This window comes from Amphibalanus amphitrite, unplaced genomic scaffold, assembly GCF_019059575.1.
Source record: "Amphibalanus amphitrite isolate SeventyFive unplaced genomic scaffold, NRLGWU_Aamphi_draft 001421F_arrow, whole genome shotgun sequence".
Taxonomy (NCBI): Eukaryota; Metazoa; Arthropoda; class Thecostraca; order Balanomorpha; family Balanidae; genus Amphibalanus; species Amphibalanus amphitrite.
The window spans coordinates 1,080-72,638 of NW_024882914.1; the positions used below are offsets into that span (position 1 = coordinate 1,080).

At 49.2% G+C, this 71,559-nt stretch overlaps 2 protein-coding genes and 2 long non-coding RNA genes across 8 annotated transcripts; 1 reads left to right on the forward strand and 3 right to left on the reverse strand.

The window, feature by feature from the left end:
- Positions 1–10,292: 10,292 nt before the first annotated feature.
- On the forward strand, positions 10,293–13,207 carry LOC122372941. Its single transcript, XR_006254953.1, has 3 exons — positions 10,293–10,428; positions 11,050–11,112; positions 12,276–13,207. It is a non-coding gene; the product is annotated as an uncharacterized LOC122372941 (long non-coding RNA).
- Positions 13,208–13,439: 232 nt separating this feature from the next.
- On the reverse strand, positions 13,440–18,112 carry LOC122372944. 3 transcript variants are annotated; one of them, XM_043350628.1, is made up of 3 exons: positions 13,920–18,112; positions 13,730–13,801; positions 13,440–13,470 (listed from the first exon to the last, which is right to left on the reverse strand). In XM_043350628.1, the coding sequence occupies exon 1, from the start codon at positions 17,208–17,210 to the stop codon at positions 14,706–14,708; it is 2,505 nt and encodes an 834-aa protein (XP_043206563.1). In that variant the 5' UTR covers positions 17,211–18,112; the 3' UTR covers positions 13,440–13,470; positions 13,730–13,801; positions 13,920–14,705. The 3 variants fall into 3 exon arrangements, with proteins under 3 accessions (XP_043206563.1, XP_043206561.1, XP_043206562.1); XM_043350626.1 differs by having other exon boundaries at positions 13,440–13,801; XM_043350627.1 differs by having other exon boundaries at positions 13,730–18,112.
- Positions 18,113–21,074: 2,962 nt separating this feature from the next.
- On the reverse strand, positions 21,075–22,009 carry LOC122372942. Its single transcript, XR_006254954.1, has 2 exons — positions 21,555–22,009; positions 21,075–21,436 (listed from the first exon to the last, which is right to left on the reverse strand). It is a non-coding gene; the product is annotated as an uncharacterized LOC122372942 (long non-coding RNA).
- Positions 22,010–31,472: 9,463 nt separating this feature from the next.
- LOC122372939 (protein phosphatase 1 regulatory subunit 3C-like) lies at positions 31,473–56,739 on the reverse strand. Of its 3 annotated transcripts, none has more exons than XM_043350623.1 (3): positions 55,004–56,739; positions 42,061–42,468; positions 31,473–33,439 (listed from the first exon to the last, which is right to left on the reverse strand). In XM_043350623.1, the coding sequence occupies exons 1-3, from the start codon at positions 55,010–55,012 to the stop codon at positions 32,831–32,833; spliced, it is 1,026 nt and encodes a 341-aa protein (XP_043206558.1). In that variant the 5' UTR covers positions 55,013–56,739; the 3' UTR covers positions 31,473–32,830. The 3 variants fall into 3 exon arrangements, with proteins under 3 accessions (XP_043206558.1, XP_043206557.1, XP_043206559.1); XM_043350622.1 differs by lacking the exon at positions 55,004–56,739 and adding an exon at positions 46,371–46,827; XM_043350624.1 differs by lacking the exon at positions 55,004–56,739 and adding an exon at positions 46,366–46,791.
- Positions 56,740–71,559: the final 14,820 nt, after the last annotated feature.

Consider the following 71,559-nt stretch of genomic DNA (forward strand, 5'->3'; position numbering starts at 1 on the left):
ATACTTATAGGCGGTGTGCCGCGCAGCAATCCGGCGGCTCTACGCCGGTTGCGGGGAAATCAGGTCATGTGACTCAGGTCATGTGACTCCCGCGGGTCGAGAGCCACCAATCGCTGCGCGCCACGATTGGCCGGCGGGTCGGCCGTCCGGGCCGCGCGGCGGCGACCCCGCCATTCGTGCACTGGTTCTGTGTGGTTCTTGTTGTGTGCGTCTGCGTGAACGGTAAGATTTGCTATTTTGTTACTATGAATTGTTGTAAACCCTCATTTGTTGTTAACTTTGCTTTGCTTAGTGGTTATTTTCATCGTTGGCTTGTATTTGTGCGTTGTTAAGTTAATTTTAATCTGTTGCAGGACGCGAGCTTATGGCGAGCTAATTGTCGAGCTAATGGCGAGCTAATGGCAAGCTAGTCTGTGGAGCTCATAACTAGTTGATAGCGGAGCTAATGTCTGGGATTTGAGTTTTGAACTCCGCACCACAATATAAACTTGGAAGCATCAGCACCGTGTCGTGGATGGGAGGCAGCAATCGTGACGCAGAGCTCGGCACCCCGGCCCTACATCTGGTGGCAGCGGTGTGCGTTCTCCTTCGCACCCACGTGGCCGAGTCTGAGCTGCGTCTTGCTGCCCTCCACTCGGGTGCTCGCTTGTTGGCACGTGGTACGTGGATCATGGAGCATCGCTTCCTGTTCGGCTGCCTGCATGCGGCTGTGGCGTGCGCGGGCGCTGATTGCGGGCCCCGCTGAGCGGCTCGCTATTCGGGCCTGTGTCGAGGCTCCGGTGCGGCACAGCTGACTGCGCCGGGCGCGCGGACGGCCTCCCCGCTGGGACCCGCGGCGAGGCTACGGACTGGACCCAGCTGCTTCGGCCGGGCGGGCGACCGGGCGTCTGGGCCCCGAGGGCCGGTCGGTGACTCGGTGCTGTGATTGGCGGACGGTCGGACGGGCGGACGGCCGGCCGTGCGGACGGTTGGTGGGCGCGGCGAGCGCCTGGCGGTACCGCGTGGGGAGTGGCTCTGTGCGGCGGACCAGCTGACCAGCTGACGCGGCTGGCGGGCTGCCAACTGTCTCCGTGACCTGACGCGTGCGTACGTGGCGCACGGGTGGAGCGAGAGTTATGGACTTCATGGGGTGAGTGTTGAACTGTGTTACCTTGTATCATTGTTCCTGTATATTGTACTTTACTTTGTGCGTACGTTACTTTAATTCGTTGTGGGGTCCTCATACATTTGTGACTTTAACTGACTTTTGTGCAACGTTCGTTTTTTAGTTAGATTATTGTGAAAATTCGGGTTATTTTTCTATCGATTTTCGAAATTAGGCGCCTGGAGTTAGGATTTCACTGTGCCTCTGGGACAGAAATTACCTGCCTGAGTATTTGGTCTCTGATCTCTCGAATCCCTTGCTAATTTACCTGCAATCGTTCCGTTCACGTTAGTACCATTTAATATGGCTCATCAGACTTTGGTTACACTGGGATTACCGTCATTTGGGGGTAACACTGGTTCAGTTTCTAGGTTTATTTCTGACTTTACGACGTACGCGGCTTTTCAAAACTGGGATAACGCTAAGCAGGCTAGCCTACTCCCTTTGTGCCTTACCGGTATCGCTCGTGATGCGTATGACTGTCTCCCGGAGGCATCCAAAAAGTCGATTACTTTGGCTTTTGGGGGTCTCCGACAGGCCTTCCCTTCCCATGGCGTGATCGAGGCTCAGGTGCAGCTGAGGGGCTTGAGGTTTGACCCAAGGTCTGACCTGGATGCATTTGTCATCCGACTGAGGGGACTTGTTTGCGCTGCGTTCCCGGACAGTGAGGCTGATTGTCTGCTGTTCAACTACTTTATGCAGGCGCTGCCCATGCAGTATCAGTCCCGTTTGATTTCTGACGGCATTGCGTCGTTTGACACCGCACTGGTCGCAGTCCGCAACATGTGTTGCGCGGCACGGCTGAACGTGAGTCAGCCTGCGCCGGTCCGGCAGGTCCAATCTGAGAGCGACGTGCTCCGTCAGAGGGTCGAGGAGTTGGAGAAGGAGTTAGCTCGTCTGAAGGGAACAGGAGGTTCCAAGGCTGCCGGCTGTTTCTGTTTTTGTTGTGGTGGTGAGGGCCATGTCCGTAGAAACTGTCGTAACAGGAACTCTGTCTGCTATCTCTGCGGCATCAAGGGTCACTTGGCTCGAGTCTGTGGACTTAGGGCTCCGGAAAACACGAGTGGGGCCGCCGGTTCCGCCCCACCGGGTCGGGCCCCGTACCCGCAGAGGGGGGCCAGGGGTGCTCCGGCACCAGGCAGCGCTCAGTGGCCGCCGCCGGTACCGCTGCAGGCGGACGCAGCTCTGCATCCACCGGGGATGGGTCCCTCGATGCATCAGCCGCGGTTCGTACGGCCGAATCCGGCTCCGGACTCGACGGGTCAACCGAGGACGTCGACCGCGTCGTCCTGCTGAGGCGTGATATGACTTTCGATGGCGTGGTGGGCGGTGTTCGGTGCTCACTGCTACTTGACACCGGTAGCAGTATTAACTTGCTCAGTAAGTCTGTCTTTGATGTTTTGCCGAATCGTCCTCCACTGATGAAGACGTCTGCTGTGGCGAGCACAGCCACACAGGATCCTCTGCCGCTGCTGGGGAGGGTAAAGGTGTCTCTGAAGTTGGGAGGTCAGACCACAGTTGTGCCTTTCTTTGTTTCAGAGTGTATTGATGTGCCTGTCATGTTAGGTTTAGAGTTTTTGGCTGCGTGCCCATGCGTAATTGACATGTCTGCTGGCCAACTGGTTCTGACGCCATCGCGAGCGGTTCGTTCAGTTTCAGCTTCCGTCATTTCTGTGGGACGGGTGATTCTCCAGAATGACCTGTCTGTTCCTCCGGGACATGAGTTAGTTTTCTCTGGTTTTGTCCCGAATTCAGACTACCGTGGCCCGGCTATGATGGAGCCGTGCGCTGATATTGAGGGCCTTGAGTTTGTCCCCTCAATTGTGTCTGTATCTGGTCAGTCGGTTCCGTGTGTGGTTAGAAATGTGACGACCCAGCCGGTGACGATTCCAAAGCGTTCAGAGGTCGGCCGGCTGGAGGTCGGTATCGCAGAGTGTCCGCTGTCGGGCGATCAGACCGCTGAGCGGGATTGGCGTGATCGGCTCGACCTGTCCGGTAGTGATCTTTCCGACCAACAGCGTGCCGCGCTCACTTCTCTGCTCGCTCGGTACGAGGATATGCTTGATGGTCGCCTTGGATTCACGTCTCTCGTCCAGCATCACATAGACACAGGAGACGCCCCTCCTGTCAGGTGTGCTGCTCGTCGGGTTCCCCCTTTCCTCCAGGAGAAGGTAAAGGCTGAGCTCGATCGTATGGTTGAGGCTGGTATTCTCGAGGAGAACTTTGGGAGTAGTTGGGGTTCTCCAATCTGTGTCGTTACCAAGAAGGACGGCAGTGTTCGGATCTGCGCTGACCTGCGCAAGGTCAATGCAGTGACCCGGATTCCTGCATATGGCATTCCTCGAATTGATACCATTCTTGACTCTCTTGCGGGTCATTCCATGTTCTGTGTACTCGATCTTAAGCAGTGCTATTACCAGATCGGAGTAGCTCCTGAGGACTGCGACAAGACTACCATAGTCACTCCATTTGGTTCATATAAGCACAGGCGGCTTCCACTAGGAATTAATGGCGCCCCGATGACATGCGCTCGACTTCTGGATCTAGTGCTCCGTGATGTGCCTCCAGATACTGCTGTAGCATACTTTGATGATATTTTGATAGGTGGGAAAGATTTTGATGATGTCATGAGCAAACTCGAGCTGGTTTTACAGAGGCTACGTGCCGCAGGATTGACAATCAATCTGAGCAAATGCTTCCTGTTCCAAAGGTCTGTGAAATTCCTTGGGCACGTCATTTCTGCCGACGGTGTCGCAGTCGACCCTGAGAAGGTCGAAAAAGTCCGCAACTGGCCAGTTCCTCGAACCGCCAAGCAACTCGCTTCATTTCTTGGCATGGCCAGCTTTATGCGTAAACATGTCAGAGACTTTGCTAGCATTGCAGCCCCATTGCAGCGCCTGCTGCACAAGGACGTTCGTTTCGCGTGGACAGACGAGGCTCAGAACTCGTTCGATAGGCTACGCACAGCCCTTTGCGAGGCTCCGGTTCTCACCGTGCCGGATTTCAGTCCCAATGCTGGTGTGTTCATCCTGGAGACTGACGCGTCACAGGAGTCAGCGGGTGCTGTCCTGCAGCAGCGGGTCGGCGATGATGAGAAAGTCATTGCGTATGGCAGTCACAAGTTTTCAAAGGCGCAATCCAATTACAGTGTGACTAAACGTGAGTTACTTGCAGTGGTTTTATTTGTTGATAAATTCGCTCCGTATTTGCTTGGTCGGCAGTTTTTAATCCGGACTGATCATGCCAGCCTGCGATGGTTGCTGAATTTCAAAAATCCATCTGGTATATTGGCCCGGTGGTATGAGATTCTTGGCCAATTTCAGTTCGTCATCGAGCACCGTCCAGGGTCAGAGCACGTCGTGCCTGACGCTCTCAGCCGCAGACCTCCAGATGTGGACGATAAGGCCTGCCAGACTGAAGGTCTTTCTGCTCCCGTGTTTCGTGTCAATGCTTCTGACTGGTCAGTAAGCTATATTCGCGCTGAACAGGACCAGGATCCAGACTTGTCTGAGATCAGCAGACACCTGTCTGCAGGTCGCAAACCGAAGAAGAAGGAATTGTCTGCGGCAGCAGGTCGGTTTCTGTCGCAGTGGCACCGACTACGACTTGTGAATGGAGTACTTTTTCGTCTGTACCGAAGGAGACCGTTTGACTCTGATCAGCTCCAGATTGTGTTGCCCAGAGCTCTCATTTCCAGTGCCCTGGCGTCACTGCACGCTGGGCCTTCCGGTGGCCACTTCGCAGCTGACAAGCTGTTCGAACAGGCCAGACTCCGGTTCTGGTGGCCACAGATGTTCACCGAGATAGAGTCCTTTTGTAAAAAATGTCCCCAGTGTGGTTCGCGCAACGCCCCAATTCCGGCTCCGAGGGCTTCGCTTGGTGAGCTCTCGGCAACAGAACCACTCGAGGTAGTGGGACTAGACATTCTGTCATCATTGCCAGAGACTCCAAGTGGTCACAAGAATCTTCTCGTTGTAGTAGATCACTTTTCACGCTGGGTAGAAGCGTATCCGTTAAAGAGTCAAGAAGCAACTGAAGTTGCTACAGTGTTCGTTCGCGAGTTTGTTTCCCGATTCGGCTGTCCGCGTCGGATTCATTCAGACCGCGGTGCTAACTTCACGGGTGAAGTCTTGAAAAAGACGTGCGAGCTTCTGGGTATCGCTCAATCCAAGACTACCGCGTTCCATCCCATGTCCAATTCTATCGTAGAACGCACCAACCGAACTCTGATTAACATGTTTGCAAAATTCCTTGAACAGCATGAGCACGCTGAGTGGGATAGAAATCTCCCGTTACTTTTGCTTGGGTTGCGAGCTCAAGTGCATCGATCTTTAGGTGTGTCACCCTATTGTGTCATGTTTGGAAGAGAGCCCCGGCTACCGATTCAGCTGGAGCTCGACACCCCTCTGAAGGGCCGAACCCGACCCATCACGGAATATCTTGATGAACTGCGATCAAATTTGCAGGCACTTCATCGTCTCGCATTTGACAATGCAAGGCTCAGTCATCGACGGAACAAGGCGGTTTATGATCGGAAGATAAATGACTTTAAGTTTGCCCCAGGTGACCGTGTTTATTTGCACAAGGGAGTGGTCCCAAAGGGATCATATTATAAGTTCCTCCGACCGTGGAAGCCCGCGGTTGTTATAGCCAAAGTCGGAGATATGAACTATAGGATAAGGTTAGATGGTGCCAAAGCGACACTACTTGTGCACCACAACAGGCTCAAGCCACGAGCTGGACAGGATCCGGACCAGCCGCGGAGCGGTGTCGCGACCGATCCCGCGACTGATCCTGTGCACCCCACAGGGGGGAGGGGACGTGTGGGTGACTGGTCTCGGGAGGTGGTGGGGGAGTCTCAGTGGAATGGCCATGCTGATGAGCCAGCTGTACTCACTCGTATTGCCCCTGATCAGTCGTATGTCCCATGTATTTCGCATCCGGCACTGAATTTGAGTCCCACTGTGCCGCTCTTGACCAGCGGTGTCCCCGGTGATTCGGGAGATGAGAGACCTGACCCAGGCGCGGGTGACAGACTGAGTCCCGCTGGTAATCGTGAAGGGCAGACGGAGGGTTCGGAGACCACCGCATTAGGCGATGCGCCTCTGAGACGCTCTGCGCGGAGTAACAAAGGTGTGGCTCCTGAGCGGTTGACTTATGAGTAATTTTGTTTGGTAGCTGCCGTTGAGCCGTGAGCACTGAGCATTGTCATGTGAAAGTTCTAGCCCGAGTCTCTGTGGTGAAAATAAGGTGGAGCGGACAATGTTGGGTCGAGGGCCCCGACTCCTTCATTTGTTATGTCTCTAGTGGGTTGAATGGAGACTTGTTCGATTATTGCCGCAGATTCAGAGGGATGTAGCTGGAATTTGTGCAGTGTTATAATGTGCTCCTCGACGGTGTCAATTGTCCGGCGCGTGTGTGATTGATTTCTGATTGTGCTGCCGCTGTTCCGGCCGGTGTTAAGCTGACGTTGAGAGGACTGTATGCTCGTTAAGGGGGAAGAGTATAGGCGGTGTGCCGCGCAGCAATCCGGCGGCTCTACGCCGGTTGCGGGGAAATCAGGTCATGTGACTCAGGTCATGTGACTCCCGCGGGTCGAGAGCCACCAATCGCTGCGCGCCACGATTGGCCGGCGGGTCGGCCGTCCGGGCCGCGCGGCGGCGACCCCGCCATTCGTGCACTGGTTCTGTGTGGTTCTTGTTGTGTGCGTCTGCGTGAACGGTAAGATTTGCTATTTTGTTACTATGAATTGTTGTAAACCCTCATTTGTTGTTAACTTTGCTTTGCTTAGTGGTTATTTTCATCGTTGGCTTGTATTTGTGCGTTGTTAAGTTAATTTTAATCTGTTGCAGGACGCGAGCTTATGGCGAGCTAATTGTCGAGCTAATGGCGAGCTAATGGCAAGCTAGTCTGTGGAGCTCATAACTAGTTGATAGCGGAGCTAATGTCTGGGATTTGAGTTTTGAACTCCGCACCACAATATAAACTTGGAAGCATCAGCACCGTGTCGTGGATGGGAGGCAGCAATCGTGACGCAGAGCTCGGCACCCCGGCCCTACATACTAGTCGTCAGCTGCCCGCGGCAGTGTGCGTGGGAGTCGGCTTTGCGGGCAGATGAGTCGACGGGCCGGGGAGGCTTCCGATCTTGTAGATTCCCCTGAGGATAAGGAGGCCGGGGAGGGGCTGTTATTACCGGATGCATGCCACAGCTGCGTACCAAACTCATATAATCCCGCTGTCGGCCGGCGCAGATGTTATCTGGACCATTCGTCAGCATCTGATGACAATGCAAAAACGAGCTTAAGAGCTCTTCGGTATGCCAGGTCTGGCTATCCGCCGTGCCTCGTACGTATGGCGAGTCGCCTGGGTGTTAGAGTGTGCCGCAGTGCACACTGCGTGGTTAGGCTGTGCCGCATTGCACCACTGCGTGGCTAGGCTGTACCGCAATACTCGTACCATCCTAACGCTGCAGAAGGCGGGCTAATGGTTCTGCGGCGGTAATAACACTGACGAATAGCGCAGAGGAAACCCCCGCTGTGCCGAGGAGTGAGGCAATGAAGAAACAGTGGAGACGATGGCTCGACAGGGCAATGAAGGACTCTGTATTTTAGCGCCGGATCTCTAAACGGAGATGTGAACTGTATGTGATGTTTTCTGGGCCACGTTTGACGTTATTCAATAAAATGATTCACATTTCAGATAGCTAGTTGTGAGAAACTAAATGACATGAGATGAAGCTCTTCGCATCATTGCCTTTTATTCTTACAGCGAGGTCAGAACTTGGCCAGGCTCTTTACCGCTCTGTCGCACTACCGGAAATTAAATCTCAGCTACATTTCCTTTGGGAAAAGCAATGAATCGAACTCGTGGTTTCCTTTCATCGACAGGCATAGGCATTTCAATTTGTGAGCTTTGAATGTAAAACGGGCCAAATATGAAACAGGACAAAAGCTTTTGTGATACCTATCCTCAGATTTCGCGTGCTCTGAAAATTTTGGAGACGACGTCCACTGAGCTTGTAGTGGAAGAATGGATGATTTTTTGTGGTCCCGGTATGTGTACATGTGAATCATATCTTCACTGATGCTGTTATATGCAGCACGTCGTTGAAGCCTGTCGTAGCTGTCGTTTCTGGTGCAAACAGAATGGACACAACACAAGTAACAGAAAAGAAGAAGTAAAATTTACACTTGATATCGGCATATTTTTCGCCATGCTGAGGAGAATGCGGGTGGGCACAGAAAATGTGGCAAGTTTGTCAACTAAAATAAGTGAAAACAGTAATGAAACTAAAGTGAAAACAGAAATGGATACACTTTCAAATGCCAAGAACTTAGAAAATAAGACACCTATCAGAGTGACTCCAATAAGATGTTGAGTGACGATTCCTTATTTTCAATTCTATGTTTTAGTTCCTGGGGATATTTTATTTTGTCGGGCTTCACTGAGGTGATTATTTGTTTAAGGATCAAATGTTTTCATGTTTCTTTAGCTAACTCACGAAACAGAGAAGCAATCATCTCCGATTACGTCTTTTCATAAGTTTGGTGACTGCTTTCCATAGCCTTCCGTAAATGATATCAGAAAAATGATAATGGTGATATCTGGTAAAACATGTTTTCTAGGAAACTGCACTCAGAATATCAGCTATTAGCTAACCGTCTATATGTCTCGACTAAAACAGGCATGCAGTCGGGAGTGATCCAGCATCGGTCGAGGCAGAGCTCGGGAGTGTAGGGAAGAAGAGGGGTGTGGTGTGGGGAGCTGAGAGGGGCGGGACATCACTCTTCCTCCGCGGACGTCTCGGGAGTGATGGCGGACCTGAGCCACTCCACCTCCGCTGGTCGGTGGCCGGGTATATCCGCGGTAATGCTCCTGCATTGTCATCGAGGAGGGTCGCTGGGAAATGGGAATGTAGTCACTGGAGCTAGTGAGCTTTGGATGCTGTGCTGATTCAACAACAGCAAGCAAACATTTATTTAACATGAGATGAAAATAAGCATATAGTCCATGTGGTGGTGCAAAAGCAGATGCTTAATTCGACGCAGATGCACCACCATTTAAAGCTGGTTTGCGATCAATACACCATCATTAAAAGTAAGACTTTTTTAGTATGCTTTGTGAAAGCCTTCATTTTAGCGAGGGGACGATAAACAAGATAAAGCATATTTCATGAAGTCACATTTAATCACATTCAATTAAACTGTCTGAACTCTGAACCAAGAACTACGTTTGGATTTCGAAGATTTAGTTTTGATAATGATTCGCACGTATTTACATTAATCCAAAACAAATTCATGAAATAAAACTTTTTCTTTCAGCTACAGCATAATTCAATAAGCTCGTGATGCCGTAATTCATAGGCGGTTCGTTTTGGTTTCTCTGAATTCCACGTTCGCAGGCCGAGGCGCAGGCTGTGACTGACAGGGCCACTAATTGAAAGTCCGAGAAAAGAGAATCGCTATGGAGATGAATAATCCTTCAGTTACAGGTGCTAATAAGCACACAACAAAGAATTAATGAATTAGGTCTGTTGAATGTACCTACCTACCTATTGCAATTCGAACCTTAACCAAAAGAGTTTTTATAAATAAAAGTGCCCTTTTACAGCTTTAAATCCACACATATCTTAACGATCGATAATAATATGATTATTGATTATCGTCATTAGCCCATAGGCATGAGCTACCCCGCTTACCTGACCGAGCCAACCGTTAATGACTGAAGTCCCTTGTGCGTCGAGCTGCGTGCGCTAGTGCTGACTTCTTCTCAGTAAGGCTCACAAATTATGCACACACGCTCGCGCGGTGTTCGTGCAAAATACATCTGCCGGTCCCCGTGGAATGTTATTGGTGTCAGAGTGATTGATAAGAGAGCTTCCATTCGCATGGTGTGCATGTTTCATAAGCAAAGAGCTCGTGGGACTGGGCGATAGTTTCTGACGATCAGACGTTAGTATGCTTTTAACAAAACGTTTCAACGTTTACTCAAATAATGCCATGGCAGATGGTACGAAATCTAATCTAATTTCACCAAATTATTTCGTTTAAATTTTGTAGCTTAGCTTGGGATGCACACTGCACACAACCACTCCTGCTGTGCACCTATCAGATCAAGGTCTGATGAACCGTCTGCCTTCTGTTTGCAGCTTATATGACGTCAACAATGACGGCTTCATCACTGAGGACGAGATGCGACTGGTGGTGAGCGCCATCTACCGACTGATCGACACGACGCAGGCCGACCACGTCTCTCCCGACGAGAGAGGACAGGATCTGTTCTCGGTGAGACGTCGGCCGGAGGGCGCAGCGATGGTGCTGACATCTATACTGAGAGGGCTAACAGGATCGAGCCGAAGGCTGTAGGTGGCAGGCCGGCAGATAAACGGATAGAGCTATCCGTTTATCTGCCGGCCTGCCACCTACAGCTCTTGGCTGCTCTGACTACTCGATGCACGTTTTAAAGGTCGTTCACTACCATGAGCCACTCTAGCTTTTCGGAGACTTTCCAGCTTTCCCATCCATATTACTTTAATTTACCATCATTGATTACTTACAAAGTTATGCATATGTTAGGACGTTACATACTCCAACAAGTGGTCATCCTACCAGACCACTGATGAACCTGGGCAGCTTATCACATAGAAGTATACCTACCCTTCCGGGTTGACCGTTCCAGCGGATGTATGGCCTCTGAGTCTGTTACATCGGGCGTGTCTGTTCTAAGAGACGGTTGGTTTTCCTTTTGCATGTATAGTATGGTCCATTGGCAGATTCATCTGGCACATTTTTTGACACATTATGCCAAAGTCGAATCTGACGATGGCCTAACTAAACGCGAGAGATTATCCCTTGGTGGCCCATAGCTAAACTTGACCGCTATTCATTGTCGTTCTTGCTTTTCAGAGGATCGACACAAACCATGATGGTATTATAACCCTGGAAGAATTTACTACTTATTGCTCAAAGGTGGGACAATAGCACCTATTAGCTTTGAGACTTTGTAGTTTGGTGTACAGTTATGTGTCCTCTACTTCATTGAAGTGAGATGCGTTCGCAGATTCGGTGAGAATCTGCATTTGAATGCATTTCTAAAAAGTGTAGCTTGAAACGTTTTCGAAACGTGTAGCTCGAAGCTGGTTTTGTCGCCGAACTGCCGCGCAATAAAACCCCACGTCTGAAGTTGCATGTTGCATGTACATATGTAATATGCACGGACGGGAACTGTTTGCCAGCATGTAAGTTTTTACGGAGCGAGCGAAGCGAGCGGAGTCTTTACTTAGATTAACGGAAATTTCTGAGTATGAGCGGCCGGCCGGCCGGCCGGCCGGCCGTGCGGACGCTTTTGCGAGGCTTATATCTCAGCAACCACTTGACCGATTTACATGCGGTAATTTTTGTAGGGTAGCTTCATTCCTTCTACCAAGTATTGGACTATTCCCGATGCATGTGGGTGACCCCTTATGCACGTGCCACGTGCAAAACGAAGAGGTGTCAGTTTTGCAATTGTTGCAATATCTCGGTAACTACTTGGCCGATTGCGCTCAAAGTTGGCATGTAGGTAGGCACCCACTAGGCACTGCATATCCATGTGCCAGAGTTGGGGTGCTGCTGCACGTGCGCACGTGCAGGGGTCGATTTCAGATCTCGAGAACGGCTCGACCGATTGCGCTCAAATTTGGTACACAGTTAGGGATCGGTTAGTAGGGTGCCGTGCACAAGTCAGTTGGGACCCATTTTGCACGTGCGCACGTGCAGGGTGCCGCTTCCAGATCTCGAGAACGGCTGGGCCGATTGTGCCCAAATTTGACACATCGCTAGAGACCGGTTAGTAGAGTGCAGTGCACAAGTCAGTTGGAGGTATCCCCTCGAAATTCCGCACGTGCAAGGCTCACCCTCTCGCTCGCTCCGTTAGTCGCCCCAAAAGGCGTTATACTGGTTTACTATGATAAGTTAGGCTTCTTTTAACGAGTTTCGGTGTACATGCCCAATAATTATAATAGAAATTACATCAATCTGATTGTGTACCCTTTCTACCTACGAATTCCATGCCTTTCAGCTGTATTGGTTCGTACTCATCTAACTATGGTTATTTCAATCACCAATTTTCTTACAAACCTCTCTTTTTGCAGGATGTCACGATTCTGTCGGGGCTCAACATGTACAACTTGATGTGGGAGACATGAATTCCCAAAATATCACGTCATGAAGACTGGCACCCATCGTCTGGACGTCAGTATGACGTGTATCGAACGTCAGTGTAACGTCAGGTGACGTGCAGTTCAAGTTTCTTGAGCATTTTCTCCGCGGTCGTTAGACGTTTGTGGAACATTGACGTTAGGTAGAACTTCAATGCTTGTCTTCAGCAGGCAACATCACAGTTTAATGCTGTAGGGGATGGTCTGGATGGATGTCAGTTGGCACTTTTCGCTGCAGTTACGCGTGGACTGGACGTCAGTTAGACGTCAGGTGAGCTTGAGCTGGATGCCAATCATGGAGTTAGTTTTACGTGAGCTGGACGTGAGCCTCATGCGGTTTTATGTACGTGATAATGGGATAAACGTGAGATGGACGTGAGTTGCATACGTGAGAGATAACACATCAAGTGAATGTAAGAATGTCACTCTAGACGATCCACAAAGGGCAAGTTGAGGAACGAATCTCAACATTTCACTAAGGCTGATCGGCTCCGCGGGTTAATGCTGCTTTGTGTGAGTCTGCGACTGAGCGAGTCAACTGTTTACCGATTCTTTAGGACGTCAATGCCAGTAATCGGCCTACGGCCAGAGCTGGCTAAATCCATCACCTGCATAATGTTTGAGTCCCGTTTATCCAGGAATTGTTTTAAGTCTTTACATACGACCGGCGCAAGTGACCGCGCTAGTTATACATAGTGGCGTTGATGCAGTCGATGCTGCACGCTACCGTGCGACTCAATTAGTGATGAAAAGCAGCCGAGTTGGTCGACATTTCGAAATGAGTGATTATTTCATGTGTGAAATAAAAGTTCATAAAATGTTTCAAAATCGCATGCAGTGATAAGTAAAATATACGTATTCGTAACGTTGATATCTTGACCAGTAGTGTGCTATTTGTGCCAAATTTCCCAAGTCTGCATATCAGAAAGCGATTCGTAAGTGGCAATCCAAGAAGCAAAATCATGAAGTGGATTATGTACAAATTTATAAATACGGTCTACTACTGACCTAAAACAGAGTGATGCCTTTGAATTTTGATCACATTTAATGCAATAGGTCCATGTGTAGCCGCGGTACCCGCTCCCATACAAACGGCGCTCAGCCGTAACTGGCCTGTATTTGGTCGTTTCTGTAGAAACAAACAGTACGAAAATTAATGCAACGAAAACAGCAAAACATGCACATAACGCGGGCGACAACAAAAGCAAATAACACAATAAAACTAACGAGACAAATTACGTCACCGTGCGCCAATCCCCTCACATAATCCGAACAGCGCGGCAATTCTCCCGATAATTAACATCTAACTTCAGCTTGCAAATCCGATAGTAAATGGGTTCAGCAATAACATTTCAATGTGCCAGGGACCAATATCATTCGTTACATACCGACAGGTAACGCCTCCTGCGGGACATTCCACGCGGCTCGCTCCTGACACGACGGTCACCATCGAATCATACCTAGAACAGGTCAATAAGTTTTCTCAGGTATCTGCGCCAATAACACTGAACTGAATATCACATATTTCATGCCGACGTAAATAAAAGAACAATATCAATTTCAGGTCTCTCAACTCACCATCAGTTGCGACGGAGCACAGCACACAACGTCACACGCTTATCGCCTCTCGACCAGCAATGGCGCCGCGACCCAGTCGCCGGTCACTGCGACACGCCCCGCGCACGAACACATGACGTGGCAGCTCGAAAGTAAATCGCACAACATCGGGATACTTATAACAGTGTTGGAAATATTGTTGAATAAATAAGCACCCGAAACAATCAATTTTTGAGCATTTGCAATTACAGATACATATAAACGCTTATGCTATATTGTGTCGGACGGCACTACTTCTCAGGTCACTCGCGGTTAATCATTAGCGGCATCTATCGGCAGTGGTCACATTTACAGGCTCGGGTAGCCGGCCAAGTTGGCGTCGAGCCAGAAAGGCGCACGGTGAACTACGGACAAATCATATTGGAACAAAAGATAAGGGAACGGAAGGAAAAAAGGAAACGATAGAGCGCGGCGACCACACCCCCTCCCTTGAACCCTCCTGGTTCAAAGATCTTAGCCAAAGCCGCGCTCAAGGCAGCCGTCTGCTTGATGTGTGGTATACAACAACCAACAGGGTTTCTTGCTTATCTTCTAGACGCTTCAGATAAGGCACCAATATTACCAACAAAGACATTCTTCCGAAAATCGCACTTGTGACACAATCACAATATCGAAACCAGATATTCCCAGTTTCGCGTCTTGCAGGTCTTCCTTCGTACTCAACGCCAAAACCCGCGCTGCTGCTGCTGCTGCTGCTGCTCCTGCCGCTGCTGCTGCCGCTGGCGCCGGCAGAAGCTCATCCACCGGTCATCGCCTGCCGGCACCACACACACACTCACTGGGCGACCCCCAGCGCCCACTCTTCCGGACCCGGGCGACCCAAGTGGGCCCACGGTCTGCACCCGCGCAAACCCACTGAGCTCCCGACGTCCCACAGGCAACACTGCCTCCAAACGGACTGAAAGCGTCCCGACTCTGGGCTCCACGGCTCCAACTTTGGCTCGGTGGTCTCACTTTAGACACAACGGTCCTTCCAACCCACTGGCCCCTCCTTTGGACCTCACATCCCTCGTCTGATAGCAAACTGTCCTCCCTTGGTCCATACACGACCCAACCAAGTGCCGTCCGAACAGCAAACGGACATCCTTCCTCAGCCGAACGAACTTCCAAGGGAACCAAGGCCTGAGGACAGTTGGCTCCAATCAGCAATCCGATGTCGACATCCACACGTTCTGCAACAACCTCCTGCAGATGCGGCCATCGTCGCAGGTCTTCGATTCTTGCAATGTCGCTGTGATCCACCGGTACCTTGTCCAAGGTGTACAGGCGCGGCATGGGGATCACATTACTGCCCCTGGTGTCAGAGATCTTCAATCCTTTGACCATTTTGGAGGTGATCTTCTGATTCACTGCTGTGGCAGTCGTCATGGTGAGATCCTCCACTTTTCCATCCATGCTGAGGCTCTTCAGAAGTTCTGGTGTGCAGAATGAAGCAGACGAACCCATGTCGAGGAATGCGTACGTCACAGCAGATTTTGAACAGTCTTCATTCCAAACCTGCACAGGTAAGATGGCCATCATGGCTGACGAGCTGCCTGCTGTGCCTGTCGAGATCTCCAGCCTCCCACTCTTCACTAGAGTGGATTGCTGGCTCCCGCTGTCAGTACGTGTTGCAGTCCCAGGGGTTTCGTCTTTGTGCATTGCGGTCGGATGAAGTCGCTTGCAAGATTCACAGGTCAGCTTCCTGAAGCAAGTTCTGAACTGATGTCCTTTACGTAAGCAGCCAAAGCACAGCTTATTCTCCAGCACAAATTTCCGCCTCTCCTCGAACTGCAGCTTGCTCAGCTCCAGACAGACGTCGGTGAAGTGTCTTCCTTGGCAGTACAAGCACGTCACGGTACGGCTTCCTTCAGTCACAGTGGTAGCAGACACGGTAAACGTGGCCTTCTTTGTTCTCTCATCCTTCTGTTTTCCGAAGGTTCGGTCTGTCAAAACCTGAACCTCATGATCAACGAATGATACGATGTCGTTGAAAACCACTTTTCTTCCCTCAGTTTCTTTGATCTGATGCGCACGTCTGCGCCATGCATCCTGAAGATGGACAGGAAGCTTCTCAACCACTCTTCTCATCGTTCGGGGATGATCAGTTTCTCTTTCACCAGGTGGTATCTCTTGCATTACATTCAGGCACGACGTCAGAGTAAGTGAGAAGCGATCCAACGCGTCTACATCTCCCGGCTTCACCTGGGGCCAGTCCACCAGCATGTCCACGAACGCCGACGAAATGGACTCCGGATCACCGTAGCGTCTCTCCAACAGTCGTCGCGCCTCCAGGTAACCAGCTTCGTCGGACATATACAGACATCCTCTGATGATTTCCCTCGGCTTTCCGCTGCAGTATTGTTCCAGGTAGAGCAGCTTCTCGGCATCGTTGTCCGTCTTGCTGCCAATCCTGCTTTCGAAGGCACGCAAGAAAGACCTGTACTTGGTTATGTCACCCGTAAAAACTGGTATATCAGGCGTGGGAAGACCAGTCCTTTGCAACTGCGACAGGAGTATCTGCGTGGCATCCTGCTGACTCCTGCTCTTGCTGCCATTAGCTTCGTGGGGAACTTGGACAGGAGCTGGCTGGAACCTCGTACTCCCATCGGTCATCGGTTCTGCCGGGACGACTGGAATAGGACCGGGCCTCGAGAGAGGCAGAGTCCTCCTCAACGCAGACACTTCTTGGATTTCAGATGCTGCTGCTCTCTCCGGCTCCACGCGCTGGTCTCCGGTGGGCGGCTGTTCTACCAGTTGGGCCACTCCAGGATTCAGGGCCATTTCACTCTCCAGCAAAACCTGTTCTCTTGCTTCAGACTCGGCAAGTTCAGCTTGAAGCTGTAGCTCGTCCTGGCGCATTTTCATTTCCATGGCTTCCATCTCGAGCTTCTGCTTTTTCTTCAGAAAGGAAGCCCGCGCGATCAGTCCAGCCTTCTTAGCAGATTCTGCAGCACGCAAAGAAGAAACAGAAGCTCGTGAGGCGGAACTGTCCATGGATGCCTGCGAACCGGCTCTCACGAGTGGTCCAGGGGCTGGAGAAGAGTCGTCCTCACGACGAGAAGAGTCTCCAGCATTGGCATCCTCCAGGTGTCCGTTCTTCTTTGCATCATCTCTTCGTGAAGCGACAAAGCATGCCACATCCACACCTTGATCATCCAGCAACTCCTTCAAACGGATCATGAGTACCGATTTCGAACCTCTTGTGTCTGCTCCCCGCTGTCTCAGTTCAGACTTCAGCTGCGAGACCTTGAATTCTTCCAGCGGATTCATGACGAAAGGCTAACTGTAGCAAACACGGGTACAATTACAGCTTCGGGTAACAACAACTTCGTGCGTGTCGTTCCAACTGCAACTTCGTCGGCGCGGCTCCAACTTCCAACTTGTCGGTGCGGCTCCAACTTCCAACTTCGCTGGCGTGGCTCCAACTGCAACTTCGCTGGCGCAGATCCAACTGAAACTTCGCTGGCGCGGCTCCAACTTCCAACTTGATCTTCACAGCTCCAACTGCAACTTCGCTGGCGCGGCTCCAACTTCGACTTCGTCGGTGCGGCTCCAACTGCGAATTCGTCGGTGCGGCTCCAACTTCGAATTCGTCGGTGCGGCTCCAACTTCCAACTTGTCGGCGCGGCTCCGACTGCGACTTCGTCGGCGCGGCTCCAACTTCCAACTTGTCGGTGCGGCTCCAACTGCGACTTCGTCGGCGCGGCTCCAACTTCCAACTTCGTCGGCGCGGCTCCAACTTCCAACTTCGTCGGCGCGGCTCCAACTGCGACTTCGTCGGCGCGGCTCCAACTGCGACTTCGTCGGCACGGCTCCAACTGCGACTTCGCTGGTGCGGCTCCAACTTCCAACTTCGTCGGCGCGGCTCCAACTGCGACTTCGTCGGCGCGGCTCCAACTTCCAACTTCGTCGGCGCGGCTCCAACTGCGACTTCGTCGGCACGGCTCCAACTGCGACTTCGCTGGTGCGGCTCCAACTTCCAACTTCGTCGGCGCGGCTCCAACTGCGACTTCGTCGGCGCGGCTCCAACTGCGACTTCGCTGGTGCGGCTCCAACTTCGACTTCGTCGGCGCGGCTCCAACTTCCAACTTGTCGGCGCGGCTCCAACTGCAGCTTCGTCGACGCGGCTCCAACAGCGACCTCGCCGAAGCAGACAGGAGGACTGCAACCAGGGTTGTATACGACTCAATCAATAGCAATCAATTCAATCACGACAAATTTGGGAAACCAATCAAATCAATCAAGTCAGAGCAGTTTTCGGGAATTGATTCAATCGACTCAAACGCGACAATGAAAGGAATCAATCAACTCAATCAAACAACTCAAACCTAGACATACATTAGGTTTTTTGCCCCACCAACTTGGAAAAGTGTCCATAGCAGTCTGGTGTACCTATCTACCTACCTACCTACCTACCTACCTACAGAAGAAACATAAAAATATTGTCACTTAAAATTATAAATTGCCATGCCATTCAAAGTTTCTATGTAATAAGGAAGGATACCTAGTGATGGACAGGTGGATCATGATATTGAGCTTCAATGGGTAGAATTGGAGCAGAAGTTTCATTTAATGGGTGCAAAATGACCCAGTAGTTGACTCGCCCCTTAACCCAAATCACCACCTTTCACCTAAAAGTTGTCAATTTAATTTTGGCCATATTCCAACTCCATTTACACTTAATATCAGATATTGCAGTTAAAAGTTGGCTGCTCGGATTTTGGCAGTGTTCATGATTTGGCCATTTACCATGTCTTTTTACACTTTTTACTGTATGCCTGGCCTATTCAAATACATTAGCCAGAGAGGTGTGGTAATAACTGGTGTAAGCAAATTGACCACGGTCAAAAATGCATTACCAGAATGCACTTAAGCCAACATTTTTGGATGGTCTCGTTCCTAAGTCGGCTAAGAGCTTCGGTCCAGAACATAAATTTATCGTTGGCATACAGTAAAATACATACCAAACTCGGCCGGTGATAAATTTTCAAGACCTCAGTCCTTACTGATTTTTGAACTCGGCCTTCGGCCTCGTTCAAAAATCCAGTAAGGACCTCGGTCTTGAAAATTTATTTACACCGGCCTCGTTCAGTATTATATAACACCATTTACACCATGTCTATTTTAATGGATAATATGCATCAATAACATATTAACCATAGGGAAATAGAAATAAATATCTTACCTGCATCATGCATGTGACGGTTTCGGTTAGACAGAGACTGACAGGCAGCCTGAAAAATCATTCCACACAATGTGTATTTGAGACATGGGATGTTGTCAGATTGGGAAGGAAGAGATTTGAAGTATTTAGCGGTCCACGATTCTGGACGTGGTATGTCAATGTTAGGTACCTATGTGAAGAATTCAAAACATTTTATTGCAATACAATTTGAAACTGTTAGGACTGGGGGATAGGGATGAGGATTAAAAATATATTTAAAAGGAAATGGAGAGGACAGGGAATGGGAAAACGGCACGGCGCGACTGCGAAACAACAAAAACGTTTGGTTTTGCCAATAAGTATGCTAAGCTTTTATAAATCCTTATTCTACTTCTTTTGACTTTTTGGTAAGATGACGTCATTGATTATCATGTAGTATGGTAGATCATCATAAAATAAATCGGTTGTACAGCACCAATTTCGGTTTAATTATTATTTCATTTGAAATAAAAACACTTAATGATATTCGGTAAAATATTTTAAGGAAAATGAAATATATTTAATATGTTATGCTTAGGCTCTCAGGAGAAAAGAATCAACAAACGTTCTGCTGCAAATTAAACAATGCAGCAAATTAGCTATTAATTGTACGTAAACGTAATCAGCGAGACGAAAACGGCGCTTTTCTTTCAGTTATTTTTGTAGGGGTTTCAGATATTTATAGAGTTCAGTGGGTTGTTTCTGAGGAGATGTGGAGATGTGAATTATAAATTAATCACACTTTATTAGTATATATAGGGCCTTGCACTTTATCATCTGGATTAAAAAAAAAACGTTTCCTGCTGAGTGCAGAAAGGAAGGTAGGTGCATCGCCAGGTTCTATCACCAGGATTGGAGCAGTTATTGCAGTTCAAAGTCAATGTTGGCTGTTCATGTTGTTTAGGCCCTGTTCTTTATTTGGCCATCTACCCCATATTGCAGTTGTGATGACAAGCAGTTTTCAGTGTAGTTTTGTGATCTTTGGTGTCATCAATTGGTGTCATTATTTTCGTCAACTAAAACTTATTTGAACTTTCCATTCAATCGACTCAATCATACGAGTCACTCTGATTTTCGGGAATCAAATCAGTCAACCAGTCGCTAAAGTGAAACGAGTCAGTCAACCAGTCATCTCGAAAAGTCAATCGACTCAATCCAATCAACTCAAAATACGCGTTGAAACAAATCAATCAATTCAATCGACTTGATTGGTATACAACCCTGACTGCAACAGCGGGAATCAAACCACTCGAAGCAGTCCGAAACGCCGAAGAGAAGATACCACTGCCAAATGCCCGGCACGAGATGAGGAGTGGACGCCGCTAACCGGGTAGGCAGGAATGGACTGGATCGGGAACAAATCTGGCTCAACGTTAAACCAACTCGTTCCAGCTCAAATACTCCCCACAGTGGGCCTTATCGACAAGTACCTACGCAGCCGCGTTCATCACTTATATGCTAGTGAGCTACAGTGCAGTCTTATAACATCGATTACCAAACCACGTCAGCATGTACACTAACACTGCAGATATGTGATGTCACACCAAACCCACTAGTCACCAATCGGCTGTCACGTCCCCAACTTGTGCCGCTATACTTCAATAAATGACGTCACAGCACTGCCGCTATCATTTATGACGTCACCCTTTACTCTACGCCACCAGAAACTCCCGAGTCATTATCACGTCACGTCACTAGTCCAACTTGACGTTAACTCGCCCAGTTAAACCACGCAGCACACGGGTCGGCACTGCAGCGCTTTTCCTACCGTTGTAAGCGATCATGCTCCTGGCTTCACCAGACGCAGCAGTCGTCGGCACGGCCGGACGAACCATTGCAGCAGCTGCTCATCAGGTGCAGCAGTCGCTCCGCCGCCGGTTGGAGATCTGTCGAAACTGTAGCCGCGGTACCCGCTCCCATACAAACGGCGCTCAGCCGTAACTGGCCTGTATTTGGTCGTTTCTGTAGAAACAAACAGTACGAAAATTAATGCAACGAAAACAGCAAAACATGCACATAACGCGGGCGACAACAAAAGCAAATAACACAATAAAACTAACGAGACAAATTACGTCACCGTGCGCCAATCCCCTCACATAATCCGAACAGCGCGGCAATTCTCCCGATAATTAACATCTAACTTCAGCTTGCAAATCCGATAGTAAATGGGTTCAGCAATAACATTTCAATGTGCCAGGGACCAATATCATTCGTTACATACCGACAGGTAACGCCTCCTGCGGGACATTCCACGCGGCTCGCTCCTGACACGACGGTCACCATCGAATCATACCTAGAACAGGTCAATAAGTTTTCTCAGGTATCTGCGCCAATAACACTGAACTGAATATCACATATTTCATGCCGACGTAAATAAAAGAACAATATCAATTTCAGGTCTCTCAACTCACCATCAGTTGCGACGGAGCACAGCACACAACGTCACACGCTTATCGCCTCTCGACCAGCAATGGCGCCGCGACCCAGTCGCCGGTCACTGCGACACGCCCCGCGCACGAACACATGACGTGGCAGCTCGAAAGTAAATCGCACAACATCGGGATACTTATAACAGTGTTGGAAATATTGTTGAATAAATAAGCACCCGAAACAATCAATTTTTGAGCATTTGCAATTACAGATACATATAAACGCTTATGCTATATTGTGTCGGACGGCACTACTTCTCAGGTCACTCGCGGTTAATCATTAGCGGCATCTATCGGCAGTGGTCACATTTACAGGCTCGGGTAGCCGGCCAAGTTGGCGTCGAGCCAGAAAGGCGCACGGTGAACTACGGACAAATCATATTGGAACAAAAGATAAGGGAACGGAAGGAAAAAAGGAAACGATAGAGCGCGGCGACCACACCATGAAACCTGCACTGTGCTACGAACGTCTATCAAATTCAATTTACTGATAAAATTATTGTTATAAGTACTTCTCCAGGCCAAGGAAATGGAACAACTGGAATAATATGCATTGGTGTTTCATAAACTTCTGTGGTTGCATGTTTAGCGTTGATTCCCCCAATACCTCATAAAATGATATGCAGTTGCCCAGGTTTGTCATAAAGTCACATACGTCGACGTATTCCAGATAAGTTTAGAAATTAAATATCTATAAATGTGCTATAGTCGTAACGTAACATAAAGTCACAACTATAAGGGGACGAACGTTGCGCAAACAACACACATGGTTCCCGCTGAGAATGGCAGGAAGTGGCATCACCACGTCTGGCAACAGCGCGAAGATAGGGCTTCTGCGCAGCGAGGGCGGCTGCTTAGAAGCAGAAGGAAATGGGACCAGCCCGCCAAGAACTCGAAATACCCGGAACGAATGCGTGGGCTTGGATGGCGAAATAGGACTGTAATCGCAAGTTCTGAACTTGCTGTTGCATCGCATGTCATATGTCCCGTCCCATAAAGTTTACCGAAGCGTTGGACAAGTTCGAGCTCAACGAGCTACGAAGTTCCGAAAAAAAAAACATTGAATCGCTGCTAACTATTACCAAAACACATGCTTGCGATGTTCTTAACGACTCGAAAAACATTCGAGTTGTCATTTATTAGGGGGTGATAAGCTGTTAACTATGTTCCGCTTCAAGGGTAACGGTAGCCCCAGTTTGCATGACAATTCAAATCAGTTATTCCAGCGTATTTACCGGTTGAAAACATCCTACTTCACGAAATTCAACGAGCAAGTAAAAGCAGCGGCAGGGACAAGCGAGCATAATTGGCGCCAGGCATGTGTTCAGTGTTCAGTGTTCACCGACTGCATAGCACCAATGCCAAACGGGTGTCTTGTCAGTTCACTCAGCCCATTGGTGATTGATTACATAACAACTCTAAAAAAAAAAAAACAGTCTAATTGACCGACACTGGCCGCTTTAACATCGTCTCGATACAAAGGAACCTACTCAAAAGTAGCCGAAAGGTAAAGACCCACTTGATACGAAAGTACCCACTTGGAAACCAGCAGAGTTTCGTTTCTATTGTGAGGTTCTGGTGTTTTTCGGTGTGATCACCGTCCGTTCCGTCCTGAGTCGAGCCACTGCGACGTGCGACACGGGTCGGCGAGATGCAATCGGTGCCAAGGCTGCCGGTTAGGCGCCCTTCTCGCTGCATCTGCGACGGGTTGACGGTGACACGAGCGGTGGCCACGGGCCGTTCACGTGCGCGGAAGCACACGCTGCACCCGGTAGCTGCTGCCTCGCCGCCTCGCTCCCCTGGTTTCGTAACTGCGTACAAACAGCACTGGGTGGTCTGATGTAGGCCGACAATGGCTGGGTCAGTCCCACGATCTTGTGTGCGCTCCTGCACTGGAGGTTAAGCGTTTGTCGCGACTAACTCAGTAACGAAAAAGGAGAATGGGCAGCTAGTTAGGACGATCAGAGATGTGCTATTTATCTTTAGATACCTAGCTTGGTGACCTATTCTGAGCTCACTGGCTATAACGTCGAGCGGATGAAAACATATAGCCACGGATCCAGAGCTGCCACCTCTTCCCTCATATCACCACAGCTGTCGTAACCTCGACCTTCCCACCTCGGACGTCGTCCATAACAAACATCGGCCCACGTCACGGCCCGATTCCTCCCAAATCGAGCAAACTTCCACTTCGTCTTCCGCGTGACAGAGATTCATGTCTGGGACAGCATCAACCTCGAGCCAAGCTAGCCAAACGAACGGGTTAGACGCAATGAATCTCTTGCGATGCATCCCGTTGACATCTGCCGACCCGGTACGGCCCTATTACTATTCACCGGCTGGCCTGGTGAACTGTTACGACGACGATCCTCCTCTAGTGCTGTCCGAGCAATATCAACTGTCAAACACGGTGCAATATTTGACACGCGACGCAGTATGTAGGGGGACGCACAGGAGAGCCTGACACTGGTGGTGTGTGTGTGTGTGTGTGTGTCTGTGTGTGTGGGGGGGAAAGGGGAGGTATGGACTATTTTGGTCGATGGATCGCCTGAAATGAGAGGATTGGCGCAGCTCAGTTGCTGTGAGGACTGCTGCCAATGACAACTATCGCCTTAGCAACGTCCTGCCAGTCTGTCGAAATCACCGATAAAAGCTCCGCGTCGAGGGAGAGACTTGACGGCAGGACGTAGGTTAAATGCTCCATCACGGTGTGAAGCTTTACCATTGACTTTTTTACCAAGAAGAAGTCAATAGTCAAGTTAGTTTCTTTATCATTGGTTTACCAATTTGGAAATGAAATTGCCTCGTAATGCGTGCGTGAATCGTAGAATCATTCATTGAAAGCGCCCTTTTCCGCTAACCCATTGCTCAAAAAGTTCTAAGAAACGCCCAAATGAGACACAAGCCACGCTACTGTTGAAAATATAACGCCTGTTTATTATCATGCAAACGGCTACTTGTTTTCTCAGTGTGTCCAGCAAGTCACGGCTAAAAACGCGACAGGCGAGAAAAGACACGACAGACTGTGTCAAACAAACGGTGATTTTGTCCGCACGACGAGATAAAACAACAGAAAATGTGGTAGAGGATACGATTTGTGGATAAAATAACTATTACCAGAAAGGCGAGTCAGCCTCATCCTCCAGCCACAAAAAAAAAATCATTTGACATCGATAGCTATCACTAGGTAAGCATGGGTCAACAAGATAAAATAAATTCCCAAGCGTAAAACTTGTGGAGAAAACCTGTAAGATTGCTAAGATTTGCAAACTTAGATCGATTGGATTAATTTCCAAAACGGGCAGGGGCGGTATCCTTTAACACATATTGTTTTAGCTGGCTCATCGATTTTGATCATGCTGTTTTTTCATGAGGATCTAGCCCAATGGGGCTGGACGCTTGGGATGGGGGTTGAGTAGACACTTCTCGCTGTAAAAACTGCCATCTGCATGTAGACTAAGTACATTGTAAGTACAAGTGCATTCACGGTGAAGCACATCGTCTCAACCAAGTGATACCAACTGTCTTTCTGGGTCCCCATGCCCTGGCCATTGCTAGACGCCATTCACAGTTAACACTGCGTCCAGTTCCATCCGCAATTCCACCGCAGGTCACAGCATGGCAAGTTGACCAGCATAACGGATTATCGGACATTGACAACCCTACTGCGGTAGTCCGGATGCTGCAAACCTGCAACCGAGCGACCCTGGCATCCAGCATTGTTGAATGAAGCTAGATAATTCATAATTGCATCGCGCTGCAGAGCAGCTTGGTGGCACTAGCCGACACGACCTGAAGTGACCAAGCCAGCGGTTTTTAAATTGATGGGAGAGTTCACGGCGTCAGGCACATCCTCAGTGTGTGATGTCTCGCTTTTTGTGAAATTAAATCGCTCAGGATTGTTTGACTTTCTGTTGCCAACCAGTTGAAAAAAAAGATGTCTAAAATTACCTTCAGTCATATGTACGTCGCCGCCCAACAGCGGCCCACGCCAAAAACGACAGACACAACAGCGCGGCGCAGTGCGCACCCGTTGCGCCAGCCAGACGCGATCTGCGCCAGATGTCTCCGTTGCACCGGAGCCGGACGGCCATACGGTCCGTTCGCATTGCAGCTTGCCTTGCGTAGCTTCGCAGTCCGCCAATGTGATTGAATGCTGTCTCGTTACACATGCTGTTGTCACTTTATAAGTATTCTAGGACCATCGCTTATGCAAATAATTGTTGAAAGAAAATGTGAGAAAGCTTCTTCAAATGTAATATTTAGCTTAAGAAGTCAACCACAAACGAAAACTTGATGAGGCAGCGCTTCAAACCAAGATCACACGGCAAAAATGCACAAGCAGCAATGCTTCGCAAATTGCACGTTGTCGCAACAAAAACGTTTTGATCTCCAGACGTCTTTTGATCTCAAGACGTTTTTGACCGCTGCCAAACTGTTTCCGATCTTGCCCATTTTAACGAAAAGTTAAAAAAATAGACTTCAGCCCTGTTTCATAGCCAACAGCAGCTTGAAAAACCTGTTGATATTTGTCACTGATGTTACATCAGCAAGATGCATCAGTCCCTCGGCATGCACACTCTCAGTTCAGCGGGCACTGCAGTAGCTGACGGAATGACACATTAGCCGTGATAGGCGACAGGGGACGGTCGGGCGGCTCTGGTCGGATGCCAGAGTTTTTGTGGGCGCCGCGGTGCCGCCAAGTGCCTCGCCAGGCCTGCAGCGAGAATTGGCGCACAACAGCGCGCTCAAGGGCGCACGAATGACAGAGTGGGTCGCTGAACGCTGCATTAGCTCAGTTTAGGGTTAAAATGGCTTCTGTGTGAAGGCAAGATCTTGCATGGAGACTAGGCAATACACTTAGATTTATCTTCAGTCATAATGCACTTATTTACAGCATTTAGCGGTCTAGAATTATAAATTTAAAGCGCTGCTCTTTTTCTATTTCATCGCCAGAGGACTGCCACAGTAATAAAACACCAATAAAAGGAAAATATTTTTGCCAATGATAACCGTCACCGCAACATTATCTGTCAAATTATACACCGTCTGCTGGCTTTGATTCGAGTGATGGCACCACATACCTCTGCGCTGACGCTGACGAGATTAGGTGTATAGAAACAACTGCTGGCCCCCCGGCAGCGGCCCCTGCAGTGCTGACCACGTGGCGTCCAGAGGAGAAGGGGTAAGGGGAGGGAGAGTGACCGCGGCGCCCCAATCAACACACAGGCACGCCCGGCCGGCATGGGATACGGTTTGTTGTCGGAACGTGAGCTGGTCTGCACGCGGCTCAAAGGGGCGTTCGTCTGGCGCGAGGCACCCGATCGGGGTGAGGTGTTTATAGCAACAGCGTGCAGCGCTATACCGGGAAAATGATTTATGCCTTTCCGTGTTATGGTAGCAGGCAACCACGTGACTGGAATGCAGCCGTCGTTAATTTTCGCTGTTCAAGTAGCCTCCCTCTCACAAACAAGTAAAGCAAAGACATGACAATTACGGCATGTTTCGAAAGGGTTGGATGTAGCTCAGGAACAAATCCAGCAATCCAAAGCCATTAGCAGAGCAAACAGCGGAGACGAACGAGAGAAAACAGATTTATCGTCCGCAGACTTTGAGCAAATATTCCACCTCGACTGTCTGCATTCGCAACCACTGCCGGCGTGACGTTAGTCCCCGCCACTGCGACCCACCAGGCCGGACCCGAGTTCCCTGTGTCATGGTCGAGCTGTTGTTTCAGACGACGGTGCCGTTTGTCCAGACAATGCCAGAGCGACGGGTGTTTGCAGCCGCGCGGAGGCGACTCATGCTGGTCCCGCTTCACAGCAGCTGCCATTGACAGACGTTCTGTATACACTTACTTTTGTAATTATCCATACACCCGCCAGGTCAACAGTGACAGATACGAGTATTAGCGCTTCTGTTGGCCAAGGTGTCAGCCTGACCCAGTTGGGGGTATCAGAACGCATGCAGGAAGGGGTTTTGTGATTTTTTTTTGTGCGTTCAAGATGAAGCAGAATTGATTGACGCGGGCGCTGTTGCCGCTTGTCTAGGATGTAGTCCGTTGTTTTGCTGGTAATTTACCGTGTTTCTTCACTTCTATAACGACTGCGAAATATCACTTTACGCGTTCCTGATTACTTGACTGCGCTGACTCGTATTTTTATGCCACGAGGTTTTATCACAGTGTGCTAAGTGTGATGTGTGATCACAGTGTGATGTGTATCACAGTGTGATGTGAATGTGCTGCTGGAGTTGTTTGTTCCGGCATCTTTTGCCATAACCGTGTTGTTGAACTGTTTCTTAGGCATTGGTGTGGAAATTGAATTGGAATATTATTGTTTTGCCGTTTGCGATTGAATTTTTTTCTGATATTCGCTTTTCCGAAGACGTGTGTCGCAACGGCAGGTATGCAACATTTATATTTTTAACGCCACTGTGAACTATGAGATCATCGTACACCGCAAACAGTTGGGTGCAACAAATGACCAATGGGTCGCATATGAGCAGCGTGATGCTTCAAAAATATTATTTCCCTATGATAATTAATTCGCAAAGCCTTGTTATGCATTTTCAAAACAAACGAAACGTTATCTAGCGAGAAATCAAACATACCATTAGTGCAAACAGTTATTTTATTGCACTTATTATTTTTTAGAAGTTTGAAAATAATCAATCTAACATAGACCGATCGATGCAAATGCTTCTAACCTTACAGCTGAGTTTGAAATAAAGAGTGGACGAACGAAATAATTTAAATGCATTCCACTTTGCTTATGCACGATGAAAAATAAGTGTGCTCAACTTATCTTCAGCTATGTTGTGGATTCTGGTCGTAGGTATTTCGCTTTGTCCTACGATAGCAATGGCTCTATGTATTTTAACCCTCGCCCGTAGTGGGGGGGGGGGGGGGTCGAACGGACCCCCCTCGGTTTTTCGCGAATAACTCGCGTAAAAAGCGGCCGATCGCGACGAAACTTTCAGCACCCTCGCGTTAATCAATTTTACACCTACCCTGAAAATTTCATGACCCTGACCCTAATGACCTTTGACCTGTGACCTACTTTTCGAGACCATGTTTGGCCGGAATCGCGATTCGGCGTATATCGGCTCGCATTAGCCGCGCGTTTGCAGTCTTTTCGTGGTTTTAAGCGTTCAAACATGGGATACGATGCTGCTCCCATGCATTAGGGTGGGTGTCAAGGTCACCGGAAGGTCAGGTCAGGTCATTGACCTTTGATGACCTCGGTTCACTTTTTCGAGTTTTACATGTTTCTAGGTCAGTTTTTTGGAGCTGAATTCGAATTTAGCAACCATATGAACATTTACTAAGTAGTTTTGGCACCTTCGTAACATGTTATGAATCTTTCAGAGGCGGTTGCCAGTGCCACCTTCTACGAATACCCTTAATGTTGACCTGACCTGACCTGACCCGACCTTGCCTAAATGCATGAAGACATCATCTGTGATCAAAACTAACATGATATTCGTGATCAGCACCCCGAAAAACCACACACCAGCCACGCTTTACGACTTTTTAACAGGTCCCGATTTTCCCGACTTTTGGGTCATTGACCTGACCTAGGACCTTAAAATTGGGTATCATCGGCTTCCTCTCGTCACGGGCAACACGCTCGTTTTTTCTGCGAAGCTCTAGCTCGATCAGGGGCGAAACGGCAAGGGGTGGCCCAACGGACCCCCCTCCCTTATACGTTCGCGGCTGGAAAAACACCAATACGGGCGAGGGTTAAAGTCCTATGTATTTTAAAGTCCCATGAAGAAATGTGTTGACAATTGCACAGCTATCAGTAGTCAGTACACATTATGTCACTTGTGGTAACTTCCCATTGTCCCAGGGTTCGGCGATAGCATGCTTCACACGACCACCCTGCACGTCCGCAGCGGCTGCATGTCCACCATCATTTCCTACATCCTCAGACCTCAGCAGAGAGCATGTTCCCACTTGGTTCCCACCATTCATCCCATTCTGCTGGCTATTCTACGCGACAAACTCACTATTCACTGCCTGCTCGGTGCAGAGCCTCAGCCGACCATCTGTTTACCTCAGTGCCTATTTGTGAGTCGGATCACGTGCAGTTTGCGGACGGGAACCATTCATTACGGGAAGGTTTCGGCGCAGCCACCCTCTAGTGCTGCGTCGCGGCGTTGACCCAAGGCTGTGTTGATATGAAGCAGACACCGTCACCCGACCGTCACCAGGCGAGCAGTGGATGCAGGGTGGCTCGCTTATGGTTGGTCCGTGACAACTGTGCAAATTAATGAGCGTAGCCCTAAATTGAATTGCAAAGACTGTAGTAATCACGCGATCATTAATTCATGAAAGTGATTCGTCAAGTCACTAGGTCGCAGCAAATGAAATATCGCTATTGCAGGAATGGGAGATATTAGACGGTTTATTATTTCGCACAGATATTAGACAGCTCTTTTAACCGTCTCTAAACCCCTCAGTTTTCTACACACCGAGCCGAGCAAGGAGGAGGGGAATCAGCGTGAACCCCCTCGCCGTTGCGCCCCTAAGCTGGAGCTTTCAGAGAAAAAAGCCCGCCCTCGTAACGGCGTGTGAGCCGTTACGAGAAGCAGAGAGTGCTTTCTCATTTAAGGTTGACCTTGAAGGTCAAGTCAAATGACTTGTTAAAGGACCAGTTTTTAGTAAATAACTTTTCTGCGAACGATCTGCAATCGAATTGCCGCTGCAATCGCCTTCGTATGGCATCATCTGTTCGTTATGCCTAGGTGCGTCGACCTAAATATTTGTGTTTGATAAAGGCCCACTCAGGATGTTGACTTTCAGTAAAGGTCAGATCAGTCGCTTCAGTTACTGAGGTCGCTAAATTGGTCGAATGATGCCATGCTGCATATATGATTCCGCAGGTCCTTTCGAGTCTTTAGGAGACTTTCTCTATTCGATAGCTCAACTCGATCTGAAGTTATTGACAAAAACAATGACCTCGCAGTCAACCTTTATCGCATCGTATATAATGTCACATGACACAAAGCAAACAACGCAAACTTTAACCTTATTGACCTTGCAACTGCAAGAGGGTATGATATCACGATTTAATGTGCTCGAACTAGTCTTATATCATTCCCAGCTCCAAAATGACAGCGCCCATATCCCCCTCCACTGACTTTTGACCCTAGTCCCAAATGATGAGATCAAGTGACCGGCCTGACCTCAGATGACCTTTATGAAAAAGCTGAGATATACAAGCTCTGATTCTTTGAGTGGCCACTACTCGTAAGTCCTAAAAGTTTTATCTCCATGCGTAAGACTAGCTCAGTTGGTAGAGCGTTGGACTCCGCGTGGTGAGAGCACGCGTTCCCGGTTATAACAGTCCGGGTTCGAAACGCGACGGGCGCTCGACATTTATGGGCCTCCTGACAAGTATGGCTGCGGTTGGTGGCAGGCCGTAGCCAGGCGAAGTCAGTGAGGGGACCGGCCGTGCGCGGCTATGTGCGCACGTTAAACTTTGGACTCTAAATTCTGCCATAGAACCGGAATTGCGCGATCGGAGGGTAGACGGCAGGGTCACCGCAACCAGCTTCGCTTAGCGGTGGCTCTGTCGTGAATTCTTCCTATCAAAAGGTTCGAACTAAATTTATAAAAAATAAGAGTTCCTGGCACTGAGGGTGTTTCCAACTAGTGACGCTTTAGGACCGTGCCGAGGTTCACTTATGACGTTAAAGGTCAGGAACCTAACCTATCAAGATATAGTTGGTGTCACAAGATCCGTCATCAATCTAAGGCCAGGTAGGTATGCTAGCATTTAGCTGTTTATCGCTAACACGTTCCGAAAAATCGCGAAAACCCGTCAGGCGAGGTCCACCCCCAGTAGCTGCTCCAGAAACGACCACGCAATCGCCTCTCATGTGACACAACCCTTACAAGAGGAGTCTGTGTATATTGCACCTCGGCGGCGACTGTGGCAGCAGCTCCGCTGATCATATAACATCGTCTTTCGGCAGGCCCTGACGGGCTCTCCAGTCTACCCATGGCACATATGAGACAGGTCGCTCCAGGCGGCGCAACCTGCCACCGTCACAGCGCTGCACGTGTCGGTGGCACCAAACTTATTCCGGCCATCGACAGCGTCACGCACACACACGCACACATACCCACACAGACCAGCGTCCAACAGTGCCTAGTTGCTTGTGTGTCAGGCTCGATAACATTACGTATACCGCCGCGATATCAAACATGTGTTTAATGTGCCGGTGGACACATAACTCTACAAAACATAGTCAGCTCCCTCTGGGAAACACCACCAACATTGTGCCTCCTCCCCACACAGCATCCAGAGAGCCGATCGATCCCTGCAGAACATGACAATACCATCGACACACTGCCACTGGCAAGACGTTACAGCTCCGTCTTAGGACGGCTACACACCATCCATGCCTCTCATCTTAGTTGAGTCAAGTCACAGCTCCCCGACGCCGCCACCATTGGATAGGAATCCGAACACAGTATGCATATATAGGGTGACTTTGCATCGCCGCATCGCACAGCGATGCATAAAAGGCCTCACCAGCCTCTGATTTGCACTTTGCTTCACAGGCTCGCGCACAGAAGATAAAGCGCCTTTTGAACGCTCCCACGCGCGCGTGTGTGTATATATAGGTGGGCTGTCTCTCATGTCCCGAAAACGCATGAGGGACGTTCACGTTCCACTACTGGAGGAGTCACAGCTCTCTCAGATCGGGTGTTTTTCCAGCCCGCCGTGCCCTTAGGACGCCCGAGGCCGGCCCGCGGCGGCGGACGGCGGTTAGGGCGCTCCACATAGGGCGCACGCTCTATGGCGAGCGCTCGTCTACTGCGACCTCACAGCACCGCTCCCCGGGGCAGCTACTCACTACTTGGGGCCGAGTCTCTCTCATATAAGAGCGGCTGGTCACCGCCACACCTCCCCTTTCATGCTCCGATCCCACCAGTGGAGTAGCACGGGGTGGTCCTTCCCAGGGGCCTCCTTTCGCCCCTCCCTTTTTCCTAGTGAAGGGTGGATCAGCTTTTGCTCGCCGCCCTGCGGCTTCTGTGGATCGCCGGCAGTCTCAGCGGCACAGGGTTGTTCCGGGTGGTCCAGTTCGCACGTGAGGCCCGTTTCACTGCCGACAGAAGCGTGCTGGTGCCGGTCGCACCAGCCTCACGCCGACCTGAGACTCCATGCCAGAGGCGCCGGCGACGGGCCGCCTCCTTGGTTCGCACTGCGCCCGCCAGGGGCGCTGCAGCTGCGGCCAGCGCGTCACCAGTAGGGCCCGCCTCCGAACTCGTCCCCCCAGCTGGAGAAGCAGGACCAGTTGTCCACCTGGGCGCGGTAGATGTCCCGCGGACCGTGCTGCTGCGCCTGCGCAGACTTCTGGCGACTGACGCCGTAGTTGGCACCGTTGTTGTTGTCCCAGAACTCGCCCAGAGGACAGCGGAAGCACACGCAAAAATCGAGACGTGACGTAGTCGACGTGAGCGGCAGCTCGAACTTGAACCGGTCGTAGAGGGTGGCTCCGGCCGCGCCGCCGCTGGCCGCCGCCACGTACGTGGCTGCCACGTCTCGACTCGTGCGCCAGTTGTTCTCAGACACGCGGACGAATACCACCTTCTCGAAGTGGAGGTTCTTCACTTTGATGGTGCCGGTGAGCCGGTCCTCTGCCTCCTTGTAGACGGCGTGCTCCAGTGCCACGCTGTTGGCGTCCAGACGCTCGCAGAAGCGGCTGTAATCGGCCGCCGGCTGCGGAAAGTCGAGTCGGAACCGGGGCTCCTGCGGGGCTGACGAGGCCGCCTCGACTCCTGTGACGTGTCGGAGGAAGCGGGACGTCCAGCGCGGCGGCATGTGCGACGGCTCCCGCATCCGGCGGATCTGAGGAAGGGGGAGAACATGTCGTCAGTGAATGTGTCACAGTTGCCGATGGTGTGCGATCTAAACACATCGCGATCGTAAAACAATATGTTTGTGTACTTGTTGAGGTATATAAGGAAAGTCGACGGGAAAGTCATTATGTGCCCTAGGGTGAGCTACGTAGTCGGTTGTCAACGAGAGATAACACTTCCAGGAAATAATGGCACAGCACTGACACACACAATGATAGACACTGACGCCAACAGACGTCGCTCGACCGGAAAATGCGTCACATGATCTAAGCATGGATACGGTGTCGCATGACGCATTTGGGTGGGATCAAACATGAACTGCGTCGATATGCAACGAGGAACGGGTCAGTGACCGAATGTTCGCGAGCTGGAAGCTGAAATGTGGCGTGCTTAGATGCGATGGGCAGTCCAAACGTCCCAAAAGTGGAGTGCGCGCGTGACTGAGATATGAACTGATAGTTATATAAGACATCGTCTTTGCTATTCCGTACGCCAGAAATCCGCAGCACCCGGCAGAGCCAGCAGATACCTACAACACAGGGAAGGTCAAAGGGATGCGGATGCTTCAGCCGACTGACTGAAATATAGACCTGAAAAATGCATCACATGGACAAAGCTTGAAAGAAAACATCAGTTCATTGCTGTCATATCTATCTTCTAACGAAAACTGATCTTGATCTCGCCAACACAAGTCGGCGGCCGCCACCTCGAAATCTCGACTTCAGACGCTCGGTGCGGATCTGAGACGAGATGTAACTGTATACTCAGTCTGCAAGACAGTGTTATCGACTAGGGCTGATAATCCCGGGATCGGGATCCCGGGATCCCGGGATTGTATTAATCCCGAATCCCGGGATTAGAAGCATCGGGATTTCGGGATCCCGATATTTTCCGTACAGAAACATCGTTCATAAAGTGTAGCTGATAGTAGGTATGTAAAAAAAGGTAAGTGAGTAACAACGCATTACAGTGCAGTTTTATGTCCAAAGATCTTACTTACGCCGTGCAAAGTCGTTATGCACAAGTATTGGTTACATATATACCTAATTGACATTGTTTCACACCGTCTCAGCCTTCACAATGTGGCGAGAGACGAGCTCTCTCTCGGCTCATCTCTCGCTCCCCGCGACGTCCCTCGCGTACTCGGTTTAACAGATTATTTTGCACGATGACATACTATGCCGACTATCGAATTCGAGTCCATCGAGTGGGAGGAGGTCGGCCGTCTTCTCTGTGTGACTGTGGGAGCACGTCTGGTGGCTCAGTTACTGTCAGTGCCCCGTGGCTGGACGATCCATGAGGCTGGCCGGGCGCCCTGGGCATGGTTACCGTTAGTGAATAAATAATAATTATTAATTCCGTGCCTTTGTGATAAGCTATAGCTAACTTTGCCAAAATGTCGGATTTTGCTGAATTTAAAGGCAGTGCGGTGTGGGAACATTATCTAAGAAGTCAAGATGGCCACACAGCAAAGTGTCGTCTTTGTAAAAAAGTACTGAAAATATCTGGAGGTTCCACCAAAGGACTTCACGTCCACCTCAGGAGCAAGCATGGTGGTATGAGTGTTGCTGGACCATCCCGATCCGGAGAGACGCCGCAAAACGTGTCCGGCGAAGGTCAAGGTGAGAGCGCTAAAACCACGGCACCGCATCTAAAAGGAATGAAGACCTTAGATTGCTACTATGTTTCCAAAACGGATGACGACCTGGATGCTATCCTAGCTAGAATGTGCGCGAGAGATGGGATACCTTTTACAGTTTTCTGTACCTCACCGGACCTACGCGGACTTTTGGCTGCTAAAGGATATAAAAACCTTCCAACTAGAGCACTTCACGGATAGGCTTTTTAGGATCCGGCCCGGCCCATATCCGGCAAGTCATATCCAGATCCGCCCATTATCCGCCTTTCTTTGAATATCAGAATCCGGCCCACCCATGGCCCGTATTGCAGCCAAACTTCCAAAAAATATCCGTAATAATCCGTTTCACCAATAACTGGTTTCACCCAAAACTGGACTAACAAATGCAATCGGCTGCCGGTGACGCATGGGGTGGTGCAGGGCAGCATAATGGGCCCAGTGTTGTTCCTGGTGTTCTCCAATGACTTGTCACAACACGTGCCGCATGGGAGGCTTGTTATGTACGCTGACGATGCCCAGTTTATAGATTCAGACTCGCCAAGAAACCTGTCAGAGCTTAAATGCCGCGTAGAACAAACCCTGTCTGTAGCTCTCTGCTGGTTCACGCAAAATAGGCTAAAGATAAACCTTCGAAGACCGAACTGCTTATCTTGAGATCCTCACGCCAAAATGATAATGTCAACTTCACCGTCAAATTCGGCGAGTCGGAAGTCGTGCCTGTGCAGTCGGTGAGGGTCCTAGGCGTCAACATCGACTCGTGCCTGACGTGGGAGCAGCATGTGGCTGCGATCACTCGCCGATGTTACTGCGTTCTGATAGGGCTGGCCAGAATGCAGCGTCGTGTGCCGCGTGAGACAAAGCAGCTGTTGGTCGAGGCACTGGTATTCCCTCATCTGCAGTACTGCATGTGCGTGTGGGGAAGCTGCACAAAGACCCAAAAGCACAGACTTCAGAGGTGCATGAATTTTGGCGCCCGCATTGTCACTGGTCTTGGCTATCGTGAACACATTTCCGGGACACTGCGAGAGCTTGGATGGCGGGTGATCGAGGACATGATAACTGAGCGTGACCTGTGCGTCATGTACAACCTGAACCATGTCGAGAGCGCCCCTGAGCTTCTCCGCTCACGCATCACCCACCGCTCTGATGTGTCTGTGCGTGAAACGAGAGCGACACGTGACGGCGAGCTGGAGGTGCCGCGGGCCCGCACAGAGTTTGCCCGTCGGTCGTTCTTCAATCGGGCGGTGAGAGCGTGGAATAGGCTACCGCTGAGTGCGAGAAACGCGTCTTCTCTTCCTGTCTTTAAAAAGTGTATCGCAGATGCCTTTTAAAGGGTGATGCAAATGTGGATTGATAGGAAAATGCTTTTACTTGTGCTACATGACGTGGAACGCTGAAAACCCATTTTATGGATGTATTCCTAAATATATGATATGATATGATGATATGAATCTAAGGGACCAGACAGCCATGCATCTCATAGACCATCATGGTTCCAAAAACCATGCAAACATTGCATACATTATCCACTTGAAGACAAGTCTTGTGACAAGTGAGTGTCATAAAATGATGCCTATTACCTACTTTAATCAAACCTCTGCTGCCGCTTAACACATTAGGTTAATTTTTAACTTCGATGTTGAATGTTAAAATTTTGATCCGTTTTGATCCGGGTTCAACCTTCAATTCCCAAATCCGGCCCGCCCATATCCGTTCTTTTTTAACAAATTTAGAATCCAATCCTATCCGGTCCGCGGATTTATCCGTGAATAACGGATTTATCCGGCCCATGAAGTGCTCTACTTCCAACCCATCACAACACGATCCGCCGGCGTGTCCTCAAACACTGTGCTCGCCTGAAGTGTGACGTGAAGGCGAAGCTGGCCGAAGAATTGTCAAATGGCAAACGGTTCTCACTTACGATCGACGAGTATACGTCCCTGAAAAACCGTCGCTATTCCTGACTCGAAATATAAACAAGAAATACAATGATCAATGTCATTCATGCTCTTATATTTGTTCGGGGTGAAGGTGTATGCCTGGTATTGTGTTTATGATGGTAAGGATGCGCCATATACATACGATATTGCAAGAAAATTCTGCTTTGTAGACAGGTTAAAATAAAAACTGCTCAATCCCGGGATCCCGGGATATCCCGGGATTGCATTTCTAAAATCCCGGGATCCCGGGATTGCCAAAAAGTCCCGGGATTATCAGCCCTATTATCGACCCTTCCCACGCCTCAGGGACCTGTCGTCCGTGCTCAGACACCATGAAAGAGATCCGAACGACACACGAGTGGCGCTCCATTGGTGGAGATGAAAAGGCACGAGGAGAGGCTGGTATCGGGTTAAAACGGCATTTATTAGGAATCGATACCAAAGCGCATCGGATAAAAGTAGACTTAGAGGTCGACGAAAGGTGAGAATAGGGACAAGAAACATGGTGACTTTTCATCTGTCTCTCCTCTCCGTATGCGTACCTATTCATAAATCATAGTTAGATCTAATGCAAAGTTTCAAAGGTTTCACTCATTATTTGAAACTACGTTTCAAATAATAAGTTTGATTAATAAATTATGTATCTATATGACTCGCTGTTTGTCTGCTGAACGGCAGGGAAGCAGCCAATTTTCACCTCTAGGCGTCGGCCTCGGCTGCCACCTCTCACGATCCAACAAACAAGCCGGTGTGAGCTAGATTAAACCGGATAGACGACCGCTCTCCGCCTCTCTCTCCCTCTACCTGGCAGCTTCCCTGACAGATGAACGTTACGACGAGCCATGGCCGCCGCCGGGCCCGGCGCTCCACGAGGCACCGGACTGGGGTGGGCACCGGGACGGGGTGAGCCGCCAGACAGCGAGCCTGGCTCGTCTGTGACCACTACCCCGACCTACGGAAGAGCACCGCGAGTTTCTGGAGCGAGGCCGGCGACATCAGGTCAGGGGGCCATGCTGTCACCTGTCACACACCCCTGTTTCCAGAGGTGATGATAGCGCTGCACAAACATCAACAAATGGCCAGTGTTCGCTGACAAGGCCAATCAACGGTACCGGGCACAGATGCATTCCTTATTACTCATTAAACGGGAGCAGGATTGGCGATGAAAGGCCAGTGCAGCTGTATTTAGACAATTTAGATAACGGAAGATAACAGTACTTTCTCAGATGGAAGGCAGCTATGGGCGGAGTAGTGAAGACAGACTGAGGTTTGCAGGATGACAAAATTCATCGAACTAAAAACTGTCAAACCTTTCACCAAACTCGGATATATATAGAACAACGGGGGCATTCTTCTGCAAGCCGTCTCAGACACTCTCTTCCCTATGTTCCCATTACTTTTGATTGTATATGACCCCATCTGGGTTCTGTTAGCTTGCGAAACGTTACAGTTAGGTAAGCCACCCCAGTTTATGATAGCTGCTAGCTAACCCTTACCATACGTCGATGACACAATGTCATCTCACTCAGCTAGAGACCATTGCGCAATAGCCCTATGAACGACCCGCCCATAAATGTTTGAAAGAATCCATAACACACTTCCTCTCAAGGCTAGAATAACATCAACCCTTGGGAGCTGAGGCGGTGCACTGCGCATAAACCGGCCCAGAGACCAACCTCGTGACCAGTTGATATCACCCATCACCCAGTGCCCTTCCACCCCCCTGCCGGCTGGCCACCGGCGAACAAATTATGACCATCGGGTGGCGACGGCCCCGCTGATCCAGAATCAACAGCCGCACCACCGCCGGCGCCGCGGTTGCGACATCGTCTCCAGTGCAGAGGGCCACACAGGACAGACTCGTGACGCCCGGTCAGTGAGCTCAGGCCAGTGTTTGAACATGTCACCGCCCTGCGGCCCGTTGATCGCAGGGACGATCCAGCGGGCGGGAATGGCGGCGACAGGAGGCAAGTGAACGAAAGCAAACATGGGGACGATGGCCGAGACAAGAAGCGAAAACAGCCACCGAAATCCAGCCGTATTTGCACAGCCTAATGCATTCCACAAAAACGCCGGTGTTTTCAATTGAAGAAGTTGGAATCATTTCTCGTGAAGGACAAATATTTATCATTCCACAGTTTCATTAGTTTCCATGGTTGTTTAAAGCGTTGAGCCCGTCGTAGCTGTTTTTCCCCTCGGGCACGCTGCCATTGACCCTTCGACCGTCTGAGAGTAGGGAGAGCAGCAATCGATGACTGCCGCCGGGTCACTGTGCGAGCCAGCAGCGCATTCGAGCTCCGGTCTATCCAATATGGCGGCCCCACCTCCGGCACTTCATTCCAGCCACCTCGTAGTACGGAGTATTACCATCGCCAACAAAGGGAATGAGTTACACTCCCGGGAGCAATAGATAAGTCGATGCATTCACGCTGAACGGATGGCTAGCGTGGCTGCACACCATGAATAGACGGGTGAGATATTGCACGACGGTTCACATGACTGCATTGACTGCACAATGAGGCCTTGGGTCGCCTGAGGCTAGCGAGAAACTCATATGGCTACCGTGACTGAACTCGCAATGCCCAATCAATTTAAACCATCCACGCTACTGAAGTGTCTTAATTTAGTGAAACTCAAACACCATTAAGAGGCGGCATTCCATCTTACAGCGCAAACCTTGGCAAGTGAACAAATTTCGAACCATAACCAGTCACAACCAGAAACGGCAGACAGAAAACAGCTCCGTCAAATAAATAGCCAGACAGCTGCCCCTGTCCGTGCTATGCATTTGGCAGGCACCCAGCGGCCTGTCCCGTGGTCAGCCGTCGAATTGAGGTTTGGGCACCCCTCTCCCGGCCTGTTACCACCCAGATACTGGGGCGACCACGCCACCAATCGGGCCTGTCACCCGGTGTTTTTGAGTCAACACCGCCCGTCCGCTGCGCCCAGTGAGGTATGCGTCTGGGGAACGGAATAGCCGACACGGTGGACGGTGGACTGTGGACGGTGGGTGGTAGACGGTGGACGGTGGACGGTGGACGGTGGACGGTGGACTATACGGTGGACGGTGGACGGTGGACGGTGGACGGTGGACACTGTCACGGACGGTGGACTGTGGACGGCGGGCGGTAGACGCGGCGGGCGGTGGGTGACGAGCGGCAGTCGTTGGGAGGTGGCGGTGTTGTAATCTCCGGCGGCCAGGCCTCCGTCTGTCGCCAGCTCCCGATCGGCTGTCACATTTATCAAGCCAAAGGGGATGGAGTATGTGCCAGCGGCGGCGGAGAGCTGAGCAGCGTGGCTGTCCTGAGAGAAATTGCCGCGGTTCGTTTCACAGCCGGCCCTGAACCCCCGGAGAGTTCCTGCGCTACGCAGTACGGGTCATCGCACAGCGGCCAGGAGGCCCCCAGAAGATCTGCAAACTCTGCAATCCAGTACCCACTGCAACGTGCTGCTCTATCGAGAGCCGTGCGCAGAATAAGTGACCCTAATTTAGAGCTCACCCACCCCAGAATATTGGATAAGCACACGATACGGCTTTCTGGTCATCGCAAAAACGAATCGACGTAACCCGACATCTCCAAAGCTAAGGAAAAAACGAAACCCAACCTAACCGACCAGCCTGACCCGTTTTACAGGTAATTGCACCTCTTCCCTTGCACGGACTCATGCATAATTTAGCGAGCCGCTAAAGGACGTCGGTGGTCACTCATGTGGCTGTGAGCCGGTCTTGGTGCCCGGTAAGTGGCGTGCAGCCGACGTGCTCAGACTGGGAATCGCGTTCTTGAATCACGGACCCGCGGATCTAATGCAGCAGCCGGCGCCGGCTTGTCCCGGAGTGCCGCTTTGCCCGCCGCCCCCAGCGAGCCGGGTCATCTCAGTGCAACGGTGCACACTGCACAGTTCTTTCTGCGTGGTGAGGGGCTCTTAGTGCGTGCGTCCTCGAGGCTGGGTGCACGCACATGGCGGAGCCAGGCCCCGCGGCAGGCCAGAGCTCGGAGAGAAACTACGCAAGTTAGCAAAGTACAAAGTGGGGTGATCTTTGCATATTTATGTTAAAAAGGAAGGCAAGTAGGGCACAGAAACTACGCGTATTAAACAAACCTCATTCCAGCGCTCTAAAACTTTTCCACGGACATTGTGTGCCTTGTGTGAAAACTTGTGTCGGATGTTTTCAAATTATGAATATTGCCTCGGAAAACATGGCACGAGATCTTCGATATCCAGTAGGAACCAGTCTGTTTGTTTATACAAAGGTGATAAACAAGGTATCGCATCGAACAGTTATCTATGTTCAAAGATTGTGTGGGGTCAACAGTTCTCTGTCATATTTACACTTCTCAGATTGTTTCGGGTCAATAGATCTGTCATATTTACAGTTCCCAGAGCAGCTAGCAGCGTCCGAGAAAATAAATACGCTAAGCGCCTGTCGCTGAGCTGCTGGGTGGTTCGATTACTTCTGCACGCGGTACAGTCATCGCGCACATCTGTGCCCCGATGAAATTGCAGACTTTCGATGGATTGCACAATTTCATATTACACCCAGGTGGGTGACTGGTGACTCAGTGCGTCAATGTGCCTTCAGCACGTACTGCGTCGCGCCGTCGTTTTGAAGGTCAGTTTGTATCGATATGCAATTGGTGCAGCGCCGTTGCTATAAAGCGACCGAAGCACGCAAGAACAACATTTAACTGCGAAGTATGGGCACGCATATTGAACGCTAAATGCATGTAGCTCAGCAACTCGTTATGATTATGGTTCCATTGAAGGTAATCATGATAAGGAGTTATAGATAATGCTGATAGAGGAGCTGACGAAACAACGAATAATTATTTTGGGACAATGGACAGTGGACACGTCACACATCTAGGGAAATAAAAAATAAAAAATAAAATAAAGACAGACGAACAGAGACATTGACGCACCAGCTTCCTCACAATAACACATGATATCACACACAGCTCAAGTGACACCACGGGACGACACTTTCACCACCCCAATTCGAGCCCCATCTCCCCTCTAGCCCCCGCTCACCTGAACAAGTGGCTGTCCTCGATCATCAGCAAACACGACCCTCTTCTTATCCTCTCTCCTGCTCTCCTCAGTCGAGTCGCTGCGGATAATGAGGATCGATCGCGGCCGGTCCGCCGAGTCCTCCTCCTCATTCTCCTCCTCATCGTCCTCTTCATCCTCCTCCTCGTCATCAGAGGGCGGCGCCGGCGAGCGCCTCTGGCAGTTGATACGGTTGAGGAGGCGCGGTCGCGGCTCGGACCACGGTGACCTGCCGGCGCCCCGCTGCAGCTCTGAGAGGAAGTCGGGCCCCAGCAGCGGCGAGGACGAGAGGAAGTCGGCGCCCAGCCGCGGCGACGAGGACAGCACCGGTGAGGAGCTCAGACTGTAGAACTCCATGTCTACAGGAAGAACCAGCGCGCCCAGCGACATCTGTGGGAAGAAAAGGCAAACGGTAAGGTCAGAGGCTTTCGGCTAGCGCTAGAAGCAGGTGGAAAATGCGATAGAAATAGAGCCATTTGGTGATATGGGGCATCAGATGGTAGCTGTAATGGATTGGTTTCAGTCTTAGCAATATCAATGTAACTTTGGTCAGTGTAGCTTATATGGCGACAAAACAAACGTTGACGAAATGAGTGTTAGGTCACGTTTGAACACCAGACGGTGCAAGTTCACCGATTGAATGCACATCAACGACGTTATATAAGATGTTGAACAGATCCGGACTTCTATAAACATAACAAAGTTGCATAACCTGTTTCATCAGCATCATTCCACGAGCATAATAAAGCAGATAAAAATATAATGGGAAAGGGCCAGAAAATAATTCGGTGCTAAGGAGATCAGCTGGAAAACGATAGCATTTGGCGAACCTCTGAAAAGACCTGCCAAGGAAAACAGGGGCGACATGAATGGGGAGCCAACTTGTAAGCCAAGCCCGAAATACCGACGAAGAGCCCAGATTCTCCGGCCGTGTATCAAAGGAAATCTCACCGTCGTTGGGAGGTGTTTTCCCTAGATCAAAGGCAGATGGGATGAGGCTAACATGACACGACGTAGAGCCGTACAGCCACGGACGCCACTGTCGGCCCTGGACGGCTGTTTTGGTCACGAAGGTCATGCAGACAGCTTTCCCTGACTTCTATTTTCACAGATTATGAGGTAGATAACTGCCACCCTCACAACAGGCAGCTGAGGTCCAGTCCATCCCAGACACAACAGACGTTAGTGTTGGACCGGGACGCGGCTCCACCGCGCCTGACCCAGACAGTACCCAGACAGTGCAGCTACGCTGTCGACGACCCCGTGACCCACCGTCTGACCTTTGACACGTGTCTCGTGACCCCTGGTGAACGGAGTACGACCCCGACACACGCGGCGAAGGCAGGGTCAGTAACCGAGAAGGGAAACTCTCCGCGACGACGAACTTACTACTATTCTCATCAGAATCTACTGAGATCAATCATACAAACCTTGGTCTTCTATTTTGATGCTGCTCCAGCGAAGCAATGAGAAGCATGGGGTAGCAAGTGGAAATTTTCCATTACATCCGCCACGCGTGAGGCGGCCGGCACGTGCAACGCGCCAACACGTGACCATGATAGGGGTAAACGTTGGCAACTTTCCAAGATGTCGGCGGATGCTTCCAGTTTCGGTGGACGTGAGGTATTGGGTGATGCCAGACACGATAACAACTTTGGCTCATGGGTCTGTTTTGGTCGCAGCTATTCTCGGCTGGCTCCGTGTCGCCATCGGCTCTGACGCGAAAATATGGCAAGGAAGTATCTAAATAAGAGGAGCAATATTTATTGCTGCTCAGTTCAAAGGCAGAAATAAACGAAAAATGGAAGAGGGAAGTGACTGGGTCAGTCATAGAATGGTTTCGCAATTTTGTTTTCTGGCATATCAGCGAGACATATGCTAAATGGTGTTTCGCATAAAAGTACGAGTGTCTTTTTGTCCCAACATCACACAATCACATACACAAACTGACGAGCAGCTGAGATCGGGGTCATATATCGCAGTTCCGCGTATCTCGACGGAGGCCATATTCGGCAACAAAAACTGCGGCAGCCTTGGCCGAATCTCGGCTCGTTCGCGCACTACATTGCATTTCAATGCGTGTTGTTGTGCACAGTCTGTCGCTGCCGTATCGCATGACGAGCACCCGGTGCCGCTGACGTTTTGACAGGCAGTCTGTCATTCTTTTTATCTTTCGCAACCACAAAAGCACACATCCGTCCGCAACCACAATAGCCAGGAGCCAGGCGTCGACTCACTATGAGCGGTCAGCAGGTCAGATTTCCGTACGACCACTACGTGCTGACTACCAAACACAGCCGCGCTGACCTTTGGCGGCTCAGCCCTGAAAGACCAGCCGTCAAATATGTCAGTCACAGTTGCCCGAGTTGAGCGCGAACTGCCAACTTCAGAGTTTGGTAAAGAGCATCGGGCCATGACGCGCCATGCAATAATGCTTCAGTGGATGTCATCATTTCCGTTGGGACTTCACCCGATTATGGAGAAATGTGAGGCGTAAAATATACAAATCCCTTATCAGTCCGACACAAGCGCGTGCCACTACTGAGCAGCTTACAACGATCCGGCAGTCATTGTATGCATATCATCGGGAGGTGCCCGGCCCGAGAACGAACAATAGCAGACTGCATAATGAAACGGCGCGGCTCTACAGCGTAGATCTCTCGTAGCTGACGGGGGTGGAGCGGAAAGATATGCGATTAAATAGGCTTGAAGACACGGCCGACATAAAAAGGCAGACAAACCTGTTTGGGTTCACGAGTAAGCGAATAGCAGAAGCCGGAAAAACACGTATAGAAATTCACTTGCGGGGTGCACCGAACAAATCATCGCACGCATATCCACAGCATCTCTTGTCGAACTGGACCTGGGGAGCTCGCAGGCGAGGCTCTTTGAGATTTGATAGTATCCTTGCTTCGTCATTGTGCATAGGAAGGAGGCGGCCACTTCGGCGGAGTCGCGGGCCAAAAGGGCCCGAGAAGCCCGTCAGTCTCCTTCAGTCGACCTCGACCCATTTCTGGCGGACGCAGCTCAGGCGGGGCTGCCAGAATCAATTATGCAAGAAGCTGCACATAACGGGCTTGCATGCGGTGCTCAGCTGAAAATGTCGCATATGACTGGACAGTAGATTCAGTGAGGATATGATTTGCGGTTCACATCTCCACAGAACACATGCTTTATTTCAACTCGTGCTTTATTGCTCTGCCCGCTAAATGCCAAATTTTCGGTCCATAAGAGATCAGAGCATAGCTCTTCCACGGCTCTGCAGTCTCTGCATTAGAACCAAATCTGCCACTCAGTGCAACAAGTGGAAAATCAGTCAGAACGGCCGGAGATTGTGCGTCTTTAGAGGGATATGATGTCCTTGTGAATCCTAAGTACGACAAGAGAAGAGCTTTTAGAGATTGGCTGGGAGATTATCGACCACATTCGGGCCGCTTTTGACTAGAAGTGGTAATGATGTCTGGCTGCCTGGTTTTACTGGGATGTCTGGATAGTATCCCAGCAGTCCTACGTGATTCAAAGATGATGTAAATGATCGCAATGAAATCATAGGATGAAGAGGGTCACTGAACCCCCAGTTACTAAATGCAACGATTCGCTCAGGCTGTATCAGTCCCCGTATCAAGTTGCAGCGTTCCTTAGAATCTGCTATGATCACTTCCTCGTTCAGCACGAGTAACGCCATTCCATCATAAATATTGAAAGGCAAAAGCAAATAAAATGATAGCCAACATCTTGGAAAGCATGCATGTCTCACATATGTGTCGCATTTGGTTACGTGATGGAAATATTTTATAAGCTTGTGTTGTCGCATTAGGGAATCTAAGATCTTTGGTTCAATGGAAAATTCAACAGCTGAGCATAACAAGTAATTTCATTGATGTTGGATGAGTCATATTAATCGAAGTTTGACTTTGAAAAAGGTACCACAGTGTGCCCTAAAGCCGTTCACCTAACCCAGGAGCTACTGTTCAGGACTGGACTCAATGATACAACACTTGGTGTCACAACAGGTACTCGGATGGGATATCGGACCTTCATGGGTAATGTATGCGTCATGATCATTAACAGCTTCCGTTATGGGAAAAAGGATTCAACACACAATGACTACACCCTACACATGTCATAAAAATAAACACTTTAAAATAGACAAGCCCATAGCTTCCGGGCTTACTGAAATTAAGAGGACCAGCATCGTACAGAGTGGGAAGTGCCAGCGCTTCTTGGGACTGTGTAGCATTTGCTTGTCAACTATAAGGAAACGCATTTGTTCACCATGACACCCACCTCACCTCTCGTGAAACAGTAGAATAATCCGGCTTGCCCAGCATCTCTTATCGACGCGGCCACACTCGAATAGATCCACTCATGGAGACAGACGACCAGTCAACCAACGGTGTCAAGCGTTGTGCGTCAAGTCGTGAAAAGATTCACCGTAGTCTTGCCTAAGCGGATGATAAAAGTTCCAGTTCCATGTGGCGAATAGAAGCACGTCAGCTCGTAGTAAATCTACCATACCTCACACCATTGGAGAAGTGACCGGCACACGTCCACAGAGCGGAGCGATGAGGTCCGCACCGGCGCAGGTCCCCGGTCGAAATGCCGGCCGGCCCGGCGGTCCCCGGACGCCCGCCAGCGCCGCGCGCAGCCGTCACAACTGCGCCATAAGCGCCACGAACGCCACCGGCACGCTGCAGACGCCGGCGATATCATGACGTGCCTCCCATCGGCGGCCGCCCGCCCACCCCCGCCGTCCGCGCGCCGCCTGGGAGCCCTCCAAAAACAAATATTCGGGATCGTGTCCGGTGGCGGCGGCGGCTGCCGATGGTTGCACAACCGTCCCACCATCGGCGCCCAGGGGTCAACCAAGGACGACGGTCGTCGGTTGGAATCGGACCGCCGCCTTCTTTCTAAGCAATCCGGTGTTGTTTTGGTGACAGCGCTATTCCTTTGATTGTGCACGCCATGCATTGACGGCTGGCAGCTCCTGTCTGGGACAAACAATGCCGGTTTTTAGGCGAGCTGTGCACGAAACGGCAGCTCAATAGAGTGAGTGATTTGCGATTTTGATCGCCACCTGACAAGCAGTTCCCATTTCTCCGTAGTGTCTTCCTTCCTGGTTGGTTACAAAAAGCCGGAAGCCATCTTTATTCCCACTAATTTCGTCTTGTGGCGTATTTTGCAAGAAACTCAGCATGATGTAATCGACCTTCGTTTGCTTCGGACACAAAATCACACCCCGGCATCGCATCCTGTGATGGAGCGCAAACCGGCTCTAGATATATATCAGATCAGTCTGCTTGACATCAGTTGACACTGCAGGCACGGTCGAACCGATAAACAGAGCAGAAACTGACCGCGGCAGGCGGTGCCTCAGTTTGCACCATCCATTTCTCTCGACAACTGACCGCTGACAGTGGGCGGAATGTCATCAGAAGCTATCGCGTTACCATGGGAACACGATACTACAAAGCCAGCCATGATTGTGTTATTTAGAACATCAAACAGGCCTGCTTTGGATATCTCGCGCTATCACATAGCGACGGACGTGAAAAAAAGCTAACCCAGTGACCAACTATACACTGTTCGCAAAAACTACGTATCCAGACAGCTTAACATAAGCAAACGCAGCATTTTGCTAGCTGTTATTAAGAAATTCCGGTTTAATCCGGAACAAGGACGGATGTCGGACGGGTATAGATCACAGTATCACACCGAACTCAGTCAATGTTCCACTGCGCCCGGGGGTTTGATCTGAGTGATAGCGGCGGTACCGGGCCCGGAGCCCGAGGGCACTGACCGGAACGGAGGAAGGTCGGTCGCAATGACCCGCCACCGGCGCGGACCGTTACTCAGTCGTTACGTTACGTCGTTACTGTGCCAACCAGCGGCCAGCGGGCCAGCCAGCAGGCCCTGACACACATGGCGGAATGAAGGATAAACATGTCCGGATCGCCGGCCGCCAGCGCCAGAGAGGGCGGAGAAAAAGGACGTGCCATCAATGGAAAAAGTAGACGTAGTCGTCTTGTGTGCCACTTGATGACCCCAACCTCATAACCTACTTCAAGCAACATATTTGCACAAACAGCAAGCGTCACATAGACGAGGCTAATTACAACCTACCCTACAATTCAATCGATAATGCGAAAACATTTCCGGCGAAACTGCCACAATAACTCCGTCAACCATGTCACGCTGACAGTCAGACCCTCACCGTCGACAACCTCATCGACATAACACTTCAATGTTTACCGACCCTTTGGCTGGTGGGGGGCCGATCACGTGACCCGCCCGTGCCGTGCACGCGAGCCACCCGTGCTGTGCACGGGGTACTCTGCCTCCGGCTCCGGTAGCCCCGGTGTCGGCTCACGTCCGCTGATCTGAGGGGTGGGCGGGCAGAGCAGGTATAACGGGCGCCACACCCCGGGGGAGAGGGAGCGGGGTAGGGGTAGAGTGAGACGTCGGTCCTCCCCCTCCTCTCGACACACGGAACAGCCACATCAAGGTCGGGTGAAACCCACGGTCGGTCAGGTGTGGGCCTCCGCGGCATGAAGGCTGCGGGTTGTGGCAGGATTTGGCGACAGGGCGGGCGGACGGAGGTAGCGAAATTGCTGCCGACAGATGGCAGCAGTAGTGGTCGCCTGAATGTAGACTGTACCGCATGGCCCGCGGCGGACGCATACCATTTCGCAATCGCATTCCATAGCAGGGGTGCTCGCGGTATTACCGGATAGCGGATATTTATCATGTAGAGCCTCATTTAGAGTAGGAAACTGGAATGCATCTTATACCTGATTTCCTTTAAAACAATTTGACAAGGGAAATAGGGCTAATGATACAGGAAAATGCACGGCACCACGTAAATGTGGTAGGTCGCCAAACACTTCAAGGAAAATCTTAGGACTAACTCTGCGACATGCAATAGACATGCAACCTTTAAGCTACCATTACAATCTTGGCGTGCTTCAGAGGCTCTAAAAAAAACACCGTCTAAAATTCCTGGCAGCATTCGTGACTCCTGATCTCGGGTCGCCGTGACACGTGCTCGCGCCCTGTCGGAGCCGGACTTGAACCGCTGTTCAGCTGTTCGTTGGTGCATCGATCCCAACGCGGGCCCGGCCCACTAGCGACGCTTCCATCGATCGCCGTATCTGCGTCATACCGACCCCCCCCCCCCCTTTACCGCCGCTCCAGACTTGAGCGGCGGCGCAGAGAATTCAAGGTCGCAAACGACGAGTCCCAAAGGATGAACGGAGATGGGGAGAGAGGGCGACGAGAGTAGAAAGTGCATTCGATGGTGTAATGCCGGAGAAGGGGTAAAGTAGGAGAGGGAGAGAGAGAGAGAGAGAGAGAGAGAGAGAGAGAGAGAGAGAGAGAGAGAGAGAGAGAGAGAGAGAGAGAGAGAGAGAGAGAGAGAGAGAGAGAGAGAGAGAGAGAGAGAGGAGCACAGGATTGACTACAGAGTAGCTGGAAGAGGGGTGGAGCGGGTTCCATCGAACCGAGGCGGAAATGGCCATCCCAAGGCCGCGGCGGGGGCTCGTCAGGACGACAGCTGGTCTGATCGAAGATTGTCCGTCGGATGTGACGCGCTGACGAGACAAGTTGCACAGCTCCCAGATCCGGCGTGTTGAAATAGAGAGACCCTGCAGTCTGCACTGTGCGGAGGACTGCGGACGGATGGTGCTTCCGGCGGAATGACGGCACGTGGCGTCCGTCTTCCGCAGTCCACGGTGGGGGGGGGGGGGGCGGCTACCGTCCGCACACAGAGGGACAGGGAGATTGATGACTGGGGAGTGGACAGGTGACCAGAAGATTGATCGGCCTCAGTAGCTAGTAGCTACCATCATAAATGGTTAATAGTGCAACAAATCATACAATCATGTCCATGTCAATATGCACGCTAGAGCGGTTGCAACGTTGAATTGAGAAGAAGCTAGGCAAAACATTGAATTTTTGTACAGTTTTGTGCAATGCGAGGCCAACAATTTTTAGCAGGGGGGGGGGGCAATTACAACGTTTTGGATTGATTAAACGTTGAACGCTTGAAAAGCATCCTCTAGTACTTTACTGGTATTGTCATCAATTGTTAGTTTACCTACCGGCCAAAAACAAACACCAAAGAGCCGAAAACCGTCTGGTGTTCATCTGCAGAGTCTGCATGATTTTGAAACCCACGTGTCGGCCAGACATCTGCCTCTACCGCTCTGCCAAAAAGTAGTCACAGGTGTCTGTCGATTAATCGAAGACGGATGTTTTTAGTGGACACAGGTCAGCGGCCTCCTGTCCACGATCCAGCCAGAGGTGGTGATTTTTCGTCAGACATTCCTTCGGCAATTAGTCGGTTGGCACCAGAAGCGCGTCGTGGGCTGGACGAAGATCATCAGACTGTCGGACAATTTCGGCTCCTGGCTCGATCTAGCCAGCTAGGATGAATCGCAGAGGGAGGCAGCGGTGCGGGGTCGCAGAGGGGGTCGGAAGGCGCGGGGCCGCAAGGCGCGGGGCTGCGCGACGCGACTTTGACGCGACCTCTGTGACTCGGTCGCCCATTCTGCAACAGCCAGGTGACAGTGTCTCTGAGGTTCATCCGGTCGGACATACGAACGTCCTTGCCAGGTCACCTGCGCGGTGGCGGCGATGGCGGCGCGGCAGGTCATCCAGGTGGACCCAAAGGCCGGTGCGAACCCCAGACGAACAGTACGCACTGACCCAGTTGAGCAAAGCCGCCGCGTTATTCGCGGGCCGGCGGTGCCAGCCAGGGACGGCAGGCGGCGGGCGGTGCAGGACGGTGGGCGGTGGGCGGTGGGTAGGCGGAGGGTGCGTTATTTCTGTCCGCACCGATGCAGACTCACCCTCCTCGACAGCGGATGTGCTGACGCGGCCTGTGCGGCGATACCGCTCTGGGAATAACCGCGATGCCTGGTGTCCGGTCACAGTTCGCAATAACGAAGCCACTTTTGGTCTGGTTGGCGCGCACGTGGACGACAATGAAAGGGCAACCGCAAGCAGAGGAGGGTGCATGTGGCTTCATTAGACAAAGACATAGCAGGCCCTTGTTTCCATCGAGCTGCGTAATGATCCTGCAAATTTCGCCGCATAAGGAAAATATGATATGCTAGGCAGTGAGTATTGGTTTGAATTGCAAGAGGGAGAATGGAAAGCTTCCTTGCAATATAGCGCCTATGGGTGCTTCCCTATAACGTCGCAGTTACGAATACCAATGCATGCATATTGTACATTGCGACACCAGCTTATTTACACAAAAGGAAACTCGTGTTCTGCATTGCAAAGTTACATAGGATGAACGAAAATGCCCCGCAGCCTTATTGGAACACCTCACTTCATGGTTATTCAAGTCCCCGGCCCTTGGCTCAAGAACATGCCGCTGCCAATAGTGCATTATCGATTTTTTTCCATCCACTGCATTATGCACATTCGGTTGTGCTGTTTAGAGCCAGACTCAACTACCTCGTCTCATGACGTGGTCGCATTAGATAAGCAATCCTCACATGCCAGCCAAGCGGGGTAGTCCTGGGATGCCGACTGGAAGCTATCGACCTGACCTGGCGTGAGGCAGACGCTGTCAACTGCGCACCACGTGTCTGCAAAATAACAGACCCGTAGCGATGGGGGCGGGATGGGGGTGTGGCTACGGCGCACATTCGGCGGTCCCTGCACGTGGGCTGATGCAAGCATTGGCAAATGAGTTAAAGTAAATTCGTGGGAGCTTTATAATGTAAGTAAATATCTTCACGCTGGCGCGATGTGTGTATAAAAACCAAGACGGGTTTACTAAAGCCAACATCAACAATATCGTGATTAACGGATATGTTTACATTTGAATGTAAGCTGGAGGAATATTCTTAATAGCGCTTTGGAATGATGCGTATTGGATATTGTATATCGTCAGTTAGATCATTTTTGCAACAACCGCGCTTGCAATGGCTTGATAAACTATCCATATAACATTCAGCTATTGCAATATGATTATATAAGAACTTCACAGTCTCTATTTACCCTACATTGTATTGAGCATTAAACATCCGTCCTTTTACTCCAGGTTCAGGCATAAGTGCATGGGCGTGTGATGTCCCACCCTGTTCCTAATTCAAAACTTTTAAAACAAAGAAAGTTCAGGGTTGACCAAATGCAGCCGAAGCCACTGCAAATAGACTCCGCCCCTTTTGACGTCAGACCGAGCACCCTTGCCAAAGTCCTGTTGCGTAGTTGGTGGGGAACTCGTCACTAAGGCCAAGAATACCCTGCTGCTGCGCATCTTGCGTCGCGACTGGCAGGAAAATGTTTAATGAATGGGAATGAACCTCGTTTGAAATTTAATGTTTTAATGTTTTACGAACAAAGCATTCATGGAATTCTCCTGAGCTTAACTCAATGCCATTATATTCACATTTGGCAGGACAGATAACAGACAGAAATTCACCTCCAGTATTCTAAAATGTTTTGCAAAGGTAGGCAGCCATATACAAAAACCCTCAATGTATCGCCAATCACTTTTTTATCAATTTTGAGTAGATTCGTCAAAAACTACACTATTACCATGTATGCGAGAGCACAAGACGCATGTAACTGCTCACACCAGCACGTCAGCTGGGACGTTGCACGTCCCACTGCAATTTTCTACTTTGGTGCGTAAACAACTCTTAAATAACCGGCAAATTGGTCTGCGGTAGGGGCAAGTACATCCTCAAAAGCAGTAAATTTGCATTTAGCAGCCTGAGGCACCGAACTAATCGGCTGGACCAGTGGCAGGACAGGGGAATGGAGCACTGAAGCACCGGTAACGGGCCTTTTGTTGGCTTCCTTGCCCCAGTTCGCCATCGATTAGTGGTTGAAACCACGTCACCGATCAATAGCAACGTTCAATCCACAGAATGTCCACTGCGTAGTTCAAATGCACTTAAGATCACGTAACAACAGCCCAGCCACTGGGTTGTGTCATGCGAGTTAAATTTTGTCACACGCTGGTTGGATAGTAGAAATTGGAGCGAACCAGCGCGGCCCGGCGGGCTGGTAAAACTACAAATGTGGAAAGCCGAATTTCCCACGTTTACTCTACTCCTGAGACCTAATGGAGCAGTCCGTGGGACAGCTGCCCGGGTTGCTAATAGTGCCCAGTTTATCACCACTTTCTCAGGGCTGAACAGCAAGGGCTGCCGCGACGTCGTGCGGAACACGGAGTGTACAGGACGCCTGCCCAACAAGGCACTGGCAAAGCGGATCTTACAATGGGAGTTCCTTGATCATGCAGACGCTTTCTAAGTAACTTCTTACCCGAGATGCCTTATAAGTTGTCTTTTCTCCTGGGCTATTATGTTGAGGCTGATATTTGAAAGGAATATGTTGGGCAAATGGTGATTGCAATGGTAACTGGTCAGTGGTCACTGGTCAGCCTCGATATTATTCAATAGAAATATCCATCTGACGTATATGAAGCCAAACACTATTGGTAATAAATCAGTCATCACCATCAGAAACTTATGTAACGATGCACGCGTTGGGCCTCTCAGGCATCAGCCTGACCTCGTCAAGTTCCAGCGAACGCCTGCAGTGACCCATGCACTGAGTCACCTCTCATGGGTCATCCCTCCCTGATCACGCCATGTGCATAATGTCCTATGTGACAGCAGGCCGCCAGCCAGTCTGAAGCTAGGTTAGTGACAGGAAGCTCCGAGACGTTTCCCGAGGGACATGTTTAGCGCCGTGGCTACGAGCCAAGGACACTCGGTTCCAGACAGACACACACGCGCGTCCCGATCCTAATGGTTTGGTGATCGGCGATCTGATAGAGGCGCTGGATGGATCCGGGTCGGCCAAAGGGTTGGAATGGGGTAGCAGGGCAGGGATAGGTGAACAAAATATTTGTTGGTAGGCATTGATGGGAATGGATGGGGGTAAAGAGCTTTCAAACTAAATGGAGTTTGACAGTTATCGATTGCAATTAACGTCTCCGTTTAAAATAATGCTTAAAAAGCTATAAATGGCAAATAGTTTAACTACCAAAAAGCTATGATTTTATTTCATGGTTTGATTTCGAATGATGCGAATTCGATGTTATTAAGTTAACAAATAATTTCGTTAGAAAATGTCAACCAAAAGCATCCACAGAACGGGCGCAGCAAGCAAATACCTATGGCTCATCCTTTGCCGTCAGGGTTGAAAGTGAAAAATAAAACACGGAGAAAAGCTTTACATAACTATTTTTGTTTCATAATTCAACTTTTAAAGGAAGAGCACCAACGATTTTCTTACGTAACCTGTCTGCATGGTGAAGCAATATGTGACGGCAGCTGTCACGTCTGACTTTGAAAGCAGTGTCAGAAAATAACTCCGACTGGGTTGTCATAGGACTTCTTAAATGCTTCCTCGAGAACCTTTTAAGCTCCCTTTCAGCACAAGTAGGGCTTCTTGATCACTTGCCAGGTTTCACAAGCCAGAAAAGGCTGTAAAACGTTCACTGCTAACACGATTCATTCGTATCCGGGCAATCGGAATAATCTTTCCTGGAGAGAGCGGGTTTTAAAGGAATAATTGCTCTTTACAACCAGAGACTGAGCGTCTGTCTCATTTTAAGTGCCGTTTAAGGCTAGAATCTAGGTTCTTGGAGGGAAAGAAAGTCGGGCCTCAGGTTCTGCTGGATGTGGACACAAGACACAAGCTTAGGAAACCTTTTATGTTTCGGCAGCCGGGACCGTTTCACAAGACATGCTGTGCAAAAAGGGCAGTGGTGTCACCCTAACCATCATAGCGGGATCACAAAAGTCAAAACAGACAGACAGTAGCCGTCCTCATGCAACAAACCATTTTGGAAAGAGCAAAAAACAAAAAATAGCTTAACTCTTAAGCATGCAATCTTGATCAACTTGATAACATTCACCGAATTTCGGCTAACACCGATAGCTCAACTCACCGATAGCATGCAGGGCAGACCGGGTCACCGCGCTGAGAAGAGGTCGCCGTCGTCGGCGTTCGACGGGCGTCTCGCCGTTTCGAGTCGCACCCACGTATCGCTACAGTCCGCCCGTCTACGCTCACGGAGTTCGACTCGCGCTGTGCGCTGGCCGCGCCGCGCCGACCGGCCGCCCGCGCCGGCACTCTCCCTCACAGCAGCCACCAGCCGACGATCACGTGAACGAGCCGCCCTCGACCAATCAGCGGCCGCCCTGAGCCGTCCGAGCGGCCGCGCCGCCGTGGCTGTCCAGCCAAACGCACGCGCGAGCCCGGCCCCCCAGCGGAGAGGTCTGTTACCATGAGAGCCGTCGGGGGGCATCCGATTCGGGGGAGTGCTGAGCGAGGGGCGACTGTTTGTTATTTCGCTGTTTTTCGGTGCTGTTGACCCCCAGACGGTGCTTTACTGAATGACCCGGTGGGTGTGCGTGCCCGACCCCTGGGACCGCCTCTGCAGGTCACGTGTAGTCGACACGTGCGGCGGCCGGGTAAAAAATCGGCTGACCGCCGCGGAGACTGTCCCGGCGTTAAAGGGCTGGCTCGCTCGGGTCAGCGAGACGCCCGTGCCAGGAATTCGGTCCCTCTGCGTCACTCATGGGGCGTGAGAGGGGGCGGGGTCGCGGCTCGAGGGGGGGGGGGATGGACGCTCCCTCAGCTGATATCCAGCTGACAGGCAACACGACAAACAGGCTCCGCCCACTTGTGTGACGTCATGTCGTACGACACATGCCGGGAGGCAGACGGCGCACGCGCGTGAGCTAAATCAATCATACGCATTAATTAACCCAGATTCTTCAATTACCGCCGATTTTCTATTGATCGATAATCGATGCTCTCGATTCACAGCTTCATCTGACGTATTACTGCGACAGATGAGTGCCATTATCTAACAACCTGATAATTACAATGAAGATTAAACACTGGGCACTGAACAGCGCCGACTCGGGAAAACTAGCACATTAATTTTACAGAACTGCATATAATGAACGAACTTAATTACGTCTGTAGACAACAATAGGTTCCGCACAGTTGTGTGCATAAATGTTTCTTATTGCACAGTTAACATAATCAATTTTTTTAAAGTTCTATTCAACTACGCATTTATGAGAAGCTGCTCTTATGAATTTAAAGTCATCAACGATCAACCATTAGGTACCTCACCATTACCAGTTGCTGATTTCGAAGCGGTTAAATATTGAGCGTGTAGGCTCTAAATCTTACATACGTCAAAAGCAATGCGTACATTTGTTGATCATTGAAAAAAAAATGCCTGAATATTTATTCTAAAAAAACAAAGGTAAGCTAAGCATTGGTTCAAAAGGAATCAATCCTTTCAAATATTGTAGGCATATCAGAAATCTGACTATTTTTTCTATTGAAATTTGCAACGAACTTATAAAACTACTCACTGCCATCTGTTAATTCGTTTACTCCTTTTGACGGACATTAAGCGCCGCCATTGGTCACCCCTGACGCTCAGACTTGGTCTTTCGGCAGCTCTGATCACCTCTGGCCCTGTGGGCAGCGATCGATAGCTGTAGCACACTCGTGATGACGCGAACTGAGACAGGGACTGATGGCAGGGGCGGGGTAACCAGCTGTGCAGACGGCTGACGTTGCGTCAGGGCCGCGGCATCACTCATAGCAGCACCTGATGCAGTCGTCACGCAGTCACCGCAAGGCGCCAACTCGCCAGACCTTCACTGTAAAAATATTCACCTATTTCCTAGCTATCCGGCCACTTTTCACTAACAAAATTAGAGTAGACCTCACTTTTCACTAACAAAATGCGAGTATACTGCAAGTCTATTCGCATTTTATTAGTAAGCGAATAGACGAAATGCGAAATGCGAATATAGACGAAATGCAAAATTCCAGTTGACTTCACTTTTTACTAACAAAATGCGAGTAGACTGCAAGTCTACTCGCATTTTGTTAGTGCAAAGTGGCCGGATAACTAGGAAACTGGAAATTAGTAAACATTTTTTACAGTGTTGTCTTACCAAAGTTCTATCTGGCATATTTTGATGTCTTTTGGTCGAAATCACCAATAATTATTTCATTCGCTCATCATTTGGCATTTCATTGAATTAAAAAAAAACATTTTTCGCTTACTAGGTTCAGTGAGCACATTTTAACACATTTTTAACACATTTTTTTATTAATTCAGTGAGCACATTTAACCCGCGCCCCTTGGGGGGCAGAATCTGCCCCCTCCCGTTTTTCGCCAATAACTTCTAAACGCGTTACGCCAGCGACGTCAAACTTTCAGTACCTTATCATACATCAATTTGACACGTACCCTGAAAATTTGAGCGAAATCCGTCGGAAATTTTTTGAGAAAATGACGTTTTAGTGACGTCATGTTCGCCATTTTGCCTCAAAAACGGCAAAATTTCAAACGCCGCTAACATCTTCATTTTTAAAGTAATCAAGACATAACAAAAAGGTTATACGTGATTCTACTTTGTCTATCAAATGGCTGTCTCGGTTTTGAAAAATTTTTGGATTTTGGCCCAAATATTTTCAAAAAACTGACTTTTTTGGGAAAATAATTATAAATCCAAAATTTTGAGTCTATCGTAAAAACCGGAACATATGTCAGAGAAGTGGTCTATGTGCACCAACATACCAATTTTTAGAAGAATCGGTTAAAAAATGTGGGAGTTATTCAACATTTTATGACGTAACGACACACAAATTTTTTTAAATGATTTTTTTGGTAGTTCTAGACTTTGTACGGAAACAAAAATAGCACCATTCGATTCGCCGTGAAAAACTGCATCAGATTGACACCTTTTTAGGCCTTAACATCCAACTTCAAAATTTGACCTCACTTGACCTGACCTTGACCTGACCTCGACCTGAAATTCATCCAGAGGTGGTCAATATCACTTATTGAGTGTGCCTATTGAATTCTATGAGTAAAATGATCCATAAAACATGTGTCGCACATGCCCTTATATTTTGTTTTTGGTGACCTGACCTGACCTGACCTGACCTTGACCTTGACCTTTGAATGACATTGTATGCAACGAATATTGTCTTGGTAGTCTTAGAACACGTTTCGGGCAATCAGTCTCAGTCCATTCTTCGGCAACTACGGTGCAAGGCCGATACTGTAGAAACTTGCATTTTGTACCCTTGACCTGACCTTGACCTGACCTCTGACCTACTTAAGCAAAAAAATTTGGGCTCTTTAGATCCGCCTTGTTGAGAGCTTTCGATTGCCGTTTTCCACGTCTTTCTACGACGGTTCGGAAGTTAGACAGGGGGCAGAATCTGCCCCCCCCCCCCCCCCCAGCAGGGCTGAATAGCCCAGCGGGGCGCGGGTTAAGAATGGGAAAGTGACAAAACATCAAATATGTACCAGTCATGTCAAGTGATTTTTGTTCAGAAATCAGAACATCTTAGTAATCGGTTACTGGCATGCCGAGCAGACTTCTAACAAACTTTTTGTAGATTATAGTGAAAATCAAACAGGTGAATATTACCTCAATAGCAAAACTTTGGTTTCTTCAAGACATATAAGAAGAGGTCGAGGGAAATGGGTCGTGATCGCGTTTTTTTTTTTTGGCAAATTATCATCACATCACATTTTCTGAAGGTGAACTATAATTCATGCATGATATGCTGTCTGGCAGCTGCGCCGCCTACCCCTCCCCTCCCCTCCCCTTTGACCCGACAGTCGGCAGATTGGCAGGGCGCCGGCCTGGCCTGACCTGGTGACACTGGGCCTTGGGCCGAGCGGGCGAGGGTCACGGTCCTCTCGGCTGCCAGCTCGGCACCATGTGCACTGCACCGTCCGCCGATCCGACTGGCCGCACTGTTTATACATCTGAACATCGCCAGACAAGATGGGCATAACGGTTTGACCATGTTGTGATAGCAAAAACGTCTGCGTCTGCGCATGAAATTTGGCGACGCTCTAGCTCAGCTAGCTGTTTTATTGCGACTGTATAACTTTAATTAGAGGAGGCCCAGTATACGTCCAAGAGATTTGCCTGCAGGAGCAATTGGGGCGATGCTCTGTATACCTATATTATATCCTCCAGTGCCTTCTACAGAAGTCGTGATGACAGACAATGATGTGCCAGCATGCACATAAAACAAATAAACTTCGTTTGTACTTTGTGCAAGACTCAATGCCTTGTGAGGGTTGCAACACAGGCGACAACATTCCATCACACCCACTCAGGCACACGCTTAAGTAGACGCGTCTGAAGTGCAGGAAATGCGCAAATGGTCACGTGACTGTCAGTCCTATATGCTTTTGATGACACGTGACCAGCAGCAGGTGGAGCATGGTCACGTTCTCAAACAGACTTCTGTTACATAAAGCCCATATGCATAGGACATGTGTGCGGTGCCGAGCATGTCTCCCACGCCCCTTTTTTCATTTGCGTGGGACGATTTATGCTATATCGCAAGACGTAACTGAACCTTTCGTAATTTATTCCATGTATGAAGAGAGGGTAAGAGAGAGAGAGAGAGAGAGAGAGAGAGAGAGAGAGAGAGAGAGAGAGAGAGAGAGAGGAGAGAGAGAGAGAGAGAGAGAGAGAGAGAGAGAGAGAGAGAGAGAGAGAGAGAGAGAGAGAGAGGAGAGAGAGAGCGACATCCGCTTCAAGTCTGGTTCGACAGCGAACGGAATGTGAACAGGCCAAAACTAGAAACGACTGCCCGCTCTTGGCACTAACCGAAAATAAATAATAAAACTCGGGACTGTTTCGGGTCGGCGCCGGGACGCACGTTTTTGTCCGTTCGCCATGGGCAGGTGGGCGACAGGTCACGTGATCTTCCGAGTCGCCCGGCAACTGAGAGGCCCCGTCAGGGGGCGGTCACTGCGCCGGACCCAATGGGAGGTTCGGAAAACGCAGGGGTGGTGCAGCGTGCATTGCATGCAGGTCGCCGCCATGGGCTCTGCACCTTCTTCGAGGCGGCAGCGTGCTAGGGTGGTTCCCGGAACAGCCAGGCGTCATGTGTCAGCGGTCTAAGATCGGGATCAGAGAGCTGAGCGGTCTAGGTAGATGTTGATGCAGCGGGATGGGACGGGATGGTTATCCCGCGCCCCGTTGGGATCTGCCGAGCAGCGCGCCCCGTTGGAGGGGGAGGGGCATTTTGCCCCCCACCCCCCTAAGATCTCGAGAACCACGCAATACGAGTATATTGATATCGACAAGCAGCAAACGCTGTTGGATAACCCCAACGGGAAGCTACCTCGTGACCCAATTTTATTGACCTCGGTCAAACCAATGACGTCACAGCCCACAGGTCAGGTCAAATAGCGAATTTTCACCCTTTACAGGCATTTCAAAGAAGGCGTTGTAAAATCGAGTAAAATGCATGTCATTAAAAGTCATCGATGGAGAATTGTTCGTCAAACACATATTTTGCTATTTGAGGTCACTTATACCAGGCCAGGTCACTTAGGGCCACAATATGAAAATACCATGTGATGCATTGTTTTATGGTTCATTTTACATGACAAATGTGATGATGTGGGTCAGGCAGCCTTTGAGGCCACTTTGGGATACGTTATGGTGAAGGTCAGGTCAAGGTCAGGTCAAATCAGGTCAAATTTTAAACTTGATATTTTTCGTAAAATGGGTATCGATTTGATGCAGCTTGTCACGTGGAGTCTACTGATCTTTTTGCATTTTTCTAAAAAAAAAAATATTTTGAGGGGTCAAAATCACAAAGTTATGAAAGTCCGAGATAGTTATTTTGTAGCGCCGTCTTTTCTCTACACGACCACATGTTGAACTTTGAAACTGCTTGTTAACTGTAGTTTTTTGTGAACGTTTCGAGATTTCATGTATGTTTGCTCATTTTTGCTCGAACATGAACTCAGTTTGACCTCAATAGCTCCTGACCTAAGGTGACCTAAGACTTGAAATTTTGTGTGAAGGTGTCAAATTGATGCCCGGGAAGGTACTGAAAATTTTGCGGCGCTACGCGCTGCGGTGTTTTTTGCTTTTCAGGAAAAACCATGCAGGGGGCATATTGCCCCCCCCCCCAACTGGGCGAGGCTTATACCTTTTGAGAGCGATCTTCAGGTCATGGGACCCTTCGTGCGAGGGAACCATCGAAGCACGACAATGAGAACTTGCATATCGATCATTGTATCAAGCGCAGATAACAGTAGAACTACTGTTATCTGTGTATCAAGCTAATATCGATTCTCAATAAATGTTGAAAGACGTTTCTGATTGGTTCCGAGATTCGCATCAACTATTGAAGTTGTCGATCAATTGATATTTTCCGAGTCTGATTACATGTTTTCTTTTTCACAGCATAAGCATGGGGTTGAAACTTGGATGAAATGGCTCTCTTGTTACCATGGAGTCATCCGTTTAAAGATTAGTTATGCAAATTTGAGACCACGGGAAGAGACCCAAAGGGCTTAAATTTCGGGATAGGAGAGGCTTTTCGTGCATACGATACCTATTTTCTTTTTAATCCGTGGTCGGAACACCGCCATTGTTCCGACATTCTACCGAGTGTAAGATTGATAAAGGCGGTTTGTATAATGTAGATAAATATGCTCCCGCCTCCCACGCCTACAGATAATTAATGTTTCATAAACTCATACATCATACTAATCGATTATTGCGTTGTAAATATTGTTCAAACACCGGCTTTATTTATTTGTAGAAGCATGAGTGTAGAGTGTAGAGGCGCCAAAAATATTGGTGAAGCATGCCACTTGCAGCGTCTGAAGAGGGACAGAACCGTGTCCATTGTCCAACCTACCCACCCAAATTGTTTCTAATCGGATTTCGGATGCTATTGCCGTTTATGCTTTGACTCTAACCCATTTATCCATCATTGCTTTCATTTTTAAGCACATTAGATCAGCGGTCATGGTCAATCCCCACCATTCTATGCGTGCAAAGCTTTAGTGTATTATCCTCTCTGCTCAAAGGTCGGGGTCCCAAACGCGTTTCAAGCCGGATAAGCGGGTTACACCTAAAATGTGTTAATCTACCGGTTATTTTCTTTCTTTATACGGCTTGCTGTTCGCTGCTGCATATGACTGACAGCTGCATTGGAATCAATATAACCGATAACCTCACAAGGCTCCCACACTGCAGTTAAGCACTACTGAAAACGGAGACGCATTCAGGTCGCCGTTCGATGCGACTTTTATGGTCCGAGCCCCATTCACGTTGTCTCTCGCTAGTCAGACACCTGTGGGGTCGCCGGTGGCCGGCCCGCCGCCCCAGCCGTCCATACTAACGCATTTGGTTTGTGGAGCGGCTCCGGTTCACGCACCAGTCGCGTGGCGGTCCGCCACCCGTCTGCCGCGCTCCCAGTCCGGCCCGATACGGAGGTAGTAAACATGCCCGCTCGCCGGCGGCTGGTGCTGATACACACGGCGCCTCTAGTTGTCTACAGCTGACTGGCTGGATAATCACCCGTAGGCAGTGGGTTCACCCGGGCGGCGCCAGCTGATCAGATAGGCGGGGCTGTTGTGCCTAATGGATCGATTGATTGGACAGGCTCGTTAGGCGGCACGGGCGGACATCGATAGCAGCGCCTCTATCGGTCACTAGGGAAAGCTTGGCTGTAGGCGACGAAATACCGGCTGAGTTGTCACACGTTGAATAGGTTTATAGACATCCGTCTTGTGAAAAAGTTGAACTTTTGCCTTCAATATTTCTACAGGCAATTTTAGAAGTGTCTTCACATAGATTACAAAACCATTTAGATTATTCTATTCACTTCAAGCCTTTCCTATTGTTCTTGACGAGATGCGGGAACTATTTGTAATTAGTGTTTCTAGCTTAGTAAAAGAACATATTATGCAAACGATAAAAAAAGCATAAATGGAAGATTTTATATGCAATTTTCTCTAACAATTAATGGTAAATTATCTACATATCAAGGAAAAGATGCATGCTAACTGATAATTTAAAGTTCTTGGGGCCAGTTGTTTTCCTCTTTCTTACGTCGCCCCAATGGCCGCGAATACAAGTTAGTGATAACGCCTATCGTTGTGATCAGGCCGCACTTTGATCCGTCAAGAGTGTGAGATACGTAATGCCGATGGAGCATTGCAGTTTGCATGGAATACAGGAAACAAATGCAAATACAAATTTGAGAACCGATTTTTTTTTTAGTATTTTTAAGGTAGTTAACTCGGCCACCTTCCGCGCGGTGGGGGGGGGGGGCATTTTTTGCCCCCCCCCCCCGTATCTCCGAAACTACTGAACGGATCCGGAAAATTCAAACGGCGTTCGATAGCCCTGTCAAATTTGTCGAAGGAAACCAAATTTCATTGACCTCGGGGTCACTGATGACGTCACAGGTCAGGTCAAAGATAAAATGTTTCACCGTTCACGGGTCTTCTAGGGAAAGCGCTATAACACCGAGGAAAACGCATTTTGTCGAAAATCAGCGATAGGGCGTCAGTTGTCTAGTACATATGTTGCTATTAGAGGTCACTGGTCATACCAGGTCAGGTCACAGGTCAGGTCACCAAGGGTCACCAAGGGTCACCACATGAACCCAACCTTACTAAGGTTGTGCGATGCATGTTATATGGCCAATTTTTCATTTCCAATTCAATGGTAATGGTTATGAAACCATCAGGTACAGTTTAGGTCACTTTCGGGTGGAGGTCAGGTCGAGGTCAGGTCAAAAAAGGTCAAATTTCAAAGGTGATATTTTTGCATAAAATGGGTCTCAATTCGATGCAGCTCGTCACGGGGAGTCTAAAGGTGGTCTTTGTTTTGCGCTACGAAGAATTGCTAAAAATTGAGTTTGAAAATTTGACGTCATCAATTTTGAACAGTTTTTTTTTTTCGCTATAACTTGGCCCAAAAAGAGGTATCGATTTCAAATTTGGTATGTAGATAGAAGGCGGTAGGAACTATCACATATATTCCGATTTTTTGAAACTCAAAAAACTTTTTGGATTTTTTTGTTATTATATTCAAAAAATGTATTTTTTTTTGGGGGGGTCAAAATCCAAAATTTCAAAAATCCGAGGTGACAGTTTTGTAGCACTGTAAATTTTACACCTTTTATGTGTAAAACGTTTTTTTCTGTATTTCTAAAGCTGTAGGCCTGACAGCTCTTCCCGCGAAACCCTTTTTTGGGTCGAAAATGGCAAAAATGACGTCACTCTGACGTCATTAGCGGCCAACCTATCATAGCCTTTGGAAAATTTTTGGTCACAATGTGCAATAGCTGTTCACGGGAGGGTACTGAAAGTTTGGTGACGATCGGCGCAGCGGTTCTGGAGATATATCGAAAAAACTAAAGGGGGGCAAAAAATGCCCCCCCCCCCGCCTGGAAGGTTAAGCCAGCGTGAGGATACAAGTGAGCTGAAAAGTAATGTCTTTTCTTCATAACTTACGAACGGCTGACGATATTCAAATGAAACAAATACAGAGCCAGGGCATTTCCGATGAACATTGTTCCATCCATAGCCGCCACCGTGACTCAGAGCCAACGTCGAACCATTTTGCATTGCAGCGCATTGCACTACAGTGTCCCATTGCAGTTTTTTGCCCCAACCAATACCGCAAGCGTATAACGACAGCAGTGCCACACGACGTTATCTGAATGACGGAACAACAGCTTGTTTGCCGATAGGGGTGCTGCACAGCTTTCTGATTAATGTGTGTGCCCCGGTGACCGGTTCTGGGCTATGACAGGCCATTTACAATTAACCCGCGCCCAGATGGGGTCTGCCGAGCAACGCGGTCTGATGGGGGGGGGGGGGGGGCATTTTGGCCCCCCCCTCAGATCTCGAGAACCACGCAACATAGCGACAAGCGGTAAACGGTGTTGGATAGCCCCAACGGGGAACTACCTTGTGACCCAATTTCATTGACCTCAGTCAAACCGATGACGTCACAGGTCAGGTCAAAGGTCGAATTTTCACCGTTTACAGGCATTTCAAGAAATGCGTTGTAAAATCGTGTAAAATGCATTTCATTGAAAATCATCGATGGGGAAATGTTCTTCAAACACATATTTTGCTATTTGAGGTCACTGATACCAGGTCAGGTCACAGAGGTCAGGTCACTGGGGGGTCACAATATAAAAGTATCGTGTGATACATGTTTTATGGTCCATTTTACATGACAAATGCGATTATGTGGGTCAGACAGACTTTAGGGCCAGCTTAGGTCACGTTTAGGTCAAGGTCAGGTCAAGGTCAGGTCAAGGTCAGGTCAAATTAGGTCAAATTTCAAAGTTGATATTTTTGCATAAAATGGGTATCGATTCGATGCAGCTCGTCACGGGGAGTTCAAAGGTGGTCTCCGTTTTGCGCTACGAGGTCTAGAATCGCTAAAAATTGAGTTCAAAAATTTGACGTCATCAATTTTTAACAGTTTTTTCGCTATAACTTGGCCAAAAAAAGAGGTATCGATCTAAAATTTGGTATGTATATCGAAGAGCGCAGGGACTATCACATATATTCCGGTTTTTTTCGAAATTCGAAAATTTTTTGGAAATTTTTTGAGTTTTTCTAAAAAAATCATTTTTTTTATTTTTGGGGGTCAAAATCCAAAAATTTCGAAAATCCGAGATAGCAGTTTTGTAGCGCCGTCTTGTCTCTACACAACCACATTAAGAACTTTAAAATTGGTTGTTAACTGTAGAATTGGTGAGCGTTTCAAGATGTCATGTTTTTTGCTCATTTTTACTGGAACATGACCTCAGTTTGACCTCAATAACTCCTGACCTGAGGTGACCTGTGACTTGAAATTTTGTGTGAAGGTGTCAAATTGATGTCCGGTAAGGTACCCAAAATTTGGCGGCGCTGCGCGCCGCCGTTTTCCTCGCTATTTAAGAAAAACCACAGGGGGGGGCCAAAATGGCCCCCCCCATCAGGGCGCGGGTTAAAATGACCGCGCAAAACACCAGAAAAACTGCAAAATGATGTGTCTTCATTTTGAAGAGATCGTCTGCTAGAGGTGTCCCCCATGGTAGCATTGCTATAATTGGAACGATTTACGTAGCTTTTAACGTTGGAAGTTATTTCGAAAGATATGAGATAGAAGTGCGGTAGCGCCAACGCTCATTGATTGTGAGTGCCCACTAATGTTTCAAGTTTTTGTCAGCCATGACGTACAGTAGGTCTACTAAAAAAGTCCCCCGCTCCAGAGGCGGCCGGCCGGCCGAACCCCCGGATTCCAGCCCCGACTCTATTGCGCAGGCCGCGGCAGCGACACGGGTCAGGTCGCGGCGCCCGGCGAGTGGGTCAGTTGGCGGCGGCCGGCCGTGGAGTGAGGACACCGTGTGTGGGGCGCAGAGATGCCGCAGTGCAGAGGAGGGGAAGATAATGACTCTGCACGATGCCGGAAATTATGCTTTTGTGATCTAAATTAAACACCTGCAGTGCATATCCTCCCTTGCCCCATTCCTATTTTATCATAATCCTTCAATAATCTGTAATGGTCATTCAGCGCAAGCAAGCAAACAAAACAACCCGTTTAGCGGCGACATCATCTCGGATAAAAAAGCGACAGTGATGATTAGAATAGACTTAGCGCGAGGGCAAATCGAGGGGTATAACTATATGTATCACATACCTACCGAGTATTTTATTCCCATCTAGCGAATTAAGATTGGGGATCTTGTCCAACAAGTCACCGGCTGTTCTAGACACAGAATAATGCTTTGTTTTCGGTCACATCATTATCTGCAATAATTTGAAGCGAGGTTTAACCCTCGCCGGCCGAGAAGAAGGGGTGGATGCCGTCACCATGCATTCTTTTTGCGGTAGCTCAAAGCACACTGATGATAGAAGGCTGACATTTCACATGCCTTACATTTCATTCAAGCCGGATCACTTGACATCAACCACGTTTTCAGGTCAGGTCACTTAACTATGACGTCTTAGGTAAACCTCTGCACGGTTGTCGGTTATAAAATGATGCAATCCGTAATGCACTTAGTGTCGTATATAAGCATAATGGGGAATTATGGAAACTGTTATTTTGGCGTCGGGAATGATCTGGAACTATACCTCAAGCACATGAAATCGTGACTTCATACATTCTTGGCAAGGTCTAATGCTTCACTTTGCATTGTTCACCTTGTGTGACGTCATTTATGACGTCACTAGGGTCATAGGAGTGTTTCGTCAATAACTCCAGATCAAAATGAGCTAGCCAGTCGGGACAGCCATCAATGGACTTTGCAAGACTTACCGAATCAAATGTTATGCAACATGTCCTCCTTTCAACAGCTTCGTGACCTGCATTGCCCTAACATGACATTGACCTGAGGTAAACATCCTAAATTGCTTCACCTAAACAAAAAAGCATATAAATCGACGCGTCTGAGAACAGAAAACACGATTGTATCGAAATGACGATAATGCGTTTAGTTATTTACCAAGAACCGATCAAATGCCTTGGGGCCCTTGACCTGCCCTAAGAGGTCACTGATATTTTAAAATGGGGTGCCAGTCACTGCGTCATGTAACGACGCAAGCGCTCGTTTTTTTTCCGCGAGGCTCTAGCAGCTAGCTCAATTATAGGAGCTAAAAATGGAGGTCGGGGAATCACTCCCTTCTCATTCACTATTTGGCCGGGATAGTGTTTGCAATTATTGTTAAAATCTAGCATTTTAAGATTTCAAATGACCCATTTTTTCCCGCCCAAGTCTTTCAATTCAAGGTCATAACATCAGGTTACGTCAAGTGACCTTACCTCAAGGAAAGTTCCTGTGCTCATCATATCTAAATACACCGACTAACCGATCGCTTCAGAACTTTCAGCGATTTTAATGGGCAACAGTATATGTCTTTGAAACGTTTACTTTGCAAGTTTGACATTGTTGACAGAAAGGCCGGGTCAATTTTGAGATCGCTTAGCTCTCAAGTCAATGAGAGAAAATTGAACTGCGCTTTTTTGGACGGAACGTATAATAAACACTCTGAAAACATGTGGTGCTTGATGAGATACAATACTGAATGAGAAAATTGTTTGTTTTGTTGAGGGCCATCTTTTTCGGTCTGAAAAGGCCCTTGCAGAGCAATGACATAACTATGCTGTGGTGTAGTAATTGGGTTGTGCGAGCCAGCGACAGTGATCTGCGGAAGCGAGACTGTTCCCGTGGGACGATTGCCCTGTCAGGACGGTCCAGCCGTCTTCCAAACGGTCACCCGAAGAGGATTATGTGTCCTGGAATGGATCCGACATCAACTACAGGTTGGCTGGTGGGGTGACCTCCAGTCCAGAAAGGGAAGCATGAAGACTAGGGGCGATGCGGATTGGTTTTTCCTGAGGATAGCGAGGACGAAAGGAATCTAGCACCCTTGAACCTTCCTTATACTGAATGTATCTCAGGCTGTTAACCCGCGCCCTGATGGGGGGGGGGCCATTTTGGCCCCCCCCCTTGGGTTTTTCTTAAATAGCGAGAAAACGGCGGCGCGCAGCGCCGCCAAATTTTGGGTACCTTACCGGGCATCAATTTGACACCTTCACACAAAATTTCAAGTCACAGGTCACCTCAGGTCAGGAGTTATTGAGGTCAAACTGAGGTCATGTTCGAGCAAAAATGAGCAAAAAACATGAAATCTTGAAACGCTCACCAATTCTACAATTAACAAGCAATTTTAAAGTTCTTTATGTGGTTGTGTAGAGAAAAAACGGCGCTACAAAACTGCTATCTCGGATTTTCGAAATTTTGGGATTTTGACCCCCAAAAATAAAAAAAATTGATTTTTTTAGAAAAACTAAAAAATTTCCAAAAAAATTTCGAATTTCGAAAAAACCGGAATATATGTGATAGTCCCTGCGCTCTTCGATATACATACCAAATTTTAGATCGATACCTCTTTTTTCGGCCAAGTTATAGCGAAAAAACTGTTAAAAATTGATGACGTCAAATTTTTGAACTCAATTTTTAGCAATTCTAGACCTCGTAGCGCAAAACGGAGACGACCATTGAACTCCCCGTGACGAGCTGCATCGAATCGATACCCATTTTAGGCAAAAATATCAACTTTGAAATTTGACCTAATTTGACCTGACCTTGACCTGACCTTGACCTGACCTTGACCAAAACGTGACCTAAGCTGGCCCTTAAGTCTGTCTGACCCACATAATCGCATTTGTCATGTAAAATGGACCATAAAACATGTATCACACGACACTTTCATATTGTGACCCCCCAGTGACCTGACCTCTGTGACCTGACCTGGTATCAGTGACCTCAAATAGCAAAATATGTGTTTGAAGAACATTTCTCCATCGATGATTTTCAATGAAATGCATTTTACTCGATTTTACAACGCATTTCTTGAAATGCCTGTAAACGGTGAAAATTCGACCTTTGACCTGACCTGTGACGTCATCGGTTTGACCGAGGTCAATGAAATTGGGTCACAAGGTAGTTCCCCGCTGGGGCTATCCAACACCGTTTACCGCTTGTCGCTATGTTGCGTGGTTCTCGAGATCTGAGGGGGGGGGGCCAAAATGGCCCCCCCCATCAGACCGCGTTGCTCGGCAGACCCCATCTGGGCGCGGGTTAAATCTTCTAAGTGTTTTTCTCGACCTCGTCAAGGTGTCATTAACAAAAATATGAAATTCGGGAGGATAAATTGAATATAGAAATTGTGGCCGACAGAACATTATCAGTTGCATTCAACATACTCGCAAGCATGTTCACACACCCAGTTTACATAATGAGCCATGTAATAATTATTTTTGATAGACATGCTTAAGTTATGAAATCATCTGAAGTGTTTGTAAAGTTCCACGATACGGATCTAATATGCTGCTATGCATTATGACCATTTCTGGTCAGGTCATGTCTTTGAACATAGGCCAAATTTTTCAAATGACCTTTAACCCTCGCCGTCACAGGGGGGGGGGGAGTTGATGCACCCCTAAGGTTTTTCGCGAATAACTCGCGTAAAAAGCGGCTGATCGCAACGAAATTTTCAGTACCCTCGCATTGATCAATTTTACACCTACCCTGAAACTTTCATGATCCTGACATCCAATTGATCCAATTGACCTTTGACCTGTGACCTCTTTTCCGAGACCATGTTTGGCCGGAATCGCGATTCGGCGTATATGTCGGCTCGCATTAGCCGCGCGTTTGCAAGCTTTTCGTGGTTTCAAACGTTCAATCATGTGATTTGATGTTGCTCCCATACATTAGGGTGGGTGTCAAGGTCACCTGCAGGTCAGGTCAGGTCATTGACCTTTGGTGACCTCGGGTGACCTCGGTTCACTTTTTCGAGTTTTACATGTTTCTAGGCTAATGTTTGGAGCTGAATTCGAATTTAGCAACCATTTGAACATTTACGAAGTAGTTTTGGTGCATTCGTAACATGTTACGAAGCTGTCAGAGGCGGTTGACACGTATTACGAATACCCGTCACAACCCCTACCGGTTGACCTGACCTGACCCGACCTGGTCTAAATGCTTAGACATCATCTCTGATCAAAACTGACACGATATTCGTGATTAGCACCCCGGAAAACCACATAGCAGCCACACTTTACGACTTTCTAACAGGTCCCGATTTTCCCGGTTTTCGGGTCATTGACCTGACCTGGAAGGTCACCCGATGACCTAGGACCTTAAAATTGGGTATCATCGGCTTCGTCTCGTGACGGGCAACACGCTCGTTTTTTCCGCGAAGCTCTAGCTCGATCAGGAGCCAAACGCGAGGGGGGTGGTACCAACCCCCTTGTGCCGTCGAAGGACGCAAAATGGCCTGTGCCGGCGAGGGTTAAAGATCAACTTTTGATTCATTCGAAGCGTTTTGATAAGATGAACACAAGGCTGGAAATATTAATTTCATGAATGTTTTAAGCTAAAAACTTTTGAGTGTTTGTGGAAAAGCAATTGTTTTCCTCATAATACCGATGGTGGCAGTTGTTGTTATTTACATGCTAAGCCGTTGACCCTAATTAAATCTGACAATATTATTCTGATTTCAGACATAGCGGTAAACGAGCTGATTGTTGTGTTAGGTTAGGCTCTTTCGGTCGATTTCAGAGTGGGAAGGATGATAGGAAGTAGGGGGAGACAGGGGGCCTGGGCGGGAGTCCTGGACCTCATGCTCCGCTGGGGCCGAGCCCATCACGTGGGTTGGATTGCCCTGACACATGGATAGCCCTGGGCGGTGTTTCACGGCCCCGCGCTGCAGCACGCTGCGCTGCGCTGCTGCATTGTTGCGGCGGTTGATATGAATTCGGCTCCACGCTAGCGTTGCGAGCCATAGGCGCGGGAGCCGGGGGGGGGGGGCAGTGGGGGCAGCTTGCCCCCCGAACTCTGGGGCCGTGGGGGCGTTGCCCCCACAGCTTTGAGACGGAATACCACACTTTTTTGCAAATGTTTTTTTTTTGTTGAAAAAGCCGAGGGATGAAAAATAAGTGGCCTAAAACCGGTGAGAAAACTAGATTTGGGGGACTCTAGGTTGATCTCTATTATGGTGCAATCAGAAAGTAGTCAGTAGTTCCCGCGCCCCTGTTGCGAGCTTCCGAGTCTGTTGGTGTTTCCATGGAAATTGGAAACCCAATGCACCGGTGC

What these genes read in the sequence shown, in the direction of transcription:
- LOC122372944 (XM_043350628.1), bottom strand. Translation starts at nt 17,210, where the DNA reads ATGAATCCGCTGGAAGAATTCAAGGTCTCGCAGCTGAAGTCTGAACTG.
- LOC122372939 (XM_043350622.1), bottom strand. Translation starts at nt 46,409, where the DNA reads ATGCTGGGCAAGCCGGATTATTCTACTGTTTCACGAGAG. An exon ending in ATTCTACTGTTTCACGAGAG is followed by an intron (nt 42,469 to 46,370) that starts GTGAGGTGGGTG and finishes TTCTTCCCACAG; the next exon opens with ATGTCGCTGGGCGCGCTGGT. An exon ending in GAGGACAGCCACTTGTTCAG is followed by an intron (nt 33,440 to 42,060) that starts GTGAGCGGGGGC and finishes CCCCTTCCTCAG; the next exon opens with ATCCGCCGGATGCGGGAGCC.